Here is a 72,089-nt window from a genome sequence, read left to right on the forward strand (position 1 = left end):
TCAGACAAGTTAGTTTTTATTTTTGATAACATGATTTTTTATCACCATTTATTCAGTTTTTTTCGTTAGACTGAATAGACAAAAATCAGCTATTTTATATTTACAGAGTTCACACTGCAGGATGAATAAAGATATAGTTTTATACCATTTATATGTGTTGATATGGTTACAGCAATATCCAATTTATGTATTTTTATTTTTTTTTAGTGCTGGCTACTTTTCCACAAGAAAATAGCATTTTTATAGGTTTTATTTTTTTCTTTCTACAAAAGCTGTTTGTTTTCTGCTGTTTTTAAGTCAGTACAAATATATCTAGGTAACAATTTCTAAAGGTGCTATTGACATGAGATTCTCACCAGATGTCGGTAACGACCCAACCAATCCACACAGGCAAAGAAATCAAATCATAGATGTCCATAAATTAAGTTAAGTTGTGTGTAAGATTGAGAAGTGACACAGGAAAAAACTATTGAACTTGCTTACTGAAATGTAATTAATAATTTGTACAAAAGCCTTTGTTGGTGATGACCGCTTCAAGATGTCTCCTGCTTGGAGAAACTAGTTGCATGCATTGCTCAAGTGGGATTTTTGCCTATTCTTGCAAACATTCTTCATATTCTGAAGGTTCTGTGGGCTTCTATCACCTCTGAGCTTTTAGTACCTTCCATAAGTTTTCTATTGGATTTAGGTCAGGTGATGGCTGGGCTACTTTATTTTCTTTCTCGGAAATCAATTGAGTTGGGTTCACATTGCGTTCAGTGACTCCGTTAAACGGACTACGTTTCACCGTGGCATAACGCGGTGTAACGTAGTCCGTTAACGCCGCCATTGAAAGCAATGTCGGACGTATCGCTAGCGCACGCCCACAATGGGCGTGCGCTAGGGATGTGCCGTCATTGAGTGACGGACCCTGAGACGCGGGCTGCAGCGTTTCCGGGTCCGTCACTGCTAGCGCAGATAGATCTAGCAGATGCTCTATCTGCGCTAGCGCGCTGCAAACGTCGGCATTTGCGTTACAGCAGCCCGTTAGCGTATGTGCTGAACGGGCTGCTACTAACGCAGTGTGAACCTAGCCTTTCCTTGGCTGTGTGCTCATTGTCTATATCTGATTTCTGTGCCTGCGTGGATTAGATGGATTGTTACCAACATCTGGTGAAAATTTCAAGAAATATATTCACTTACAAAATGGGCAACATATTAAATACTTTTTCACCCTCTGTATATGACATTTTGATCACTTTTTTTATTTTTTGTGTTTGGACAAAAACATTCTGGCATTGTTTTTAGGATCTGTTTACACTATTCACCATGTGATAGAAGTAAAATGTTATATAGTTAACTGGTATTGCCGAATAATGCCCTTATGTGTTGTTTGGGGGGCAGTTTATTTTCTAGATTAAACAATTTTTGGGAAAAGATGGACTTTTTTGAAGAAGTTTGTATTTTTATAAATATTTAAAAACTTTTTTTTTTAACAAGTTATTAGTTCCACAGGGGACTTGAACATGTCATCCTTTGACTGCATAGCTAATATATAAAGCATTTTCTCTGCCTGTTAATTTTACACTCGCATGCAGCTTTTAAGACTTTTCCTCTAGCATGATCTAACAGACTTAGGTATGTGGCAGACTCAGGGGGCCATTGTTAAAATTCCAGTTGCGACTCGATGGTTGAGACAAATGAGTGCCGATTGACTGACAGAGGTAGCGCTTTCACACTATATCAAACTCTTCATATACTGCAATCGCTATTGACTACGGCATTTAAGAAGGTAAACCACTGGCATTTAATCTGACTTCAGTCCCACAAGCTATAGTGAGAGCTTAGCTGTATATAACAGCCAGTTCTCACTGTGGGTGGCAGTGGTACAACTCATGCACCATCCAATGTAGATTACTCACTACAATGCTATCTCAAACCCTGCTATTCTACGAGTTTTGAACCTTGGCATTGTTCCCAACTATGCTACTTTAGTTTGCATGCTGCTACTACCAACCCATGACTATTCTTTGAACCATGAACTGGCTTACTGCAAAAAAAACCCTTTGAAACTGCACATCCCAGTCTAGCAAGTGCCAAACAAATTAGCCAATCTACATTTCCAGTCCATGAGAATAACAGTCTATAGTCCACTATATGAACTTAAAGTTTTAATGGTACTCCTATGGAATGTCTATGATTTCTGTGATGTGTACATTTTAAAGTGAGAAATAAATTACTACTTCTATACATATGCCCCTACATGAAAAAAATCATGTGTGAGGCTTCTCCTATAATGGCCACAATAGAAATTTAATAACTGGTGAAAATTGCTGTGAAATTCTTGATAAAGATCAATTAGGTGAACACTTCCTACTGCACAACTTAAAATTTCGATTATATTCAGGCAATGAATGTAAAATTAATAAAAAACTCTAATGTCACAGAGTAATTGACAATCTATGGTAAAGGATTTTTCGCTGAACAGAACCTTCAATTTTTTCTTTAACAGATCTTTTATCTGTTGTCACATTAATAATTTAATTATGAAAACGGAAAAAGATGTAATGATCATCTGTTTCAGCACCATGGAGAGAACAGTACAATGCGCTCACTACAGTACATTGGAAGGAGCTTTTAACCATTTACAGGTACCAACTAATTCCCAATAACTAGCTACTTCTTAAACCGTCCAGTTAAGCATCCTGTTAGATCCCATTGAGATAACTCATGGGGTACCTTGACAGGGCAATTAACTATAAAATGTATGCATTTTGTTATAGAACGTTACAGAAATTACCCCCCCAATATAACAGCTTATATCCAATGAGCTTAAAGGGAATCTGTCACCATTTTTTGGGCTTACCAGGTAAAAATATTCAATTTAGTGTCTCTTATGCATTACACAAGTACTTTTGATACCCCTTGACTCCCCACATATGATCCGTAAAAGGTTTTTAAAATATATAATTTTGAATCACCTTTTTTTCCCCAGATTTAAAAAAAATAAATAGAAGGAAACGCCTGTGTCCTCAGAAATGTGTGATCAATCAGCACTGAAAATTGATCGAGTTGATCAGTAAATGCTGTAATGAGAAAAAAATCAAAACCGCAGGTAGGCTTTTTATGGTTAAGGCCAAAAAAAACAAAAACGATCAAAACAAAGTTAATACCCCTAAATTGTATAAAAAACACCAACTCATCACACAAAACAAGTGCCAACCCAAAACACTGCCAAATTGATAATAGAAATGAGTCATGTGTCTCGAAAAATGACATTTTTTGTATACTGCACGTAAAACAAAAACCCCCAAAACAGTGGTGGAATTGAAGTTTGGTTGCTCTAAATTGCAACCAGTCTTGCAAATCACAAGCCCTTATGTCTGTCTGTACAAAAATAAAGGCTATGACTAATTGAAAAAGAAAAATTTAAAATCACAAAAATAAAAATTGGAAGTAGATTAAAAAAAATAAAAATAAATTATGCAGTGTTCAAAAGGGACACCAGGCTTAATGATAGAGCCATGCAGTTGACTTTACAGCATTTTCAGACAGCATTAGGCTGCCGTCACACTAGCAGTATTTGGTCAGTATTTTACATCAGTATTTGTAAGCAAAAAACCAGGAGTGAGTGATAAATGCAGAAGTGGTGCATATGTTTCTATTATACTTTTCCTCTATTTGTTCCACTCCTGGTTTTGGCTTACACATACTGATGGAAAATCCTGACCAAATACTGCTAGTGTGACGGCAGCCTTACAATGAAAGGTGATCTCCATATATACAGCTGATAACATAGGATCCACTTTTCACAAGAGTGACAGATCACCCGATTCCCAATGACCTTTGACATGATCTTCTATCTCCTTGATGTTCTAATACCTGGCTTGCAGTCCTGAATCAGAACATCAAAGAGGAAGGAGCAAAAAAAAAAAACCCAACAAAAAACGACACCACACAACTTTTAAGCAGCACCCACATCAGATTTGTAAGTTTATTTGTTCAATGTGCGACAGTTACATAATGAATCACATTCATATTCCATCACTGAGGAAAACTGCTAGAAATGGTCCATGTGCTGAAGAAATTTAAAAAAAATAAAATAAATAATATGGGGAAAATTATGTTTGAACTAAAACACGGAGTGTTTAAAAACAAAACAAAAAAGGTAAAAATGACAATTCACTGATCAGACCTTAAATAATTCACTGCATTACGATGACAAAGAAGCACAAACAAAGGCTTATTCAAAAACAGTAATATTCCTACACATTAATAATTAGAATTTCACCATGACTAACACCAGACATTGAGGTTAGGCTAAAACTGGTGTTTATGATCCCTCCCACACCCCAACCATCCAATTTTTATATATTTTTTTCTTTTTTCCTTTTTTATTATTTTTTTTTAAGTTTTTCTTTTAAGATCAAAATTATATATTTGCATGTCACAATAGCAACATCCATTACATATCAATATTTATTACAGCTCTGTAAACCATTGTCTACCCTTTAAACCCTCACTTTCCAATGGAGAACATAGTTTTTTGCTTCTTGAAAATAAAGGCAATAAAATTGAAGACGAGTTGGCTTGCCATAGGAATACATAACATCTACTGTATAATTTCATTTCAAGCTACGTTATAGAAATACAACACTAGCATGCACAATATTGTATTGAGATTAATGCAGCGGTAGTAATTTCATTGGAGAAACTCTTATATAGGCAAGTGCAATTAAAAAAAAAAAAAGTAAAAAAAAAAAAAATGCTGCTTCGAACCTGTTCATCAGTCTTAGCTTCGGAGCCCTCTTAGGATCTTCAAGGTTTTATAGCAGCCAATAAATTAAAACTAAAATAGTTCATGTAATTCCAGTAAATTACTTCAATGCTGGACACAAATTTAATACTGGACAGTTGTAGGGGGGGGTTTGGGAAGAAAAAAAAATGTTCCACTTGCTGTCTTAAGAATATAGAATTCTTCTACCAATTTGCCACCAATTCAGGCTATGAACATACCAATTTAGCATCGCTATAGTAAGCAAGAAACATTCTACAATGACGACAGCTTTGTAATTACCTATGGCTTCTAGAAATTTAATGGAATCTTAAAAGAAATCTTTCTATACTGTTCCATTTATATACTTCCAAACTAGAACGTTTAGAACTTTGGTTGCACTTATCGAACCAGTCAGGAGATTAGGAATTCTCTATTGAAACATATGCCAACAGACATTTGCATGATAAAATGCACCACTTCATAGCAAGTGAAGTCACAATTTTTTTTAAATTAATTTTACTATTTATGTTTTATCTTATTCCAAATTCAAATTTGAATATTGGGCATTGACAGCGATCTTAAAAACATAATAGTATTTTATATGAATTTTCACCATTTCTTTAACTTCAGTTTACTAGCTAAACTTACACATGGTATTTGACAACATTTGTATTCCACCAATCAAAGGTTATTCCAAGTGAGAAAGAAATGAAATTGCTCAAGAGAAAACATGATTACATTTGAAGGGAAGTTGTTCAAAACACTTCATCTGTGGCAGTTCTAGAGCAATAGAATTTTACGAGGCAAAAATCCCAAATTATACTAAACTCCATTGCATCTCATGAAAGGTTTTCCTTATTTTATGCAATAGCATGATTTCATATGTTAGAATAGGGAATTTATAGACTTACAAATAAGACAAACAAAATGCTAAAGTACCGGCAAGTTTTCCTGTTAAACCGTGAAATACATTAGCATGAATACTGGCAGGCAGTGACTAAAGTATTAGGTGTATATCATGTTGTAAGTACGTGCAGTGCACGAAGAACACAACACATTAAATAAATATGCATACACTGCAGCATGAATGGCAAAACGTGCTTACAGCTAAGAATATAAATATAAAATAACTTACTGGAACCACAAAACTATTTAAAAAGGCATTCCATTCAAGTTATTCCTATTCTTAAATCTTTCTAAATAGGTCTAGCAATAACTTAAAATTAAAAACAGCTCCACTTTTATTAACTACAGAACAGTCCATGTGCCAGTGTTTGGCTGCCATTCCATACTAGCACAGCCAGTCTAACTTTCCACTCTTGGTGTTTTGGCAAAATGTCGAAGAGGCAATCAAAGACAGGTGGTAGGGTCTTTCCCTGGGGAGGTTGTCCCTTCCTTAACCCTCCCCCACCCTCAACCCCCCACTTGTGGGAAAAAAAAATAAAGACTGCGGTAGTAGCATCAGCGTGCGGCTGCCAGTCCAAAAGGTCTTAATTGTTGCCTTCTCCTCCATCGTCATCTTGCTGGTCACTTGTCCAGAGTGTTAGGTTGTCACGTAGGAGTTGCATGATAAGTGTAGAGTCCTTGTAGGAGTCCTCATTCAGGGTATCCAGCTCTGCAATGGCATCATCAAATGCTGTTTTGGCGAGATGGCAAGCCTGTTCTGGTGCATTTTGTATCTCATAGTAGAACACGGAGTAGTTAAGAGCCAAGCCAAGCCTAATGGGATGAGTGGGCTGCATGTGTTCCTTGCTTATCTCATGGGCTTCACTGTATGCTTTCTCTGAAGATTCAACAACTGCTGCTCTCTTTTCTCCAGTGGCTACCTCTGCTAGGTATCGATAATAATCACCCTTCATTTTCAGGTAAAACACTTTGCTTTCATACTGTGTTTCACTGCAATTTTTAATAAGGAAATTATCCAAAAGGCTTAGTACATCTTGGCATACCGCTTCCAATTCCTTTTCAATTTTTTCACGATAGGCACGCACCATTTCAATTTTTTTCTCATTGCCATCAGCAGAGGTTTTCTGCTCTATACTACTTATTACCCTCCAGGACGATCTACGTGCTCCAACAACATTCTTGTATGCAACAGACAACAAGTTTCTTTCTTCATTTGAGAGGGGTTCATTTAATTCCGTTACCTGGTAAAGGAAGAAAATAGATCTTTTAGAATATAAACTGAAACTGTACTAACTGATTTGCTTGTAACTCTTCCCTATAAATTTAGACATTTTCAACAATTACAACAGTCTGAGAAGAAAAAAAAACTGTATAAATGTTCGAGCACACCAGCAACCCAAGAAACAATGTTTGCATTTAACCCCTTAAGCCCCGAGGGTGGTTTGCACGTTAATGACCGGGCCAATTTTTACAATTCTGACCACTGTCCCTTTATGAGGTTATAACTCTGGAACGCTTTAACGGATCTTGGCGATTCTGACATTGTTTTCTCGTGAGAAATTGTACTTCATGTTAGTGGTAAAATTTATTCTATATAACTTGCGTTTATTTGTGAAAAAAAGGGAAATTTGGCGAAAATTTTGAAAATTTCGCAATTTTCCAACTTTGAATTTTTATGCCCTTAAATCACAGAGATATGTCACCCAAAATACTTAATAAGTAACATTTCCCACATGACTACTTTACATCAGCACTATTTTGGAACCAAAATTTTTTTTTGTTAGGGAGTTAAGGGTTAAAAGTTGACCAGAAATTTCTCATTTTTACAACACCATTTTTTTTTTTAGGGACCACATCTCATTTGAAGTAATTTTGAGGGGTCTATATGATGGGTATTTTCTAAGTGTGACACCATTCTAAAAACTGCACTCCAAGGTGCTCAAAACCACATTCAAGAAGTTTATTAACCCTTCAGGTGTTTCACAGGAATTTTTGGAATGTTTAAATAAAAATGAACATTTAACTTTTTTTCACACAAAATTTATTTCAGCTCCAATTTGTTTTATTTTACCAAGGGTAACAGGAGAAAATGGACCCCAAAAGTTGTTGTACAATTTGTCCTGAGTACGCTGATACCCCACATGTTGGGGTAAACCACTGTTTGGGCGCATGGCAGAGCTCGGAAGGAAAGGAGCGCCATTTGACTTTTCAATGCAAAATTGACTGGAATTAAGATGGGACGCCATGTTGCGATTGGAGAGCCCCTGATGTGCCTAAACATTGAAACCCCCCAAAAGTGACACCATTTTGGAAAGTATACCCCCTAAGGAACTTATCTAGATGTGTGGTGAGCACGTTGACCCACCAAGTGCTTCACAGAAGTTTGTAATGCAGAGCCGTAAAAATAAAAAATCATATTTTTTCACAAAAATGATCTTTTCGCCCCCAATTTTTTATTTTTCCAAGGTTAAGAGAAGAAATTAGACCTCAAAAATTGATGTGCAATTTGTCCTGAGTACGCCGATACCCCATATATGGGTGTAAACCATTGTTTGGGCATATGGCAGAGCTCGGAAGGGAAGGAGCGCCATTTTACTTTTCAAAATTGACTGCAACATTTGGGGTCCAATTTATCATGTTACCCTTGTGAAAATACAAAACTGGGGGCTAAAAAAAAAAATTTTGTGAAAAAAAAAAAAAATTTATTTTCACAGCTCTGCGTTATAAATTGTAGTGAAACACTTGGAGAGGTTCAAAGCTCTCAAAACACATCTAGATAAGTTCCTTAGGGGGTCTACTTTCCAAAATGGTGTCACTTGTGGGGGTTTTTAATGTTTAGGCACATCAGGGGCTCTCCAAACGCAACGCAGAATTTCTGCAACGTGGGCACATAGCCTCAAAGTGACTACAAATGTGGTGTGGTCCCCCCCCAAAAAAAAAGTGTTGCAAAAATGAGAAATTGCCGATCAACTTTTAACCCTTATAACTCCCTAACAAGAAAATGTTTGTTCCAAAATTGTGCTGATGTAAAGTAGACATGTGGGAAATGTTACTTAAAGGGAATCTGTCACCCCCAAAATCGTACATGAGCTGCGGCAACCGGCATCAGGGGGTTATCTACAGCCTGATGGAAAGGTCAGAGAGGCCCAGTGCCTGCGCACTGCAGTACTTTGCTCTGCCCTCAACAGGGCAGACAAAATACGCCTGCGCCGGAGCAAGAAGACAAGAGGACGTCATCTAATGAAGATAGGAGGACCCGGATCGTGACGCCCATCGGACCGGACCACAGCGGGACCGCCCCTGGGTGAGTATAATATAACATTTATTTCTCATATTTCAAGATACATCGGGGGCTTATCTACAGCATTCCGGAATGCTGTAGATAAGCCGCCGATGACCGCAGCTCATACGACTTTGGGGGTGACAGACTCCCTTTAAGTATTTTTTGCAACATCTCTCTGATTTGAGGGCATGAAAATTCAAAGTTGGAAAAATGCGACATTTTCAAATTTTTCACCAAATTTCCATTTTTTTTTCCACAAGTAAACGCAAGTAATGTTAAGGAAATGTTACCACCATCATGAAGTACAATAAGTCACGAGAAAACAATGACAGAATCACCGGGATCCCTTGACACGTTCCAGAGTTATAACCTCAAAGTGACAGTGGTCAGAATTATAAAAATTGGCCGGGTCATTAATATGCAAATCACCCTTGGGGGTAAAATGTATTTTGTGAAAACATCGTGGATGTGTGGTTTGTTTGGCTATTTTCTTGCTGAAGGGGGCAAGTTTACCTTTCAGATGGTGTATCATTTGTGTGTGTGGGTGCAGTATGAACGGAGATACAAAGTAATCACCGAAAAAGTGTTTTGAAATAATATAGAAGGAATTGAGGATGGGGCATAAGTGACGCCTGTTTTGTGCACACACAAGGTTTTGATTGCTTACGGTACTACCGTGTTTCCCCGATAGTAAGACAGCGTCTTACTTTCTTTTACCACTCAAAAGTCCCACTATGTCTTACTTTCGGGGGGGGTGTCTTACATTGGGAAAAAAACCTGTGTGGTCGCTGGAGAGCTGTCACACAGACAGCTCTCCAGCGACCACTATGCGAAGTCCCCTGGTAACCAGGGTAAACATCGGGTTACTAAGCGCAGGGCCGCGCTTAGTAACCCGATGTTTACCCTGGTTACCAGTGTAAATGTAAAAAAAAAAAAAGAAAAAAAAGTGAGGTGTCATATCTTGTTTTTTCCAGAGGTGATTTTGGAGTTTTTGGGCTGTCGGGACAGAATACAGTGGCTCTTCCTTTGCGTTTGTGTTTTTAATCCTTCCATCTCCAAGTTCTAATGGATCCTTCCATCTCCAAGTTCTAATGGTCGCTTCGCCGGAGGGCGCCCCAGTGCAGGCTGCAGTAGGCCGGCTCTGGCGGCGGGTCCATGCCGGGTGGAGTAGATGAAGCTGGCCGCTGCTTGCTGCTCCGGAGCGCAGTCCGTGCGGGGGATGGTGCACCGGGCCGGGGGAGGACAGGACGTGCAGGTATCCGCCGCCTCCTGCGCCAACCACAGCGCCACCCCCGGCCACGAACCCCCCGGAGAAGCTGGAGCATTTGTCGGGGAGCAGCAGCTGGTCGTGCCCGAGGTGGCTTCCCTTTCTCATGGTACGGAGCCGCCGCCTTCTCCGCTCTCCTCCTTGTGAGGCGGATTGTACGGCTGTGTGTGCTCGGGCCCCAGCTCCGACCTTCGCGCGTAAACCGCATCCCTTCATTCATTGTCAGCTGACCTGGAGCCATTTTTCAGCCGCGGCGGTAGCAGGGAGGTCGGAGCTGGGGCCCGAGCACACACAGCCGTACAATCCGCCTCCATCTGCCTCCCCCGGTGCTCGATAGCCCTCCGACGAGCTCACCTCAGCACCTGCTCTAACTGCAGCCCCGGCTATTTGTAGGGTGCAGGCCGGGCAGTGCGGATTACTGGGGTCACAAGGAGGAGAGCGGAGAAGGCGGCGGCTCCGTACCATGAGAAAGGGAAGCCACCTCGGGCACGACCAGCTGCTGCTCCCCGACAAATGCTCCAGCTTCTCCGGGGGGTTCGTGGCCGGGGGCGGCGCTGTGGTTGGCGCAGGAGGCGGCGGATACCTGCACGTCCTGTCCTCCCCCGGTGCACCATCCCCTGCACGGACTGTGCGCTCCGGAGCAGCAAGCAGCGGCCAGCTTCATCTACTCCACCCGGCATGGACTCGCCGCTAGAGCCGGCCTACTGCAGCCTGCACTGGGGCGCCCTCCGGCGAAGCGACCATTAGAACTTGGAGATGGAAGGATTAAAAACACCAAAAGGCAAAGGAAGAGCCACTGTATTCTGTCCCGACAGCCCAAAAACTCAAAAATCACCTCTGGAAAAAACAAGATATGACACCTCACTTTTTTTTTTTTTTTTACATTTACACTGGTAACCAGGGTAAACATCGGGTTACTAAGCGCGGCCCTGCGCTTAGTAACCCGATGTTTACCCTGGTTACCAGTGGCTGAATCGCCCGCATCCCGCAGTTAATGCAGCAAAAGGTACCGGTACGGCTTATATTTTTACAACGTACAGTACTATGTCTTACTTTCGGGGGTGCGTCTTACATTAGCCGACCCCGCTAAAACCCCCACTACGTCTTACTATCGGGGGTGTCTTACTATCGGGGAAACACGGTACTATTTTTTTTTTTTTAAGGGTATGTGCACACGTTCAGGAATTTTCGCGTTTATTGCGAGTTTTTTGGCGATAAAAACGCATACATATGCATCCTATCATTTAGAATGCATTCCGCATTTTTTGTGCACGTTTCTTTTTTTTCTGCAAAAAAAACGCATCGCTGGAAAACAAAGGATCATGTTCATTAATTTTGCGGATTTCCCATTATATTATGGCATTTGGAGTGTCCAGAAAAAAAACTTTAAAAATCTGTTTAAAATCCGCAATAAAAACGCGTAAAAAACGCATGCAGAATTCCTGCGGAAAAGCTCAGGTTTATCTCAGGAAAATTCTGCATGAATTCCGGACGTGTGCACATACCCACGGAGGGGAGGTTTCCAAAAAAAATTCAATCCTAGCTTTTCAAATTTTCTTTCCATCTTTCTCTTAGGGTATGTGCACACGTTGCAGATTTTGCTGCGGATTCGCAGCAGTTTTCCATGAGTTTACAGTACCATGTAAACCAAAATCCGCAGTGCACATGCTGCGGAAAAAAAAAGCACGGAAACACAGCGTTGTTTATTCTGCAGCATGTTAATTCTTTGTGCGGATTCCGCAGCGGTTTACACGTGCTCCATAATAGGAATCTGCAGGTGTAAAACCGTAGGTAGAATCCGCAGGAAATCCGCAGTGCTGCTTACCTGAGGATTTACCAAAATCAGTCCGGGAAAATCTGCAGAGTAATCCGCAGCGTGTGCACATACCCTTAGTGTTTACGGACTTGTTGATTCAATTTTGTAGTAGATTGGACTTTTATGAATGTAGTGAAACAAAATTGTTTTTTCCCCCTTTTATTTTCAACAGTGGAGGTAGGGGGGTGGAGGGGGGAGAGGTGATTTGAATATATAATATAGTCATGGGCAAAAGTGTTCGTGCCCTTGAAATTGTTTCAGAAAATTATTGCAATTACACATGTTCTTTTATACACGTTTGTTTAGTTTCTGTGTACTGTAACACCACAACAAAAAACAAATAAACAAAAAACACAAAAGGCAAAGGCTACTTTCACACTAGCGTTGGCCCGTCGCAGTGCATCGGGCCGACGCATACTGTGAAATAGAAGCACAACAGGGGCAGCGGATGCAGTTTTTCAACGCATCCGCTGCCCCATTGTGATGTCCGGGGAGGAGGGGGCGGAGCTACACAAGATGAGCTTCACAAGAGGGCCAAGATGAATGATGGGGGGGGTTTCAGCAGACCCACAACTGTCATAGCAAACTAATGCGATTTGTCATGAAGCCGACAATGTTCAATTTAAATGCCACTGTCAAGTTTGGCAGCGGCATTTATATGGCTAAAAGTTGTGGCAGGAATTCTTCTAGTTAAGAGACAGATGCCTGCTATAATATCATATAGCTGATTATATGCCACATGTTTAAAGAGCTCAGATTCTTAGCCCCTCCCACACCTGCAGACCACAGCTCAAGATGTGACAACATCCTTTTGTGGAAATTGTTATTGGGTTGTCCACTACTAGGAAGGCAAGCTCTTTGACAACAGCATGTGGTTGGGAACAATGCAGGTAGGAAAGTGAGGCAAATAAAGTTTCAGAGTCTATAGAATAGTGATAGGTACTGCCCTCATAGTAGATGGCAAGTTACAAAGCATAAGAATCAAGACAGCTCATGGGCATATTTGATATGAGCACAAAAGTTACTTAAAACTGGGGACAGAAAAATGATACTTTTACTTTACTTTTGCGTGAAATGGCCATTATGCTTAGAACAAGAACTGCATAATACACTAAAAATCTGAAGTATTGAAGCCTAGGTTATGAACTGCAAGTTTAACACTTTTCTGCAATAGGATATAAAATTAGCATCCAGTAGAGGGGGCTCAGGAGGCAAGCTCTACATGTGTTCTGTGACGGCTATACAACACAGCTGTCAATCTGTCTTTAATATCGGAACTCTGGTTTCAGCTGTTATCCACTTAGTTTAAATACAGCTGTTGCTGGGGCTTGCATGCAGGAGTTGCATAACAGCCAGTGGGCTGCTGAAGACCATGGTTTTTCCTATATGCTGCAATACTATAGTATTGCATTATATAGGACAGGCAGTCGTCAAGTTCCTTAAAGGGCCACTGTCACCCCCTCCAGCCGTTATAAACTAAAAAATCCATTCTAACAAGGTGGCTCTTTTAGTTTTTGGTTCAAGTATTCCCAAAATAATGTATTCAGCTGATCGTGCCTCCTCCTCATACAGTATACAGTACAGTATACAGCTGTAAGGCGGGGGACCTGGGTGACAGGCTGACACACGCAGTACGCATGCCCAGGAATCCTAGCCCCGCACTGTGCATAATGCATAACACACTGCGGGGCTGGGATTCCCAAGGTGGGTGGCCGCAATGCCCGCACAGGCGCAGTCTGCAAGCCTGGCTGGGACGTCAGACGGCCAGAGCTTAAACACAGCGCAGGTGCCGGTTTTGAAGCGAAAAGAGCGGAGGGGGCGGCGCCAAAAGCCCCTGAAGATTTGAGTGACGGCAGAGTAGCGGTTCAAGCTGGGGAGTGAGGACCCGCCTCCCTGGCTAAAGACAGGTATTTTGCATAAGTTTCAAAACGCTTTATTTTGGGAATACTTGAACCAAAAACTAAAAGAGCCACCTTGTTAGAATGCAGCATTACTGCTGCACAAGGTGGCTCTTTTAGTTTATAACGGCTGGAGGGGGTGACAGTGGTCCTTTAAGGCAGAGGTCCCCAACTCCAGTCCTCAAGGCCCACCAACAGATCATGTTTTCAGGATTTCCTTTGTGTTGCACAGGTGTTGCAATTACCACCTGGGCAGGACTAAGGAAATCCTGAAAACATGACCTGTTGGTGGGCCTTGAGGACTGGAGTTGGGGACCTCTGCTTTAAGGGACTAAGAATAAAAATTCAGATCTCCACTTTCTTCATAATTGAAAATGAAGGTAAAAAAAAAATAAAAATAAAAATTTGGTTTTGTTTTGTTTCAGCACTGGAGTGGTTCTACTTAACCCCTTCATGACCCAGCCTATTTTGGCCTTAATGACCTTGCCGTTGTTTTTTTGTGACATATTGGGCTTCATGGTAGTGGTAAATTTAGGTCGATAATTTCTCAGTTTATTTGTGAAAAAAACGGAAATTTGGCGAAAATTTTGAAAATTTCGCAATATTCACATTTTGAATTTTTATTCTGTTAAACCAGAGAGTTATGTGACACAAAATAGTTAATAAACAACATTTCCCACATGTCTACTTTACATCAGCACAATTTTGGAAACAAATTTTTTTTTTGCTAGGAAGTTATAAGGGTTAAAATTTGACCAGTGATTTCTCATTTTTACAACAAAATTTACAAAACCATTTTTTTTAGGGACCACCTCACATTTGAAGTCAGTTTGAGGGTTCTATATGGCTGAAAATACCCAAAAGTGACACCATTCTAAAAACTGCACCCCTCAAGGTGCTCAAAACCACATTCAAGAAGTTTATTAACCCTTCAGGTGTTTCACAGCAGCAGAAGCAACATGGAAGTAAAAAATGAACATTTACGGTAACTTTTTAGTCACAAAAATGATCTTTTAGCAACAATTTTTTTATTTTCCCAAGGGTAAAAGGAGAAACTGGACCATGGACGTTGTTGTCCAATTTGTCCTGAGTACGCTGATACCTCATATGTGGGGGTAAACCACTGTTTGGGGGAACGGCAGGGCTCGGAAGGGAAGGAGCACCATTTGTCTTTTTGAATGAAAAATTGGCTCCAATCTTTAGCGGACACCATGTCGCGTTTGGAGAGCCCCCGTGTGCCTAAACATTGGAGCTCCCCCACAAGTGACCCCATTTTGGAAACTAGACCCCCCAAGGAACTTATCTAGAAGCATAGTGAGCACTTTAAACCCCCAGGTGCTTCACAAATTGTTCCGTAAAAATGAAAAAGTACTTTTTTTTCACAAAAAAATTATTTTAGCCTCAATTTTTTCATTTTCACATGGGCAACAGGATAAAATGGATCCTAAAATTTGTTGGACAATTTCTCCTGAGTACACCAATACCTCACATGTGGGGGTAAACCACTGTTTGGGCACATGGTAAGGCTCTGAAGGGAAGGAGCGCCATTTGACTTTTTGAATGAAAAATTATCTCCATCGTTAGCAGACACCATGTCGCGTTTGGAAAGCCCCCGTGTGCCTAAACATTGGAGCTCCTCCACAAGTGACCCCATTTTGGAAACTAGACCCCCCAAGGAACTTACCTAGAGGCATAGTGAGCACTTTAAACCCCCAGGTACTTCACAAATTGATCCGCAAAAATGAAAAAGTACTTTTTTTTCACACAAAATTTCTTTTAGCCTCAATTCTTTCATTTTCACATGGGCAACAGGATAAAATGGATCCTAAAATTTGTTGGGCAATTTCTCCTGAGTACGCCAATACCTCATATGTGGGGGTAAACCACTGTTTGGGTGCACGGCAAGGCTCGGAAGGGGAGGCGTGCCATTTGACTTTTTGAATGGAAAATTAGCTCCAATCGTTAGCGGACACCATGTCGCGTTTGGAGAGCCCCTGTGTGCCTAAACATTGGAGCTCCCGCACAAGTGACCCCATTTTGGAAACTAGACCTCCCAAGGAACTAATCTAGATGTGTGGTGAGCACTTTGAACCCCCAAGTGCTTCACAGAAGTTTATAACGCAGAGCCATGAAAATAAAAAATAATTTTTCTTTTCTCAAAAATGATTTTTTAGCCCACAATTTTTTATTTTCCCAAGGGTAACAGGAGAAATTGGACCCCAAAAGTTGTTGTCCAGTTTCTCCTGAGTATGCTGATACCCCATATGTGGGGGTAAACCACTGTTTGGGCATATGCCGGGGCTCGGAAGGGAAGTAGTGGCATTTGAAATGCAGACTGATGGAATGGTCTGCGGGCGTCACATTGCATTTGCAGAGCCCCTGATGTGCCTAAACAGTAGAAACACCCCACAAGTGACCCCATTTTGGAAACTAGACCCCCCAAGGAACTTATCTAGATGTGTGGTGAGCACTTTCAACCCCCAAGTGCTTCACAGAAGTTTATAACGCAGAGCCGTGAAAATAAAAAATAATTGTTCTTTCCTCAAAAATTATGTTTTAGCAAGTAATTTTTTATTTTTGCAAGGGTAACAGGAGAAATTGGACCCCAACAGTTGTTGCCCAGTTTGTCCTGAGTACGCTGGTACCCCAAATGTGGGGGTAAACCACTGTTTGGGCGCACGTTGGGGCTTGGAAGGGAGGGAGCACCATTTGACTTTTTGAACGCAAGATTGGCTGGAATCAATGGTGGCGCCATGTTGCGTTTGGAGACCCCTGATGTGCCTAAACAGTGGAAACCCCTCAATTCTAACTTCAACACTAGCCCCAACACACCCCTAATCCTAATCCCAACTGTAGCCATAACCCTAATCACAACCCTAACCCCAACACACCCCTAACCACAACTCTAACCGCAACACACCCGTAACCCTAATTCCAACCCTAACCCCAACTGTAACCCCAACACACCCCTAACCCTATCCGTATCCCTAACCACAAGCCTAATCTTAACCCTATTTCCAACCCTAGCCCTATTTCCAACCCTAACTCTAATTCCAACCCTAACCCTAAGGCTATGTGCCCACGTTGCGGATTCATGTGAGATTTTTCCGCACGATTTTTGAAAAATCTGCAGGTAAAAGGCACTGCGTTTTACCTGCAGATTTACAGCAGATTTCCAGTGTTTTTTTGTGCGGATTTCACCTGCGGATTCCTATTGAGGAACAGGTGTAAAACGCTGCGGAATCCGCACAAAGAATTGACATGCTGCGGAAAATACAACGCAGCGTTTCTGCACGGAATTTTCCGCACCATGGGCACAGTGGATTTGGTTTTCCATAGGTGTACATGGTACTGTAAACCTGATGGAAAACTGCTACGAATTCGCAGCGGCCAATCCGCTGCGGATCCGCGGCCAATCCGCTGCGGATCCGCGGCCAATCCGCTGCGGATCCGCGGCCAAATCCGCACTGTGTGCACATGCCATAACCCTAACCCTACCCCTAACCCTACCCGTAACCCTAACCCTACCCCTAGTTCTAACCCTAACCCTAGTGGAAAACAAAAAAAAAAAAAAATAAAAAAATATTTTCTTTATTTTATTATTGTCCCTACCTATGGGGGTGATAAAGGGGGGGGGTTTATTTATTATTTTTTTTATTTTGATCGCTGTGATAGAACCTACCACAGCGATCAAAATGTACTTGTAAGGAATCTGCCGGCTGGCAGATTCGGCGGGCGCACTGAGCATGCGCCCGCCATTTTGGAAGATGGCGGCGCCCAGCGAGGAGACGTACGGACACCGGGAGGATCGGTAAGTATGAAGGGGGGGGTGGATCGGAGCACAGGGGGGGGGGGGTAATCGGACCACAGGGGGGGTGAATCCAAACAAGGAGGGAGCGGACAGGAGGACGGGGGAGCCGGCAGGCGGACGGAGGGGACCGGACCCCACAACGGAGGACTGGGGGGGGCGATCGGTGGGTGTGGGGGGGTCACTTCAGTATTTCCAGCCATGGCCGATGATATTGCAGCATCGGCCATGGCTGGATTGTAATATTTCACCAGTTTTTTAGGTGAAATATTACAAATCGCTCTGATTGGCTGTTGAAAGTGAAACTGCCAATCAGAGCGATCGTAGCCACGGGGGGGTGAAGCCACCCCCCCTGGGCTGAAGCACCACTCCCCCTGTCTCTGCAGATCGGGTGAGATTGGAGTTAACCCTTTCACCCGATCTGCAGGGACGCGATCATTCCATGACGCATACGCTGCGTCATAGGTCGGATTGGCACAGACTTTCATGATGCAGCGTATGCGTCAAAGGTCGGGAAGGGGTTAATCTAAGTTGCCTGAGCCTAGTCTACTTACCAGCCACCATCTTCAGCTTTTCCTGGTGCGGCGCTGGTCCCACGCCACCATCTTGCGACCACACGTTGAGTGATCAGAAATAACGGACACAAGCGCTCAATGCAAGTCTGAGAGCCTCATTTTGGCTCTCATACTTCCATTGAGTTGTGACTTCCGGATTGCTCCAGCAGGTCACAAACTGCAGAAGGACTGAAGCGTCAGCAACTAAGTATACGACTAGGGGCAGGGAGCTTAGATTATTAACACCACTCCAGTACTGAAATAAAAATAAACATGCTGAAGTGGTGCTTTAAAAACAATCTACTATATAATTGTCTAAGGGTCACTTCCGTCTGTCTCTGTCACAGATATTCATTGGTCGCAGCCTCTGTCTGTCATGGAAATCCAAGTAGCTGATTGGTCGTGGCAAAACGCCCACGACCATTGCCACGAGGAATCAGCGACGGGCACAGTCCGGCGGCAAAATGGCCGCTCTTTCCTCCCCTCCAGTCAGCGCTCACACAGGGTTAATGCCAGCGTTACTGGAGCACGGTGTAACGCACTCCGGTTACGCAGCTATTAACCCTGTGTGACCAACTTTTTACCATTGATGCTGCGTACGTAGCATCAATAGTAAAAAGATCTAATGTTACAAGAATAAAAAAAAAAAAAATAATTAAAAAAAAAAGTTATTCTCACCATCCGACGTCTTGCGCTGTCCTCGGCAGTGCAAGCGGCATGTTACGGTGCCAAGGATGCTATGCGAGAAGGGCCTGCCATGACGTCACGGTCATGTGACCATGACGTCATCACAGGTCCTGCGCTCATACCAACCCTGGGACCGGAAGCTGCCGCGTGCACCGCACACAGGTGCCAGGACATCAAGGGGCCTTCGGAAGGTGAGCATATGTTTATTTTTTATTTTAAGTCTTTTTTAACCACGCATATAGTGCCCACATTGCTATATACTACGCGGGCTGTGTTACATACTGCGTGGGCTCTGTTATATACTACATCTCTGTGCTATATACTATGTAGCTGGGCAATATACAACGTGACTGTCCAATATACTACGTGGCTGGGCAATATACTATGTGCTCTGTGTTAAATACTACGTAGCTGTGCAATATACTATGTGGCTGTGTCGGTTCTGTTATATACTACGTCGACTGCAATATACTACGTGGCTCTGTTATATACTACGTGGCTGTGCAATATACTAAATGCCTCTACAATATACTACGTGGCTTTGTTATACACTACGTGGCTGTGCAATATACTACGTAGCTATGCAATATTCTACGTTCCTTTACAATATACTACGTGGCTATGTTATATACTACATGGCTCTGCTATATACTACGTCGCTGACCAATATACTGCATAGCTGTGCAATACACTACGTAGCTGTGCAATACACTACTTGACTGTTATATACTACGTGACTGTGCAATATACTACGTGACTGTTATATACTACGCGGCTCTGCTATATACTACGTGCCTGTGCAATACACTACGTGGCTATGTTATATACTACGTCACTGTGCAATATAGTACGTAGCCTGTGCTATATACTACCTACATATTCTAGAATACCCGATACGTTAGAATCGGGCCCCCATCTAGTCAAATTATAAAACCCAAAATGGTGAACTGTAAAGCGAGAGAAATTTTGAACGCCAGACTTGTTCTGTTTGTCACTATACCTCCCAAAAAAAAAAAGACTAAAAGGGTATAGATAATAATATTATTATTATTATTTATTTTACTGTATATAGCACCATTGATTCCATGGTGCTGTACATGAGAAGGGGTTACATACAAATTACAGATATCACTTACAGTAAACAAACTAACAATGACAGACTGATACAGAGGGGCGAGGACCCTGCCCTTGCGGGCTTACATTCTACAGGATGGTGGGTAAGGAGACAATAGGTTGAGGGTTGCAGGAGCTCTGGTGTTGGTGAGGCAGTATCTCCGGTAGTGATGAGGAGGCAGTGGGGTCAGTGCAGGCTGTAGACTTTCCTGAAGAGGTGGGTTTTCAGGTTCCGGCTGAAGGATCTGAATGTGGTTGATAGTCGGACGTGTTGGGGCAAAGAATTCCAGAGGATGGGGGACATTTGGGAGAAATCTTGGAGGCGGTTGGGTGAGGAGCGAATAAGTGAGGAGGAGGTCTTGGGAGGACCAGAGATTATGTGAGGGAAGATTTTAGGAGATTAGTTCAGAGATATATGGAGGAGACAGGTCATGGATGGCTTTGTAGGTTAGTATTAGTAATTTGAACTGTATACGCTGAGGGAATGGGAGCCAGTGAAGATATTTGCAGAGGGGGGAATTGGTGGAGTAGAAAGGAGAGAGATGAATTAGTCGGGCAGCAGAGTTAAGGATGGACTGGAGAGGTGCAAGGGTGTTCGCAGGGAGGCCACAGAAAAGGATGCTGCAGTAGTCAAGGCGGGAGATGATGAGGGCACGCACAAGCATATTAACAAATTCACATTAAAATTAAACAGTATTACTGCTATTGCAGGAAAACACAGGGAATCAAAGAAAAAAAATACCACAAGAGCACACTAATGAATAAAGTGTAATTATATGAAAAGCACTATTTGAGCTAATGAACGCTGCACTGCACAAGAGCGGTTCAAACCACTATTCTGTATTCGGTTTTACCTACTATAAGGAAATTAGTTTCTAGTGAAAGAATAGAGGACGGGATACTAAGGTGCAGATGTCTAGTGCTACATAAAGTGAGTATAGTGCATAAGTAAACCAATAAGGTGCTATGTTGAGTAACTACATTTTTAATACAGTAACAAGATCCCCTGGCCTGTCGCCCCTACGCGCGTTATGCCACAGCTTCGTCAGTAAAGGAAGAATGTACCAACCATGTACAGGTCCTTCTCAAAAAATTAGCATATAGTGTTAAATTTCATTATTTACCATAATGTAATGATTACAATTAAACTTTCATATATTATAGATTCATTATCCACCAACTGAAATTTGTCAGGTCTTTTATTGTTTTAAATACTGATGATTTTGGCATACAACTCCTGATAACCCAAAAAACCTGTCTCAATAAATTAGCATATCAAGAAAAGGTTCTCTAAATGACCTATTACCCTAATCTTCTGAATCAACTAATTAACTCTAAACACATGCAAAAGATACCTGAGGCTTTTAAAAACTCCCTGCCTGGTTCATTACTCAAAACCCCCATCATGGGTAAGACTAGCGACCTGACAGATGTCAAGAAGGCCATCATTGACACCCTCAAGCAAGAGGGTAAGACCCAGAAAGAAATTTCTCAACAAATAGGCTGTTCCCAGAGTGCTGTATCAAGGCACCTCAATGGTAAGTCTGTTGGAAGGAAACAATGTGGCAGAAAACGCTGTACAACGAGAAGAGGTGACCGGACCCTGAGGAAGATTGTGGAGAAGGACCGATTCCAGACCTTGGGGAACCTGAGGAAGCAGTGGACTGAGTCTGGTGTGGAAACATCCAGAGTCACCGTGCACAGGCGTGTGCAGGAAATGGGCTACAGGTGCCGCATTCCCCAGGTAAAGCCACTTTTGAACCATAAACAGCGGCAGAAGCGCCTGACCTGGGCTACAGAGAAGCAGCACTGGACTGTTGCTAAGTGGTCCCAAGTACTTTTTTCTGATGAAAGCAAATTTTGCATGTCATTCGGAAATCAAGGTGCCAGAGTCTGGAGGAAGACTGGGGAGAAGGAAATGCCAAAATGCCTGAAGTCCAGTGTCAAGTACCCACAGTCAGTGATGGTGTGGGGTGCCATGTCAGCTCCTGGTGTTGGTCCACTGTGTTTCATCAAGGGCAGGGTCAATGCAGCTGCCGAGGACAGCGCAAGATGTCGGATGGTGAGAATAACCTTTTTTTTTTTTTTTTTTTTTATTCTTATTTGTAACATTAGATCTTTTTACTATTGATGCTGCGTACGCAGCATCAATGGTAAATAGTTGGTCACACAGGGTTAATAGCTGCGTAACCGGAGTGCGTTACACCGCGCTCCGGTAACGCTGGCATTAACCCTGTGTGAGCGCTGACTGGAGGGGAGTATGGAGCGGGCACTGACTGCGGGGAGGAAAGAGCGGCCATTTTGCAGCCGGACTGTGCCCGTCGCTGATTCGTCGTGGCAATGGTCATGGGCGTTTTGCCACGACCAATCAGCGACTTCGATTTCCATGACAGACAGAGGCCGCGACCAATGAATATCCGTGACAGAGACAGACGGAAGTGACCCTTAGACAATTATATAGTAGATTGTTTTACAAGCACCACTTCAGCATGTTTATTTTTTTTTCAGTACTGGAGTGGTGTTAATAATCTAAGCTCCCTGCCTAACCTTTTTTTATTATTATTTGCAACATTAGATCTTTTTACTATTGATGCTGCATACGCAGCATCAATAGTAAAAAGTTGGGGACACACAGGGTTAATAGCAGAGTTAACAGAGTGCGTTACCCGCAGCATAACGCGGTCTGTTACCGCTGGCATTAACCCTGTGTGAGCGGTGACTGGAGGGGAGTATGCGGGCGCCGGGCACTGACTGCAGGGGAGTAGGGAGGGACTAATCGGACTGTGCCCGTCGCTTATTGGTCGAGGCAGCCATGACAGGCAGCTGGCGAGACCAATCAGCGACACGGGATTTCCGTAACGGAAGTACCCCTTAGGCAACGCTTCAACGGATCCTAGTTATTCGTGACATTGTACTTCATGATAGTGGTAAAATTTCTTCCACATGACTTAGAGTTTATTTGTGAAATAAAATGGAAATTTGGCGAAAAATTTCGCAATCTTCAAATTTTAAATTTTCATGCCCTTAAATCACAGATATATTAAAATCTACTATATAATTGTCTAAGGGTCACTTCCGTCTTTCTGTCTGTCTGTCCTGTCTGTCACGAATATTCATTGGTCGCAGCCTGTCTGTCATGGAATTCAAGTCGCTGATTGGTCTCCCCAGCTGCCTGTCATGGCTGCCGTGACCAATCAGCGATGGCCACAGTCCGATTAGTCCCTCCCTACTCCCCTGCAGTCAGTGCCCGGCGCCCGCTCCATACTCCCCGCAGTCACCGCTCACAGGGTTAATGCCAGCGGTATCGGACCGCGTTATGCCGCAAGTAACTCACTCAGTTACCGCCGCTATTAACCCTGTGTGACCAAGTTTCTACTATTGATGCTGCCTATGCAGCGTCAATAGTAAAAAGATCTAATGTTAAAAATAATAAAAAAAAATAAAAATCATTATATACTCACCTTACGCCGCCTTTCCCGCTCCTCGCCATGCTCCGGTGACCGCTCCATGCAAGTGGCAGGTTCCGGTGCTAACGATGGTATGCGACAAGGACCTGCCGTGACATCACGGTCATGTGACCGCGACGTCATCACATGTCCTACACGCCTGCGTGAGAAGGACCTGCCATGACGTCACGGTCATTTGACTGCGACGTCATCAAACCCTGGGACCAGAAGCTGCCGCGTGCACCACGCACAGGAGACAGAACTACAAGGGGCCCTCGGATCGGAAGGTGAGTATGTTTATTTTTTAACCTGTGACATACGTGGCTGGGCAATATACTACGTGGACATGCATATTCTAGAATACCCGATGCGTTAGAATCGGGCAACCATCTAGTAGTTAATAAATAGCATTTCCCACTTGTGTACATCAGCACAATTTTGTAACCATTTTTATTTTTTTTGTCAGTAAGTTATAGGGGGGTTAAAAGTTGACCAACAATCATTCATTTTTCCAACAAAATTAATTTTTTTTTTTTTTTAGGGACATCACATCACATTTGAAGTCACAGGGGTCTATATGACAGAAAATGCCCAAAAGTGACATCATTCTAAAAACTGCACCCAAGGTGCTCAAAAACACATTCAAGAAAGTTTATTAACCCTTCAGGTGCTTCATAGCAATTTAGGGAATGTGTGAAAAAATGAATATTTAACTTTCACAAAAAATGTACTTCAGATCCATTTATTTTTAGGTTTACCAGGGAAACAGGAAAAAATAAACCTCAAAATTTGTTGCGTAATTTCTTCTGAGGATGCCAATACCCCAAATGAGGGAGAAAACCACTGTAGAGCTCAGAAAGGAAGGAGCGCCATTTGACTTATTGAATGCAAAGTTTGCTGGAACAGATGGATATCCTGTTGCGTTTGGAGAGCCCTTGATGTGTCTAAACAGTGGAACCCCCCCACGAGTGACCCCATTTTGGAAACTATACCCCTCAATAAATGTATTTAAATGTGCGGTGAGCACCTTGAACCCCCAGGTGCTTAACAGAAGTTTATAACGTTGAGCCGTGAAAAGAGTCAGATTTTTCCCACAAAAATGTTATTTTGGCCCCAAATTTTGCATTTTCATGAGGGTAACCGGAGAAATTGCACCATACAATTTGTTGTGCAATTTCTCCTCAGTACGCCAACACCCTATATGTGGGGTAATACTACTTTTTAGGCACAGTGCAAAGGTCAGAAGGGAAGAGGCGACTTACTGGAGTTCAGATTTAGCTGGAAATAGTTTGAGGGTGTCATGTCACATTGGCAGAGCCCCTGAGGTGCCAGAGCAACAGAAACCCCCTATATGTGAACTCATTTTACAAACTACACTCCCCAATGAATTCATCTAGGGGTGCAGTGATGATATACATGTGCTTCACAGAATTTTATACCATTGAGCAGTGAAGAAAGAATTAATTACATGTTTACCACTAAAATGTTGCTTTAGCCCAAAGTTTTTTGTTTTTTTTTAAGGGCCAACAGGAATTTATTTATTTTGTTTACAACAAACTGAGGTCCATTTTTTCTTGAGTGCGTCTAAACACTACCTGTAATTGGGAAATATTTTTTAGGCTCAGTGCAAAGTTCAGAAGGCAAGGAACGCCAGAGTTTACTGTTATGGTTTGCAGGTGCCATGACCCGCTAGGAGAGCTCATGAGGTGCCAGAACAGCAGAACCCCCCGCCCCCCCATAACTGACCCCATTTTACAAACTACACCTCAAATTCATCTAGCGATGCAATGATCGTATTGACACCACAGGTGGGTCACAGAATGTTATACCATTGGGCAGTGGAAAAATAAACAAAACACTACATTTTAAACAATTTTTTTTCAGCCCCAGATTTTGCTTTTTCAAATAATAATTTGTCCCACAGTTTCCATTGAATGTGGCAATACCCCATATGTGCCTGTACAGTACTGTCAACACCTGCTCCTGACGAAGCCACTTTGTGGTGATACGCGTTGGGCTTCCAGTGCCCCCGAACCTCTGGCTCGCACCTTTACTGGTCATGCTATTTGGGTATTTATTCCCCACCTTTGGGGTTAGGCTCTTTCTTAGCCCTATCTAAGGCCTTTAGGAATCCTTATGGCTTTAATCCCCAAGCTCTGATCCTTTTGTGCCACTCACAGACATGTTAACAGGTTGTTTAACACCTGCCTTTACTCTATATACTGCACCTGGCATTCTATCCTAATGTATTTGAATATCTTCTAAATCATTTATAGGTAAAATTGTGTCTCCCCCTGACACTATGCCAGAGTCTGAACAACTATATGGATACTTTTTGTAGCCGATTATTCAAACATAGCGCTTAATCCTTAATGAGCGATCCGATAGATGCTACTGCGCAAGCACCGTCTTGATGGAGAAAAAAAAAAAGTTACTCACCGATAACGGTGTTTCTCTGAGCCCATGACTGCACCACGGAGGGGATCCGCCCACCAAGGACAGGAAACCTACAGATAAAAAGGCGGTACCTCTCTCCCGCATCAGTTGTTTACAGAGCATGAAGGGAATATCAGGTTAATAATTACAATGTTTCAACATTACTAAACCTTTAATAAAGATACCGCGTGCTTATTGCTTATATACATAACTAAACATTATAAAAGTGTGCACACCCACGTGTGAGGGAGGGAATGTACGGGTGCCGTCATGGGCTCAGAGAAACACCGTTATCGGTGAGTAACTACTATTTTCTCTGTCCCCCATGACGGCACCACGGAGAGAATTGCAGAGACTGTACATTAGGGAGGGACTACCGCTTCCAGAACCCTTCTACCAAAGGTAAGGTCTGAAGAAGAAGTTAAGTCCAACCGATAGTGCTTAAAGAAGGTTGAGGGTGAAGACCAAGTAGCCGCTCTACATATCTGGTCTATTGAAGCGCCGGCTCTCTCTGCCCAGGAAGTCACCATCGCTCTAGTTGAATGAGCTTTAACTTCCCCTGGAACTGGCATCCCGCTTGATGTATACGCGAGGTTGATGGCATCTCTGATCCATCTTGCCAATGTACCCTTGGAGGCCTTTTTGCCTTTCCGAGGGCCCTGAAAACACAAAAAGAGATCTATCCTCCCTACACTCCCTAGTATCTTCCAGGTAATGGATGAGACACCTTCTAACATCCAATGTGTGTAATGATTTTTCCCCCTCGTTTTTAGGGTTTGGACAGAAGGAGGGAAGGGAGATCTCTTGGGATCTATGGAATCGAGAAGCCACTTTTGGTAAATATGCCGGATCTGTTTTTAATACCACCCTGTCATCTAATATTTGCGTGAAGGGTGGTCCGGCTGACAAGGCTTGTATGTCACTAATTCTTCGGGCTGAAGTAAGGGCTACCAAAAGGGAGGTTTTGAAGGATAGAATCTTTAAGGGAAGCTCTTCTAAGGGCTCGAAGGGGGTTCTGGTTAGGGCTGTGAGGACCAGATTTAAGTCCCACTGTGGGGCCCTACGTAAGGGTAGAGGTCTAGATCTTTCTGCCGCCTTAACGAATCTGGAAACCCAATGATTCCTTGCTAGATTGTAGTTAAACAGTGGCCCTAGTGCGGCAATATGAACCTTCAGTGTACTTGTGGCTAGGCCTTTTTCCAGCCCATTCTGTAAAAATTCTAATACAGCTTTAAGCGGGATTCCCTCAGAGACTGTAGCGCCTGAGGAAGAGAGGAATTTCTTCCAAATTTTACCATATTGTTTGGTGGTTGTTAATTTTCTACTTTTCAGGAGGGTTGATACTAAACCTTGAGAAAAGCCTTTCTCTATTAGTAACCCCCTTTCAAATTCCAAGCCGTCATGTGTAAACTCACTACCTGCGGGTGTGATACTGGTCCCTGGAATAGGAGATTGGGCAGATCTGGGAGTATCCAAGGATCTGTTATAGACATTTTTCTGACCCAGGAAAACCAAATTCTTTTCGGCCAGAAGGGGGCAATTAATATTACCCGGGCACTGTCCTCCCTTATCTTCCTCAGAACCGCTGGTATCAATGAGATAGGGGGAAACGCATAAGCCAGTTTGCGCTTCCAAGGGATTAGGAAGGCGTCCAACGCCACCGGGTTCCCTGCTGGATTTATGGAACAGAAGGTGGTCACCTTCCGATTTAGATTGTTTGCGAAGAGATCTATTACAGGAGTTCCCCACATCTCCCTGATCTGATTGAATATGGACTGGTTCAACTCCCATTCCCCTTGTTTTAGGCAGAACCGGCTTAGGTAGTCTGCTTTGAAATTGTCCACCCCTTTTATGTGAAGGGCCGTCAAGGATGCTAAATTGTTCTCGGCCATCTGTAAGATTGAATGTGTCACTTCCATCAGTGATTGAGAGTGGGTGCCTCCCTGATGGTTTATGTAGGCCACTACCACCCTGTTGTCCGAAAATAATCTTACATGATGAGAGCGAAGGGGGGGTTAGGAATTCTGTAAGTGCGAATTTCACTGCTAGTAGTTCCTTCATATTTGAGGATACTGTTTTCAAGTTGTCTGACTATGATCCCTGAGCCACTAGATCGTGTAGGTGAGCCCCCCCAACCCGTGGGACTTGCGTCTGTGGTTATCACTTTTGACACTGGGATTACCCATGGAACACCTCGGCCCAGATTGCTTTCCCTTGTCCACCAAACTAGTGAGAGGATTGTGTTTGACGAGAAGGTGAACTGACTTTCTAAATTTCCTTTCAGAGAAATTTCCTCTGCTAATATCTGCCACTGGAGTTCCCTCGTGTGTGACTGGGCCTATTGGACCGCGGAAATGCAGGCTGTCATAGACCCCAGAAGAGACATTGCTTCTCGAAGCGATATAGAGGGGAGTTCCCTTGCCCGGGACACTAATCCCACCATCTTTTGTATTTTCTCTTGGGGTAGGAATCTAGCGTGATGCCCAGATATTCCTGAATCTGACTCGGTATTAACCTGGACTTCTCTAGATTTAGGAGCCAACCTAAGTTTTTTAAAGAGTCCATTACCATCTCCAGTTGGTTTTTTGCAATGCTGGGGAGAGTTGCCTATCACCAGGAGATCGTCTAGGTATGGGACGATTAGGGTGTTTTGTTTTCTCAGTTCTTCCATGACTTCCGCTATCAATTTGGTGAATACCCGTGGAGCTATCGCGAGACCGAAAGGGAGAGCTGCAAACTGAAAATGCTTTACAATCCCTTCTATTTCGATCGCCACCCTGAGGAATTTTTGGAAGTCTCTGTGAATGGGGACGTGGTAGTATGCATCCTTTAGATCGAGTACTACCATGAAACAACCCGGAAACAACATTTTGACTGCTGTTTTTATTGTTTCCATTTTGAAAGGTTCCACAATCAGGTGCTTGTTTAAGTTTTTTAAATTGATAATTGTCCTGAAGGACCCGTCTGGCTTCTTCCTGAGAAACACCGGAGAGTAGAACCCTCTCCCTCTTTCTCGGAGAGGGACCTCCAAAAGAACCCCTTTGTTTAGCAATGTTTTGACCTCCTGTTCCAGAGCTATTCGCTCCTGCAGAGAAACTCAGATGTTACCAGGAAGGACGGCTGAGGAAAAGTGAGGAATTTGAACTTTAGACCCGATCTTATCAAGTCTAGAATCCAGGTGCTGCTGGTTATCTTTTCCCAGGCTGAGAAAAAGAGGGACAATCTTCCTCCCACCTGGGGCGAAAGTTCATTGTGAGGGTTTTTTTGGTATCGGTGGGGCTCTTGTTGAATATAAACCCCTTATTTTTGTTCTTTTTATCTTCCCACCTATCCTGAGTTCTAGGAGGTTTTCTACGGTTGAATCTCTTGCTCCGAAAGGGGCGTTTGTAAGATGGATATGCCAGGATGGGGAAGGACTTCTTTTTGTCCCCTGCCTTTTCCAGAATATCATCCAGAGTGGTGCCAAATAGAAATTCTCCTTCACAGGGGATATTACAAAGTTTAGACTTTGTTTGGAGGTCTCCAGGCCAACATTTGAGCCAGAGGGCTCGTCTAGCTGCATTGGAGAAAACAGCTGATCTGGCAGTCAGCCTGATAGAATCTGCCGACGCATCGGCCAGAAAGGCGGCAGCCTCTTTCATTACTGGCAAGGTACTTAAAATGCTGTCTCTGGATGATTTTGCTTTGAGTTGAGATTCCAGCTGATCTAACCACACCATTAGTGAGCGGGAAGTACAAGCTGCGGCCACTGCTGGTTTTAGGCCCCCTCCTGCTGCTTCCCAGGAACTTTTCAGAAAAGCATCCGCTTTCTTGTCCATGGGGTCCTTTAGGACTCCCATATCCTCAAAGGGTAGGGCAAACTTTTTTGACGCCTTAGCAATGGCTACGTCTAATTTGGGAGCTTTTTCCCAGAAGGAGCATGTTGGGTCCTCAAAAGTATATTTCCTCTTGGGAGTAAGCAAGGCCTTTCGTACGGGTTTTTTCCACTCTTTATTAATTAGAGCCTGTATTTTATCATTGAGTGGAAATACTCTTTTTCTGCTCCAGTCCCCCAAACATAATGTCTTGGACTGTTTTTTTAGGGTGAGAATCAGTTAGTCCCATGGTGCTTCTTGTTCCAATATTTTTATTAGGGTTTTAACAGTTTTTTTAACTGGGTAGGGTAAACCAGGAGGGGGAGGGAGGGAGGGAGGGAGGGGATATGAATTTAGGAAAGGAAATCCCTATGAAAATAGGGGGAAAATGGCAGGTTTACAAATGTATAGAAGTCATATTTTTACGATACATCCTGAAACAGAGTTCCTATGCGTACGTTAGCTTATGATATAGATTAAAGTATTATTGAAAAAGCTTAAACAGTGTAACTGAGATATAAGATTGTGTTGTAGCTTCATAAAACCTGAAACAAGAGTTCCTACATGCGTACATTAGCTTATGATGTAGCATAAAGTATTATTGAAAAAGCTTAGACTGTGTAACTTAAATGTAAGATTATGTGTTATAGCTTCGTAGAACCTGAAAACTAGCATAAAATAGATTTCTTATATGAGAACATGAGCTCGTGTTTGTGAAGTTATTATGTTCAACAACGCTTCTCTCGTGAAAATAATTATTCAAACTGAAGTATAAAACTAAAATCTGTACCACTCAGTAATACGTGAAAACCTGCCCGGCCCAGAGTCACCTGAAGTGACCCGGAAACCTTTTGGAGGGCAATGTCCGGTTCAATATCAGTAAGACATTCAAGTGGAAAGGACACTTTTTCAAGTAGGGTATGCTTCTGGTGTGACCAGAGGGACGGCATCAGGTGAAATTGAAGAAAACGATAGCCCCGCTCTTTTAAGGAGAGTCATTCCCTCCTCCGGGCTTGAGAGGGTGAACGCCTTTGAAGCAATTTTGACATGTAAGTTGGAAGACTTTGTCCACAGGTAGCGGATTCCAGCTTGCGTGAGACTCCGGGTGGTTTGGAGAAAAGATTTACGTCTTTGTAACGTTATTTTTTACAGGTCCTTAAAAAAGGATAAGTTGCTGTATGGGGCTGGGAGAGCTTTTGAGTTTCTTGTCAACCCCAGGTCATTTTTAACCCCTGTGGGGAAGAAGGACACAATGACGTCACAGGCAAGATGCGGAGGAAGAAATGGAGGCCTTTGGATGTCCCATGGTGCTTCTGACAGCTTTAACCAGGGAGTCCATTTCTTCTAATGGGAAGCAACTACGGCCTCCTCGAGAAGAGGACGATGATGAAGAATTTGATGAACTTGAACTAATCTCCCCGCTATCTGTGTCACTGGAGTCAGATATAGGGGATTTGTGCCTGATCTTTTTACGTTTTTTACCCTCTTGGAGAGATTTAAAGGTATCTTCCACCTGAGTTTTAATTAGAGATTTGAGCTCTGTGGCAAACCCTGGAAGCCCCTCGCAGGGTGTTTCCTCTATACAGGATTTACACAATCTCTTTTCCCACGTGGCAGGTAAATCTTCTTTACAAAGTGCGCAGATTCTGTGTTTGGACTTCCCTGAACTCTTCCTTCCCTAAAACAAGCAAGAGAAAAGGGTAGGCTCTATTAGCCGGAGCTTTCACGGAAATCACTCACCACCTGGTGTACCCTCAGTACCGGCTGTGGATGGTCCATATCGACTATGGGATGCTCCTTTGATCCGGATGCAGCACTAGAATTCTTGCTGTGCTGGGATCCTGACCGTGCTCCAGCTCCACGCCGCTGGTCATGAGGGGCTCCTTTCCCCTGCTGTCGGCGTTTCTGCTGCTGCTGCGATGGCTGCGGTAGCTGTGCTGGTGATCCCTGCAATTCCGGGTCACTCATGGCTGCTGGGGAGTGCTGACCGGACTCCATTAGAGCACCGGACAGTGAGGCGTCCTTCCTCTAAGTGCTCCAGTGAAGCACGCTGCGCGCTACGGCCCCGCCCCCGTCGGGACCATCATGCCTCGCGCACCTACGCTGTGCGCACGCGCACTACCCAGCATGCAACGCCGCCCCAGCAGGCCCTGCGCTGCCCAGCATGCATTGCGCTATTACAGCATGCAGTGCAGCACCCGTGCGTTACCTGTCAGGAAGCCCGGCCGCTTCCTGATGCCGCTGTTAAGGCGCGTATTATCGCGCCGCTTCCCACCCCTGGAGGGACCCCTCACGGTGGTTTTTGCGGGTTTATGCCGAATCTGGCCCACGTGCAGTGGCCTCCTAGGAGCAACAACGCTGCTGCTCCCCGCACACCCTAGAGACCTACTGATCCCAGCGGTGGCGCTTCGGGTGGCCCAGCCTAGCCGAGGCAGGGAACCCCCGCTGCCTGAACCGGTCTGACTGGCCCCGGAATCCAACGACGATCAGGTAAGATCTGCTGCAGGTTCCCCATCAAGGACAGGAAACCAAACTGATGCGGGAGAGAGGTACTGCCTTTTTATCTGTAGGTTTCCTGTCCTTGGTGGGCGGATCCCCTCTCTCCGTGGTGCCGTCATGGGGGACAGAGAAAAATTGTCTCCAAGATGGCGCCGGTGGCACCTACGCAGTAGCATCTATCGAATCGCCGATACATGCTACCACGCAGGCGCCGCTGGCATCATTAGAGAGAATTTTTTTTCCCTGAATAAATTTATATCAGCAAGTAAAATTAAATGCAATTACCGTATATACTCGAGAATAAGCCGACCCGAGTATAAGCCGACCCCCCTAATTTTGCCATTAAAAAAACTGGGAGAGCTTAATGACTCGATCATAAGACTAGGGTGGAAAATGCAGCATCTACCGGTAAATGTCAAAAATAAAAATAGATACCAATAAAAATAAAATTAATTGAGACATCAGTAGGTTAAGTGTTTTTGAATATCCATATTGAATCAGGAGCCCCATATAATGCTCCATACAGTTTATGATGGGCCCCATAAGATGCTCCATATTAAAATATGCCCCATATAATGCTGTACAAATGTTGATGGGCCCCATAAGATGCTCCATACAGACATTTGTCCATATAATGCTCCAAAAATGCTGATTATGGCCCCATAAGATGCGCCATAGAGATATTTGCCCCATATAATGCTGCACATGGCCCCATAAGATGCTCCATAGAGATATTTGCCCCGTATAATGCTGCACGAATGCCGATTATGGCCCCATAAGATGCTCCATAGACTATTATGCCCCACATGCTGTTGCTGCTCAATGCTGGAAGAAGCCGTCAGCGCCCGGAGAACCAGGGACTTGCAGGGACTGCGTCAGGAGCAGGCGAGTATGATTAGACAGCTGCCGCTCCCCCTCCCCTGCCGACCCCTGGGACTGACTCGAGTATAAGCCGAGGGGGGCAATTTCAGCCAAAAAAAATGGGCTGAAATTCTCGGCTTATACGGTAGCCTATTTCATACTACATAGTATATGGATAAAATATTCACTACTTTGTAAAACTTATATCCTGGCGAATGAGAACTTTTCTTTTAAATTGTATTAGAATGATTGATTATCCAGACCTAGCTCCAGTTGCTGCCATTTAAACCCTTAAATGCCATCATTGATTGACAGCAGCAGTTAAGTCACACCATCTCGGTGGCATGTCCATTCAGGCACCCATTGCATTGTGTTCAGAGTGACTATCCCAGCGAGGCTCCTGATGCTGCCAACTTGCAACTCTCAGGGTATGTTCCTATGGTCAGTAAACGCTGCGGGTTGGATGCTGCATACATCTGCAGCGTCCAACCCGCAGCAGCCAGATGTTACAGCATAGTGGATGGTATTTCACGAATTCCCATGCCCACTATGCGTGCACAGGCACTTGCGGAGATGGACATGCACCATATCTTTCCAGACCACAGCATGTCTATTTATCTTGCAGAGACGCGAGTCTCCGCAAGATAAATATCACCCGTACAATCAGCGTCGGACTGGAGTAGCTTGGGCCCACCAGAGAAAATCATTCTAAGGGCCCACCATGCTTAAGGGGTACTAGCTGCAGAGTCTTCCCTTAGCTTCCATCTGGTCAAGCACGCTAGGCACAGGATACATACACGTGACACACACCAGTCACACGCTAGACACAGGATACATACACGTGACACACACCAGTCACACGCTAGACACAGGATACATACACGTGACACACACCAGTCACACACAAGACACAGGATACATACACGTGACACACACACCAGTCACACGCTAGACACAGGATACATACACGTGACATACACCAGTCACACGCTAGACACAGGATACATACACGTGACACACACTCACCAGTCACACGCTAGACACAGGATACATACACGTGACACACACACCAGTCACACGCTAGACACAGGATACATACACGTGACACACACCAGTCACACGCTAGACACACGATACATACACGTGACACACACCAGTCACACGCTAGACACAGGATACATACACGTGACACACACCAGTCACACGCTAGACACACGATACATAAACGTGACACACAGCCTCATCATCCCTCCTTCGCCACACAGCCTCATCATCCCTCCTTCTCCACGCAGCCTCATCATCCCTCCTTCGCCACGCAGCCTCATCATCCCTCCTTCGCCACGCAGCCTCATCATCCCTCCTTCGCCACGCAGCCTCATCATCCCTCCTTCGCCACGCAGCCTCATCATCCCTCCTTCGCCACGCAGCCTCATCATCCCTCCTTCGCCACGCAGCCTCATCATCCCTCCTTCGCCACGCAGCCTCATCATCCCTCCTTCGCCACGCAGCCTCATCATCCCTCCTTCGCCACGCAGCCTCATCATCCCTCCTTCGCCACGCAGCCTCATCATCCCTCCTTCGCCACGCAGCCTCATCATCCCTCCTTCGCCACGCAGCCTCATCATCCCTCCTTCGCCACGCAGCCTCATCATCCCTCCTTCGCCACGCAGCCTCATCATCCCTCCTTCGCCACGCAGCCTCATCATCCCTCCTTCGCCACGCAGCCTCATCATCCCTCCTTCGCCACGCAGCCTCATCATCCCTCCTTCGCCACGCAGCCTCATCATCCCTCCTTCGCCACGCAGCCTCATCATCCCTCCTTCGCCACGCAGCCTCATCATCCCTCCTTCGCCACGCAGCCTCATCATCCCTCCTTCGCCACGCAGCCTCATCATCCCTCCTTCTCCATACAGCCATCTCATCATCCCTCCTTCGCCACGCAGCCTCATCATCCCTCCTTCTCCATACAGCCTCATCATCCCTCCTTCTCCACACAGCCTCATCATCCCTCCTTCGCCACGCAGCCTCATCATCCCTCCTTTGCCACGAAGCCTCATCATCCCTCCTTCGCCACACAGCCTCATCATCCCTCCTTCGCCACACAGCCTCATCATCCCTCCTTCGCCACACAGCCTCATCATCCCTCCTTCGCCACACAGCCTCATCATCCCTCCTTCGCCACACAGCCTCATCATCCCTCCTTCGCCATACAGCCCCCTCATCATCCCGCTTTTCACACAGCCCCTCATCATAACCCTTTTTCCATACAGCCCATCATTATCATCTCCCCTTCTCCACACAGCCCCTCATCATCTTCCCTTTACAAGCCCCACTCAAGTTACATCAACCCTTTCCAAAATACATCCTCTCACCACTCCCACTGAATCCTGGGTCTTCATTCCTATTGGTGCAAGGGTCCATTGTGCAGCTTCTCGGTCCTCTCCTCAGGGGGCTCCATGGTGCAGCCTCTCATTTCATTCCTCTCCAAGTAGCAGCCTCAGAACAACGCTGCTTCCTGCTTTCAGATCACTGGTCTGATGGAGGCCCCGCCCCTTCCGGTGACATAATGCCATGGCCCTCAAAAAATCAACTCCGCTCTAGAGGCTGTGTGCAGTGCGTGGTGTGTTATTCCACACCCGGTGCCGGCCGTCTGCACTGCTCAGCAAGGAGTGATGTGAGGTGAGCGCTTTCTCATCACCTGCTGCTGCTGGGGATTCGTTCTATTGATCTCATCCAGCACGCCACAGCTGATAGAGCGGTGAGTGCCACAAGATCAGTAAAAGCCGCAGCAGGTGATGAGAAAGCGCTCACCTCACATCACTTGTTACTGAGCAGTGCAGACGGCCGGCACCGGGTGTGGAATAACGAACTCACCGCTGGGTGCAGGCGCCGAAATCCTAATACAGGGCAGAGCAGGCGCTAATGAGTGAGGCAGGAGTCTGTTGCTGGTGAGGGGGAGGGCCCACTGGGAGGCGGGCCCACCGGAGGATTCTCCGATCTCCCGGTGGGCCAGTCCGACGCTGCGTACAATGTATTGGGCGCAGTGATTCTGCACGGTTCAATGGACACATGTGGATTCACCTGCCTTCAAAAGCCAGGAGCACTTTGGACGCGGCAGACATGTGCTGCATCCAAAGAGCTGCCTAATACTGAACGGGTGGTCATACCCTTAAGCAATGTACATACCCTTAAGCAATGTACAGGATTTAAGTTTTTTTAGGGTATGACCACCCGTTCAGTATTAGGCCGGTTTCACATGTCAGTGGCTCCGGTACGAGTAGTGACAGTTTTCTCACGTATCGGAGACACTGACACACGTAGACCCATTCAAATTAATGGGTCTATGCACATGCCTGTGTGTTTTCACGGACCGTGTGCAAAACACGGAGACATGTCAGCTTTTCTCCGGCAGCACGGTCCGCAAAGCATCCCGCACATGTGCACACGGAGAACAGCGTGCACTCTCCTCCGTGTGCACATACCGCCGCAGGAGAAACAGCGCTACAGTTAAGCGCTGTCCCCCGCGTGTGGTGCTGAAGCCGGCATTCATCCCTTCTGTCCTGCTCGGCTGAAAGATCAAGTTTTATTTTGTTAAAAATAAAGTTTGGGGTCACCTCCTGCGTCCCACCCCTCCCCGCCCGCTTGCATTGAAATACTCACCCAGCTCCCAAGATGCTTCCTCTCAGCGCTGCAGCTTGTCCTGTGTGAGCTGTCACGTGTTACCGCTCATTACAGTAATGAATATGCAGCTCCACCTCCCATAGGGTTGGAGCCGCATATTCATCACTGTAATGAGCGGTACCAAGTGACCGCTCACACAGGACAAGCTGCGGCGCTGAAGCGAAGCATCGCGGGAGGATGGTGAGTATTTCAATGCAAGCGGGCGGAAGGTGACCCCGAACTTTATTTTAAACAAAAAAAAAACAAAAACACAAAATCCTTGATTTTTCATTCCTTCTCTCTAGCGAACGCTGCTGGGGAGAAGGAATGAATGCCGGCTTCAGCACCAAAAGCAGGGGACAGCGCTTAACTGTAGCGCTGTCTCCTGCACGGTCTGTGTGGTCCTCAGTCGGCACACAGCTGCCGCACATGTGCCACACTGATGTGCCACGTGAGCACACAGACACGGATAACTCCGGTACCGGAATTATCTGGACGTGAGACTGGCCTTAGACAGTGTTTTGGATGCAGCACATGTCCGCTGCATCCAATGCGCTGCTGGCTTTTGAACGCAGGTGATTCCTCATGTGTTCATTGAACCGTGCGGAATCACTGCGCCCAATACATTGTATGGGTGATATTTATCTTGCGGATACTCGCGTCTCTGCAAGATAAATAGACATGCTGTGGTCTGGAAAGACATGCTGCATGTTCATCTCCTCAAGTGCCGGTGCACGCATAGTGGGCATGGGAATTCTTGAAATACCATCCACTATGCTGTAAGGTCTGGCTGCTGCTGCGGGTTGGATGCTGCAGATGTATGCAGCATCCAACCCGCAGCGTTTACTGACCATAGGAACATACCCCGAGAGTTGCAAGATGGCAGCATCAGGAGCCTCGCTGGGATAGTCACTCTGAACACAATGCATGGGTGCCTGAATGGACATGCCACCGAGATGGTGTGACTGCTGCCGTCAATCAATGATGATGGCATTTAAGGGGTTAAACGGCAGCAATTGGAGCTAGGTCTGAATAATCAATCATCCTAATACAATTTAAAAGAAAAGTTCTCATTCGCCAGGATATAAGTTACAAAGTAGTGAATATTTTGTCCATATACTATGTAGTACGAAATAGGCTACCGTATATACTCGAGTATAAGCCGAAAATTTCAGCCCATTTTTTTTGGCTGAAATTGCCCCTCTCGGCTTATACTCGAGTCATTCCCAGGGGTCTGCAGGGGAGGGGGAGCGGCAGCTGTCTAATCATACTCACCTGCTCCTGACAGTCCCTGCAAGTCCCTGGTTCTCCGGGCGCTAACAGCTTCTTCCAGCGTCGAGCGGTCACATGGTACTGTTCATTACAGTATTGAATATGGACCCGTCTCCACTCCCATAGGGGTGGAGCCGCATATTCATTACTGTAATGAGCGGTACCATGTGACTGCTCAACACCGGAAGAAGCTGCCAGCGCCCGGAGAACCAGGGTCCGCGCCAGGAGCAGGTGAGTATAATGGGGGCATTGCGCGATATTCACCTGTCCGCGTTCCACGGATGGGCGCCGCTCCGTCTTCCTCTGCAGTGACCCTCAGGTCAGAGGACGCGATTAGTGTGCGCGCTGCCCTCTGCCTGAACGTCAGTGCAGAGGAAGACGGAGCGGCGCCCAGCGGTGGACTATCGCAAGTGCCGGGGCCTGAGCGACGAGAGGCGAGTATGTGATTTTTTTTTTTTTTTTTTTTTTAATCGCAGCAATAGCATATGGGGCAAATGTGTCTATGGAGCATCTTATTGGGCCATAATCATCATTTGTGCAGCATTATATGGGACAAATATCTGTATGGAGCATCTTATGGGGGTCATAATCAGCATTTGTGCAGCATTGTATGGGGCAAATGTCTGTATGGAGCATCGTATGGGGCCATAATCAGCATTTGTGCAGCATTATATGGGGCATATTTTAATATGGAGCATCTTATGGGGCCCATCATGAACTGTATGGAGCATTATATGGGGCTCCTGATTCAATATGGGTATTCAAAAACACTTAACCTACTGATGTCTCAATTAATTTTACTTTTATTGGTATCTTTTTATTTTTGACATTTACCGGTAGCTGCTGAATTTTCCACCCTAGGCTTATACTCGAGTCATTAAGTTTTCAAAGTTTTTGGGGGCAAAATTAGGGGTCTCGGCTTATACTCAGGTCAGCTTATACTTGAGTATATACGGTACTTTGATCACAAAAAGAAAGATTGCAGTGGCTATAGAAATAATTTTGCAGCTATTCACTTGTGAGAACTGTCTGCCCATCCTTTACCTCAACCATAAAGTTTAAGAAGCACTACTAATTTGCGTTAAACTTGCTCATGTCAAACATACATTTGCTACTTTTTCCTCACTTTCTATTGTATTCACTTTGTAACAGTATCTTACAAAAAGCACATCAAAAGCAGACGACTTTCATTTCACTGTGTTACAAAGGTTTTGTCCCTTGAACAATTTTCAGTGTTCCCGATAGATTTTTTTCATGCTGATTTCAGAAAGGACTTCATATTTTACCCATCACGTAAGGTTTTTGAGAAATGATACGGAACATAATATTCTCTTAATTCTAAAAACTCGGATTATAAACGAAAGTCGTCTGCCAAACACTTTTGAACAATTGCTTTTGCTACTGACATCGATGCACATGTATGTAGTGTCTCGGACATCATAATGTAGACTATAAACTGTTGTTTCTTAACCCCTTATTGCCAGCTGACGGAATAGTACGTCAGTTGGCAGTATCCCCCCCGCTTTGAGGTGGGCACTGGCGGTGAGCCCACCTCAAAGCCGCGACATGTCAGCTGTTTTAACAGCTGACATGTACCCGCAATAGGCACAAGCAGAATCGCGATCCGCCCACAACTATTAAGTAGTTAAATGCCGCTGTCAAACCGACAGCGGACATTTAAATGCACTTTCGGACGCCGGTCCAGAAGTACGCGCAGCGACGAACCCCGTCACATGATTGGGGGGTCATCGGTGCATTGCCATCACAACCAGAGGTCTCCTCGAGACCTCTATGGTTGTTGATGGCAGATTGCTATGAGCGCCACCCTGTGGTCGGCGCTCATAGCAAGCCTGTAATTCTGCTGCATAGAGGAGATATGAGCATCACCTCTATGTAGCAGAGGCGATCGCGCTATTGCAGCTTCTAGCCTCCTATTGAGGATATTGAAGCATTCAGGAAAAAAAAAAAAATTTTTGAAAATAAAAAAAAAATAAAATATATAAAATGTTCAAATCACCCCCTTTTGCCCCCAATCAAAATAAAACAAAAAAAAACCTGAAACCTACACATATTTGGCATTGCCGCGTTCAGAATCGCCTGATTAGTAAAAAAAAAAAAAAAAAAATTACATGATCGCTAAACAGCGTAGCGATAAAAAAAAAAAAAATCAAAACACCAGAATTATGTTTTTTTGGTCGCCGCGACATTGCATTAAAATGCAATCACGGGCAATCAAAAGAACGTATCTGCACAAAAATGGTATCATTAAAAACGTCAGCTCGTCCCACAGAAATTAAGCCCTCACACGGTGATATTGACGGAAAAATAAAAAAGTTATGGCTCTGGAAAGAAGGGGAGCAAAAAACTTCAACAAGCTCCGCTCATGAAGGGGTTAAAAACCTTACTGATACAGACTTTTGGAGCACATATTGGTGTTCAGCATATCAAAATCTATAAGATAAAATAAAAATTCTCTCAGGGAACAAGAACTTCCCTGAAATTTGTTGTGCAGTGTAATTATCTGCAATTACGCCAGATTTCTGGTGCAAAAACAATAGTAAAGATGGGTTATTTTCAGATGAAAAGTGTTATCTTGTCCTTGTAAGTAGGAGTTATGTCTCCAAGATTAGTCTGGAAGTAGGAAAACGCTGCCCAAGCACTGGTAGAAGTAGGCGAGTCATGCAAGTCACAAAAACATGGATACTGCACGTGTCACCTATACGCTAGGCTGTACAAGTATGCAACCCATAGGCCTCAATTTTATATTTTTATTTTTCAATTTGCAGGATTATTTTACAGCCAACAGCAGAAAAAGCCACTCAGGATTATGTAGGAAGCTTTAGATTTTTCTAATCAATTGGCTTCCAAAAGAGCACTACTAATAAATTACATTATCGTTAACCCTAATGTACCTCCTAAGAACTTGAAATGTAATTTCAAGATAAAATTGGAAAACATTAACTGCCAGTCAATAGCTGGTTATATGCAGCTTTATAGATCTATAATGAATCTGATTACTGCAATATCCACATGGTAGCTAGCATGTCTCTCACTTCCAAAAGGGCTTCCTCCAAAAAAATTACAACATAAAAATATATAATATATTGTATATTCATTGTTAATCCATATCCTATAAAACTAGATGTAGATTACAAGCTCCACTTGACAGGGGGCACGGGAGAACAGGAAGCGTACATCACTCTGGAAGATGTCTACCTTATCTGTCAAAGAAGCAGATAATCATTTAAGATCATGTTCCTGTTGGCAGCTGACATGGATTTCATCATTGCAATGCCTTGGATAGCGGCCATACATGCTGTCTGGTACCAACCACCTGGGTGCAATGCAGATTTAGTCTCCAAATGACGTCACTGGTTGCTATGGAGATAAGTGAGGTAACAAATGTCACTGCGCGAGGGCAGAGAAGGACATACTTCTGCATGCATGCATGCCATCCACATACAGCACGGTACAGAGGTGCACGGGTGACAGCTGCTGACTTACATGGCATCTGATCTGGAAGGAGAATGTATCAAGTGAATGAAGTCTACAGCTTAAGTGGAAAATACAGAACCTATCCATCAGGATGTACAGGATGGTGCCATGTGTGAGGGCAGCAACACTGAATGGTCTATAGAGAAAATAAGTGCTCCCCTACTAAGACTATTGCACCCACAAACCAGAGCAGGTCCATGAAATCCATTTAAACAATTGCTTGTTCCCGATTCCCCTCCCTCCTCCAGACAGTCCAGCCTCTCCTCTGCAATATGACAAATGCAGAATCTTCTGGAAAGGCTGGCACTGCCTCCCACCACTGCTTTGTGTCTCCCCACTGCTCAGAAAGGAAGCAAATGGCACCAGAGAGCCAGTGGCTGTGATGGGCGAGGACTGGCAGTGCCAGGTACTGAGGCGTCTATGGCAGCTCCTGTCCCTGGCCCCCCGGTCTCGCCTCACAGCTGCCCACATGCAGGTCTGCTGCAGCCAGCGGCGATGCTGACGTAACCCGCCGCCCGGTGTCAGCTGCTGCCGGCGATGCCGCAGTGTGGCGGGAGGCAGGAGCACGTGTGCGGCCATTCATACAGCACTCCCTCACTTACCGCTTTCATGGCAGCCGCCATATCGTCATATCTCTCGGCTTGTTCGGCCAGTCGGGCTTTCTGCACCAGCTGCTCGCGGTCCACCATCTTGTATGGAGCGGTTCGGTGCGGCGTGAAGGGCTCGGTTGCTGCTTAGCGGTGTATGTGGGTATGCGGCGCCGGGAGCTACGCCCTTCCTTGTGCTGGCTAGATATTCTACTAGCACGCTCTGCTGCTCGTCGTGTCCTCTGCTACTGCTGAATAACGGTCTCTCCACTAGCCGGTTACTCCCCGCTGACAGTGCGTGCTCCGGGACCGCCCCCTCCTATCGTGTGTGGAGCCGCCCGGTGGCGTCAGGTCCCTCTCTCCCGCCCTCTCTAGCCCACAGCTGATGTCAGCTGCTGAAAAAGGACAGCCGCCGGCTCCGCCGCTTCTGAGAGGAGCTTGTAGGCTTCTGGGCGGCGGCTGAGGAGACGGTAGACGGGCAGGTAACGCCGCAATGCGTCCTGGAACATGTAGTTTCTGTAGACTTGCGGTACAGGCGTCTGCAGAGGGAAACGCCTTTGTGGAAAAACTACAACTCCCGGCGAACGCAGCAATAGTCTGTCTTTATGTCAGCCCTAACTTTATATCCCCATGTTACCTCAGACATTGGAGTTCTGCATAATATGAGGTCAGTCCTGCAAAAGGCCTTAACTGAGGTATGCTGACGTAATCCACAATTTGTGGGATATAAATGAGTTATCTACTTTTTTATGACCTGCCCCGTTTGTCCTGGAACTGCAACTCGAAGGCTACTTTCACACATCCGTCGGTACGGGGCCGTCGCCATGTGACGTACCGACGGACGTTGTGAAATAAATGCACAACGGGGGCAGCGTTTTTCAACGCATCCGCTGCCCCATTGTAATGTCCGGGAAGGAGGGGGCAGAGTTTCGGTCGCGCATGCGCGGTCGAAAATGGCGGACGCGGCGCACAAAAAAATGTTAGGCTACTTTCACACTAGCATGTAGGATAGCTGCGGAGACACCATCACGTGTTTCTCAACGCAAGCAGTGAATAGCCAGGCCTTTCCCCGGGAAGGAACAACCACGGGAAGGGCAGCATCCAATAAAGGAAAACATCCAATACAGGAAAACCACCTATGCCAAGCATGGTATCCATCCACAGACAGCTGTTTCGGGGTGTTTGCCCCTCATCAGTGTGGAGTAGGAATCTGGCTATTAGGAGCAGTGCCTAGTAAAAGGCTGTAAAGGCACAGATGATTGGCCTCGGGGAGACCAAAACATCCAACACCGCGGAGACACCATCACGTGTTTCTCAACGCAGTGATCCAGAACACTGCCCCCATCCCTTATGGGAAATATGCAAATGCATGTGGGATAGCTGCGGAGACACCATCACGTGTTTCTCAACGCAAGCAGTGAATAGCCAGACCTTTCCCCGGGAGGGAACAACCACGGGAAGGGCAGCATCCAATAAAGGAAACTGTTGTGAACTCTGTTTTTGGGCTCCCTCTTGTGGTCACAAGTGGTACTGTGTGAGTGCTGTCTTTGGGCTCCCTCTGGTGGCTCTTTGTGTCATTCTGCAGGTCTGAGGCTGGATCAGCTGTCTCGTTATGTTAGCTGGTTTTCTATTTAGCTCACCTGGACTATCAGTTGTTGCCTGCTGTCAATGTATTCAGTGCTATTTTGATCTCTCCTGCCTACCTTTGTTACCAGTCTCTCCAAGAGAAGCTAAGTTTTCTGTTTGTTCATTTTTTGATCATCAGTGTTCAATATGTTCCTTGGTTATTTATTTGTCCTTGTCCAGCTTGCTAATATGTGATTTCCTTGCTTGCTGGAAGCTCTAGGGTGCTGAGTTTCTCCCCTCACACCGTTAGTTGGTGTGGGGGTTCTTGAATTCTCAGCGTGGATATTTTGTATAGGGTTTTTTACTGACCGCACAGTTCCCTGCCTGTCTTCTGCTATCTAGTATTAGTGGGCCTCATTTGCTGAATCTGTTTTCATTTCTACGTTTTGTATTTTCCCCTTACCTCACCGTTATTATTTGTTGGGGGCTTCCTATATCTTTGGGGTCATTTCTCTGAGGCAAGTGAGGTCTTACTTTCTCTATAGGGGTAGCAAGTTTCTCAGGCTGCGTCGAGACGTCCAGGAATTTAGGCACGTTCACCGGCTACCTTCAGTGTGTTTGGTTAGGATCAGATTTGCGGTCAGTCCAGTTACCACCTCCCTAGAGCTCGTTCTATGTTCAGTAACTTAGCTAGTTCATTCTGTGATCCTCAGCCACTAAGGATCATAACAGTACAGCAGGCCAAAAAGTGTTTAATGCATCGCAGAAGTGGGATAAGAGAAGTCCTGAGTACAATTTTTTTTTTTTTCCTCTCCCTTTGCTGCAGTCTGTCCAGCTTCTCTCATCCCCTTAATCTCTGGGTGGCTTTGAGTTCAGCTGCAGACATGGATATTCAGAGTCTGACTTCTAGTGTGGATCATCTTGCTGCAAGGGTGCAAAGCATTCAGGATTTTGTTGTTCACAGTCCTATGTCTGAGCCAAAAGTACCTATTCCTGAGTTGTTTTCTGGAGATAGATCAAGGTTTCTGAATTTTAAGAATAATTGTAAATTATTTCTTTCTTTGAGACCTCGTTCCTCTGGTGATTCCGCTCAGCAAGTTAGAATTGTTATCTCCCTGTTAAGTGGCGACCCTCACGATTGGGCTTTCTCCCTGGCGCCAGGAGATCCTGCATTGCTGAATGTGGATGCGTTTTTTCTGGCGCTTGGATTGCTTTATGAGGAATCTAATCTTGAGAACCAGGCAGAAAAGGCCTTGCTGGCTCTCTCTCAGGGCCAGGATGAAGCCGAGGTGTATTGTCAAAAATTTCGGAAATGGTCGGTGCTTACTCAATGGAATGAGTGTGCCCTGGCTGCAAATTTCAGAGAAGGTCTTTCTGAAGCCATTAAAAATGTTATGGTGGGGTTCCCCACGCCTGCAAGTCTGAATGACTCAATGGCTTTGGCCATTCAGATTGATCGGCGTTTGCGGGAGCGCAAATCTGCGCACCATCTGGCGGTGTTTTCTGAACAGAGACCTGAGTCTATGCAATGTGACCGAATTCTGACCAGAGTTGAGCGGCAAAATCATAGACGTCAAAATGGGTTGTGCTTTTACTGTGGTGATTCAACTCATGTTATCTCAGCATGCTCTAAGCGCTTAAAAAAAATCGCTAAAACTGTCACCGTTGGTACTATACAGCCTAAATTCATTTTGTCTGTTACTTTAATTTGTTCTCTGTCATCTTACTCGGTTATGGCTTTTGTGGATTCAGGTGCTGCCCTGAACCTGATGGATTTGTTGTTTGCCAGGCGCTGTGGTTTTGTCCTGGATAGTGTTGAGCATTCCGATACCGCAAGTATCGGGTATCGGCCAATACTTGCGGGTATCAGAATTCCGATACCGAGATCCGATACTTTTGTGGTATCGGGTATCGGTATCGAAACAACATTAATGTGTAAAAGAAAGAATTAAAATAAAAAATATTGCTATACTCACCTCTCCGACGCAGCCTGGACCTCACCGAGGGAACCGGCAGCGTTCTTTGCTTAAAATGCGCACGTTTACTTCCTTCCGTGACGTCACGGCTTGTGATTGGTCGCGTGCCGCCCATGTGGCCGCGACGCGTCCAATCACAGCAAGCCGTGACGTAATTTTCAGGTCCTCAATGCCTAATTCTAGGCATTCAGGATTTTAAAATTACGTTCCGGCTTGTGATTGGTCGCGTCGCGGTCACATGGGCGACGCGACCAATCACAAGCCGTGACGTCACGGGAGGCAGGAGACGCACGCATTTTAAAATTACGTCACGGCTTGTGATTGGTTGCGTGTTGCCCATGTGACCGCGACGCGACCAATCACAGCAAGCTGTGACGTAATTTCAGGTCCTGAATGCCTAATTCTGCATTCAGGACCTGAAAATTACGTCACGGCTTGCTGTGATTGGTCGCGTCGCGGTCACATGGGCAGCACGCAACCAATCACAAGCCGTGACGTAATTTTAAAATGCGCGCGTCTCCTGCCTCCCGTGACGTCACGGCTTGTGATTGGTCGCGTCGCCCATGTGACCGCGACGCGACCAATCACAAGCCGGAACGTAATTTTAAAATCCTGAATGCCTAGAATTAGGCATTGAGGACCTGAAAATTACGTCACGGCTTGCTGTGATTGGTCGCGTCGCGGCCACATGGGCGGCACGCGACCAATCACAAGCCGTGACGTCACGGAAGGAAGAAAACGCGCGCATTTTAAGCAAAGAACGCTGCCGGTTCCCTCGGTGAGGTCCAGGCTGCGTCGGAGAGGTGAGTATAGCAATATTTTTTATTTTAATTCTTTCTTTTACACATTAATATGGATCCCAGGGCCTGAAGGAGAGTTTCCTCTCCTTCAGACCCTGGGAACCATCAGGGATACCGTCCGATACTTGAGTCCCATTGACTTGTATTGGTATCGGGTATCGGATTAGATCCGATACTTTGCCGGTATCGGCCGATACTTTCCGATACCGATACTTTCAAGTATCGGACGGTATCGCTCAACACTAGTCCTGGATCCTTTAGAATTCCCTATTCCACTGAGGTGAATTGATGCTACACCATTGGCTGAGAATAAGCCTCAGTATTGGACTCAAGTGACCATGTGCATGACTCCTGTACATCAGGAGGTGATTCGCTTTCTTGTGCTGCATAATTTGCATGATGTTGTCGTTTTGGGTCTGCCATGGCTGCAGGCTCATAATCCAGTGCTGGATTGGAAAGCTATGTCTGTTTCAAGTTGGGGTTGCCAGGGGATTCATGGCGATGCTCCTTTGGTGTCAATTGCTTCTTCCACTCCTTCTGAGGTCCCTGAGTTTTTGTCGGACTACCAGGATGTATTTGATGAGCCCCGATCCGGTGCCCTACCTCCTCATAGGGATTGTGATTGTGCTATAAATTTGATTCCTGGTAGTAAGTTCCCTAAGGGACGACTTTTTAATTTGTCTGTACCAGAACATGCCGCGATGCGGAGCTATATAAAGGAGTCTTTAGAGAAGGGACATATTCGCCCGTCCTCCTCCCCTCTTGGTGCAGGATTCTTTTTTGTGGCCAAGAAGGATGGTTCTCTGAGACCTTGTATTGATTATCGTCTTCTAAATAAAATCACGGTGAAATTTCAGTATACTTTGCCATTATTATCTGATCTGTTTGCTCGGATTAAGGGGTCCAGTTGGTTCACCAAGATATATCTTCGTGGTGCGTATAACCTTGTGCGTATTAAGCAGGGGGATGAATGGAAAACAGCATTTAATACGCCCGAAGGCCATTTTGAGGACTTGGTGATGCCTTTTGGACTCTCTAATGCTCCTTCTGTGTTCCAGTCCTTCATGCATGACATCTTCCGAGAATATCTGGATAAATTTATGATTGTGTATCTGGATGACATTTTGGTCTTTTCTGAGGACTGGGAGTCCCATGTGAAGCAGGTCAGGATGGTATTTCAGGTCCTACGTGCTAATGCCTTATTTGTGAAGGGCTCAAAATGTCTCTTCGGAGTACAGAAGGTTTCCTTTTTGGGTTTTATTTTTTCTCCTTCTACTATTGAGATGGACCTAGTCAAGGTTCAGGCTATTCATGACTGGACTCAGCCTACATCTGTTAAGAGTCTTCAGAAGTTCTTGGGTTTTGCAAATTTTTACCGTCGCTTCATTGCTAATTTTTCTGGCGTGGTTAAACCCTTGACGGATTTGACCAAGAAGGGTTCTGATGTGACTAATTGGTCTCCTGTGGCCGTGGAGGCCTTTCGGGAGCTGAAGCGCCGGTTTTCTTCGGCTCCAGTTTTGTGTCAGCCTGATGTCTCTCTTCCTTTTCAGGTCTAGGTTGATGCTTCTGAGATTGGAGCAGGGGCTGTTTTGTCGCAGAGAAGCTCTGATTGCTCTGTGATGAAGCCTTGTGCTTTCCTTTCGAGAAACTTTTCGCCTGCCGAGCGGAATTATGATGTTGGTAATCGGGAGTTGTTGGCTATGAAGTGGGCATTTGAGGAGTGGCGACATTGGCTCGAGGGAGCTAAGCATCGTGTGGTGGTCTTGACTGATCACAAAAATCTGATTTATCTCGAGTCTGCCAAGCGGCTGAATCCTAGACAGGCTCGTTGGTCGTTGTTTTTCTCCCGTTTCGATTTCGTGGTCTCGTACCTGCCTGGTTCGAAGAACGTGAAGGCTGATGCGCTTTCTAGGAGTTTTGTGCCTGACTCTCCGGGAGTTTCAGAGCCGGCTGGTATCCTCAGAGAGGGAGTGATTTTGTCTGCCATTTCCCCAGATTTGCGACGAGTGCTGCAGAAATTTCAGGTGGATAGACCTGACTGTTGCCCACCAGAGAGACTGTTTGTCCCAGATAGATGGACCAGCAGAGTTATTTCCGAGGTTCATTCTTCGGTGTTGGCAGGCCATCCTGGGATTTTTGGTACCAGAGCTTTGGTGGCTAGGTCCTTCTGGTGGCCTTCCTTGTCGCGGGATGTGCGTTCCTTTGTGCAGTCCTGTGGGATTTGTGCTCGGGCTAAGCCTTGCTGTTCTCGTGCCAGCGGTTTGCTTTTGCCTTTGCCTGTCCCGAAGAGGCCTTGGACGCACATTTCCATGGATTTTATTTCGGATCTTCCAGTCTCTCAGAGAATGTCATCTGGGTGGTGTGTGATCGTTTTTCCAAAATGGTCCATTTGGTGCCCTTGCCTAAGTTGCCTTCCTCCTCCGATTTGGTTCCTCTATTTTTTCAGAATGTGGTCCGCTTGCACGGCATCCCTGAAAATATTGTGTCTGACAGAGGATCCCAGTTCGTGTCCAGATTTTGGCGGATCTTTTGTGCTAAGATGGGCATTGATTTGTCTTTTTCGTCGGCCTTCCATCCTCAGACGAATGGCCAAACCGAGCGAACTAATCAGACCTTGGAAACTTATTTAAGATGTTTTGTTTCTGCTGATCAGGATGATTGGGTGACTTTTTTGCCATTAGCCGAGTTTGCCCTTAATAATTGGTCTAGTTCTGCTACTTTGGTTTCGCCTTTTTTCTGCAATTCTGGTTTTCATCGTTTTTCCTCGGGTCAGGTTGAGCCTTCTGACTGTCCTGGGGTGGATTCTGTGGTGGATAGGTTGCAGCAGATTTGGAACCATGTGGTGGACAATTTGAAGTTGTCACAGGAGAAGGCTCAGCGCTTTGCCAACCGCCGTCGTGGTGTGGGTCCCCGACTTCATGTTGGGGATTTGGTATAGCTGTCTTCTCGGTATGTTCCTATGAAGGTCTCCTCTCCTAAATTCAAGCCTCGCTTCATCGGTCCTTATAAGATTTTGGAAATCCTTAACCCGGTGTCATTTCGTCTGGACCTCCCAGCGTCGTTTGCCATTCATAACGTGTTCCATAGGTCTTTGTTGCGGAGGTATGTGGTGCCTGTGGTTCCTTCTGTTGAGCCCTCTGCCCCGGTGCTGGTTGAGGGCGAATTGGAGTACGTGGTGGAGAAGATCTTGGATTCTCGTATTTCTAGACGGAGGCTTCAGTATTTGGTTAAGTGGAAGGGCTATGGTCAGGAGGATAATTCCTGGGTTGTCGCCTCTGATGTTCATGCGGCCGATTTGGTTCATGCCTTCCATGTTGCTCATCCTGATCGCCCTGGGGGTTTTGAAGAGGGTTCGGTGACCCCTCCACAAGAGGGGGGTACTGTTGTGAACTCTGTTTTTGGGCTCCCTCTTGTGGTCACAAGTGGTACTGTGTGAGTGCTGTCTTTGGGCTCCCTCTGGTGGCTCTTTGTGTCATTCTGCAGGTCTGAGGCTGGATCAGCTGTCTCGTTATGTTAGCTGGTTTTCTATTTAGCTCACCTGGACTATCAGTTGTTGCCTGCTGTCAATGTATTCAGTGCTATTTTGATCTCTCCTGCCTACCTTTGTTACCAGTCTCTCCAAGAGAAGCTAAGTTTTCTGTTTGTTCATTTTTTGATCATCAGTGTTCAATATGTTCCTTGGTTATTTATTTGTCCTTGTCCAGCTTGCTAATATGTGATTTCCTTGCTTGCTGGAAGCTCTAGGGTGCTGAGTTTCTCCCCTCACACCGTTAGTTGGTGTGGGGGTTCTTGAATTCTCAGCGTGGATATTTTGTATAGGGTTTTTTACTGACCGCACAGTTCCCTGCCTGTCTTCTGCTATCTAGTATTAGTGGGCCTCATTTGCTGAATCTGTTTTCATTTCTACGTTTTGTATTTTCCCCTTACCTCACCGTTATTATTTGTTGGGGGCTTCCTATATCTTTGGGGTCATTTCTCTGAGGCAAGTGAGGTCTTACTTTCTCTATAGGGGTAGCAAGTTTCTCAGGCTGCGTCGAGACGTCCAGGAATTTAGGCACGTTCACCGGCTACCTTCAGTGTGTTTGGTTAGGATCAGATTTGCGGTCAGTCCAGTTACCACCTCCCTAGAGCTCGTTCTATGTTCAGTAACTTAGCTAGTTCATTCTGTGATCCTTAGCCACTAAGGATCATAACAGGAAACATCCAATACAGGAAAACCACCTATGCCAAGCATGGTATCCATCCACAGACAGCTGTTTCGGGGTGTTTGCCCCTCATCAGTGTGGAGTAGGAATCTGGCTATTAGGAGCAGTGCCTAGTAAAAGGCTGTAAAGGCACAGATGATTGGCCTCGGGGAGACCAAAACATCCAACACCGCGGAGACACCATCACGTGTTTCTCAATGCAGTGATCCAGAACACTGCCCCCATCCCTTATGGGAAATATGCAAACGCATGTAGGATAGCTGCGGAGACACCATCAAGTGTTTCTCAACGCAAGCAGTGAATAGCCAGACCTTTCCCCGGGAAGGAACAACCACGGGAAGGGCAGCATCCAATAAAGGAAACATCCAATACAGGAAAACCACCTATGCCAAGCATGGTATCCATCCACAGACAGCTGTTTCGGGGTGTTTGCCCCTCATCAGTGTGGAGTAGGAATCTGGCTACATGCGTTTGCATATTTCCCATAAGGGATGGGGGCAGTGTTCTGGATCACTGCGTTGAGAAACACGTGATGGTGTCTCCGCGGTGTTGGATGTTTTGGTCTCCCCGAGGCCAATCATCTGTGCCTTTACAGCCTTTTACTAGGCAATGCTCCTAATAGCCAGATTCCTACTCCACACTGATGAGGGGCAAACACCCCGAAACAGCTGTCTGTGGATGGATACCATGCTTGGCATAGGTGGTTTTCCTGTATTGGATGTTTCCTTTATTGGATGCTGCCCTTCCCGTGGTTGTTCCTTCCCGGGGAAAGGTCTGGCTATTCACTGCTTGCGTTGAGAAACACGTGATGGTGTCTCCGCAGCTATCCTACATGCGTTTGCATATTTCCCATAAGGGATGGGGGCAGTGTTCTGGATCACTGCGTTGAGAAACACGTGATGGTGTCTCTGCGGTGTTGGATGTTTTGGTCTCCCCGAGGCCAATCATCTGTGCCTTTACTTTCACACTAGCGTCGTGTGACGGACGTCGCAATGTGTCGTTTTGGAGAAAAAACGCATCCTGCAAAGTTGCCCGCAGGATGCATTTTTTCTCCATAGACTTGCATTAGCGACACATTGCGATGGATGCGTCGTGTTTTGGCGGACCGTCGGCACAAAAAAAGTTACATGTAACTTTTTTTGTGCGTCGTGTCCGCCATCTCCGCCCCCTACTCCATGGACATTACAATGTGCATTTATTTCACAACGTGCGTCGGGCCGGCGCATAGCGACGGCCCCGTACCGACGTTAGTGTGAAAGTAGCCTTACATGAAACTTTTTTTGTGCCGACGGTCCGCCAAAACGCGACGCATCCGTCGCACGACGGATGCGACGTGTGGCCATAGTCGCAATGCGTCGCTAATGCAAGTCTATGGAGAAAAAACGCATCCTGCGGGCAACTTTGCAGGATGCGTTTTTTCTCCAAAACGACGCTTTGTTACGTACGTCACACGACGCAAGTGTGAAAGTAGCCTTAAGCTATGTGCACACGCTGCGGAATGGTGTGCGGATTTTCCGCACTGATTTTGATAAATCCTAAGGGCAAAAACACTGCGTTTTTCCTGCGGATTTACCACGGTTTTTGTGCGGATTCTACTGCGGTTTTACACCTGCGGTTTTCTATTATGGAGCAGGTGTAAAACCGCTGCGGAATCCACACAAAGAATTGATATGCTGCGGAAAATAAACCGCTGCGTTTCCGCGCGTTTTTTTTTTGCAGCATGTGCACAGCGGTTTTTATTTTCCATAGGTTTACATGGTACTGTACACCGCATGGAAAACTGCTGCGGATCTGCAGCGTCAAAAACGCTGCGGATCCGCAGTAAAAACCGCAACGTGTGAACATGGCCTTAAAAAGAGCCGGCACCAAGGGGAAATGCAGTTCTATGTATGTATGAGTTGTTTGCCAAGCAATAGGAATTGTGTGCTCACTCAAGATAAGTCCATAAATTGTAGAAAAAATAATAAAAGGTGACATTCCCTGATCCTGTTAAAAGTTCAAAGTTTTATTCAAACATCAAGTTAAAAACTAGTGGCAAGGGAGAGAGTAGCACGTGTGAGGGACGTTTCGCGCCTTTCTGCTCTTCAACAGGTCCTGGATTGATATGGTATGAGAATACAATTGCAACATGCAACAAGTGCACCTGATCGGATCACGCGTACCCATTCAAGTCTATGGGTGGGTGTGAAACATCGCACTGCACTCTGATATTATACCAGTGCAGTTGGACATCTGCAGACACAGATAAGTTTTCCATCTTCTCACCTGTGCTGCGATTCTCACATGCAAGAGAATCAGTTCACACTAAGGTGACCCGCTCAGAATGATGTCATAATCGACCCGATTCTCTCACATGAGATAATTGGTGGCCGTGTGATCCTAGCCTAAGCTGGTATCTCGCTGCCGATGTTTCTTCATGGTTTTCTACCAGTGCCTGTGCTTCTACAGCTGGGATGACACGGCCATTGTTATTTGGATCAAACTCTGGGCTTTGCATCCCTCAGATTATTAAAAAATTATTCTCAAGTTGTTGCCCTGCAGAAGGTCCTAACTTGCAAAGGCTCTAATTCCTGGAACTGTTCAGAATCATCCTTTTAAGAACTCAAGTGTTTTTTTTTTTACTGCACCAGTCCTGCACCATCCTTATGTGAACACTTTCTTGAAGGTGATGCCTCTGCTAATGATGTAAGAACAGTTCTCTCGCAAAATTCTTGTAGAATAAGAAATCATCTCTGTGGATTGTTCTCCAGGAAATTTTCTCCAGCAGAGCAGAATTATTCCATTTGTGACCATAAACTTTTAGGCATTGACTCTTGGGCCTTGAGTAATGGCGGCATCTTCTTGATGGAGCGAAGTTCCCAGTGACTCTACTGACCACAAAAACCTGGAGTATCTTCAGTCTGCTCATAGGCTGAATCCGCATCAAGCTTGATGGTTGCTCTTTTTCTCATGATTTGATTTCATCCTCACCTATCTCCCAGCTGAGGGAAAAAAAGCAGAACTGACGCTGTATCCAGATCATCTGCTCCATCTAATGTTGCTGATGATCTGCCTCCACATATAATTCAACATGAAAGTATTGCTGTTCTTCCTCCTGTTAACCACCTATGAGATTTTCCTTGGTTTCAAAGGCACTTCGCTGGAATGTCTTATGGGCTCCTTCATCCCTTTGGTCAACCGGTAGCTGAAGGTACTGCTGAACTTCTCTCTCACTTTTATTGGTGGCCCAAATTGAGACAAGACATCAATGAGTTCGTAGCATCCTGCCCTCAGTTTGGTCAGATCAAACCCTTTCATCAAGCACTACTCGGTCGAAATTTTTTTCTAATTCCACAAAAACCTTGGGCTGAGATCTCTCTGGACTGTGTTACTGATCTTCATGAGGCGCAGGTGTTCACCACTATAAAGGATGAAGTGGACCAATTCTCCAAAATGCCTCATTTTGTGTCTGTTCCACAGTTGTGTGCGAAGTTTTTAAAGCGATTTTCTGGTTCCATGGTTTTCCAGCTTGTATCATCTCTAACTTTGGTGTGCAATTTGTTTCCAGGATCTGGAGGGTGCTCTGCAAGAGCTTAAACATTTCCCTGGATTTCTGCTCAGTCTATCTTCCTCAAAGTAATGGACTTAATGAAAAAATTATGCAGTCCATGGAACAGAATTTACAAATATTCTCCGACTTCCACCAAGATAACTGGCCAGACCTGCTTCCTTGGGCTAAATTTCGCCCAGAACAATTCTGTTTCAGAGTCTTTTGAGAAACTTCCATTTGTTACAGTGTTCTGCTGAGAGCCTCATCTCCCTCTTCCAATTCTAACGAAAAGCCTACTTCATTCTGTGAACAGCGTCTATCAGGACATCCATAACATCTGGACTGAGGTGGAAGCTAATTTATCTGCAGCTGTAGCAAGAGCTAAGAAGAGTGCTGACAGACATCGCCAACTGGTTCCATTGATCGCTCCTGGAGATAAGGTATGTATTTCTACAAAAAACATCCGCGAGTGTCATGCGAGTACAAAGCGATTTTTCTCACATAGCATCCATATGACATGCGTATGCAATGCGTTTTTTTTCTCTGCTACTATTTTTCTACAGTCATTTACAGGGCCATTTACAGTGTTCTATGCCACAGAATGGTAAGGTATCTGTAAAAAAACGGATGGTCTGGATGTCGTGCAATTTTTTTCTCGCACCCATTGACTTGCATTGGCGAGTCTCATCCGAGATACGCAGCAAATCACAGCATGCTGCAATTTTTTTCTCAGTCCGATTTCAGCTGAGAAACAAAATCGCAGATGAGATGTAACCCATTGAATAACATTAGTCAGAGTGCAATCCGATTTTTTTTTTTATCGGATTGCACTCGTCCGTTTTTCTCGCAAATGAGTACGAGTCCTGAGACGAAGTATAGGATCTATCAATTTCTGGACTGTAAGAAGGTTCGCAGTAATCTCCTCTAGTTGATTGACTGGAAGTCATACAGTCCTGAGGAGAAATGTTGGGTACAAAAGAAGGACCTAAGTGCTCCAATGTTGCTCAGAAAATTTTATGTTAAGCATCCGTTTTCTTCCATTATGGACTCATCTGGGAGGGGTCCTAAGAGGGGCAGTAGTGCAGCAGACCTGTCCTGAATCCGTGCTTTGCTTCCCTCAACTCATTTTCGAAAAACCCTTTTGTGCTCCCTGTCGGGGTTTATACGTGAACCCATGTGATCATCTATCTGCCTGCGCCTATATACACTGCTGTGCAAAAGGGTAACAATGTTTTAAAGTTTTAACTTTCAGGCTCCATATCTCACTATTCATTACTGCTTCGATCGTGAGACTACCATCATTTTATAGACAATCATATTGACTATCTCATACATAAATTTGACATACAACTATTTTGCACATGATTAGTTATGCAGATTCTTGTCATGTCACTACATTGCTACTCTTTTGCTCCTAAAAATCTAAATTTACATTTTTATTATTTTGTAAATCTTCCTTTTGGCTTTTAACACTACTTCATCCTTCTGGGCATGCTCTCGATCATATTCAATCATGTCTTGACCGAAATCTGTTCCCAATCTCTTCTATATGTTTCCAAAGTTAGTGCATATTGATCGACTCACTTGGGTATGTATGCAGTTTTTTCTTCAACTCTAACCACAAGTGTTCGATTGGGTTGAGGATGGGGGACTGTGGGGGCCAGTATAACATTTCTACCTCATTGTCATTGAACCATTTCTTTGCCAATCTTGACATATGCTTTGAGTCGTCATGCTGGAACATTATATTGTCCTTTTTGTACCCATAGTACTCAAGTGTACGAAGTAGCTCCATCTTGTAGGATATTCAAATATAGCTCAAAAATTAAAACACCATCGATCCTGGTCAAATATCCACGCCTTTTAGCTGTAAAGCAACCCCATATCATCAGGCTTCCGCCACCGAACTTGACAGTTCTTTCAACTTTTAGATCCATTAGCCCCTTTTCCCTTTTTTCTTCCAGACCCATTTGCACCATCAGAGCCTAGTCTATTGACTTTAATCTCATCGCTCCAAATCACCTGTTTCCAATCTTCAACTGTCCACTTTTTGTACTTTTCTGCATTCTCGAGCCAACGCTTTTTATGACAATATTGAAGTTGAGGCTTCTTAGCATTTTTTCAGGCTGCCATTCCAAACTTGTGTAATGTTTGTTGCACGGTGCTTGCATTGACGCATGTAATATCACTATTATGAAGCATACACGCCACCTCCACGTCCGTATTTGTCATGATAAAATTGACAAACCTTGTGATGAGCCAACTTGTTAACTCCAATATTTTTGCCAGGACGTCCACCTCTTGGCATTTGAATGGATGGGTAGACATCATTTTGTATTCTTCCAACTGTCATTGCACGCACTTGGCGCAGTTTGGCAATTTTCTTGACCTAGTGTTAGGGATAGGGAAGGAGACCCTGGTTCTGGAACACCCAACAAAAGAGTCGTGACACATATAATGTGGTATATCTTCTGAAAAAAATAAATCATGTGAAACAGTTTTTTTGTATGGAGCACACGTGTTACATACAAAAGAGCAAATGATAAATTAAAATTTAAAACCAAAAACAATGAGAGGGAAAAGTAGAAAAACCTAAAGCTTGCTATGACACTGGTATTGGCACCCTTTACATTAAATTAGTGTGGAAACACATTTTGACTCGCCTGTGGTAAATCACAAATGAGGATCACCTGTGATTAGTTGTCGTTGCCCATGTGACATGAAGAAGCCGATGAATGATGACTTCAATGTTTTGAAAAGCCACATGGTAGTCCCTGTTCCTTTGTCACAATTGTGACGACAATGGAGCTGTCTGAGGACATCTGAACTGCCATTATTAGCAAACACATGACTTCCAAAGGGTATAAGGCCATCTCCAAAGATCTTGGTATCCCAGTTTCAACAGTGCACAATGTTAGTAAGAAATTTGCCAAGCATGGAACCATCAAGAACCTCCCTGGACGTGGGGGAAAGAGGAAAACTGACAAGACATGTCTTCGAAGGTTGGTGCGAATGGTGGAAAAAACACCACTTCAAACATCCAAAGACCTGTAGGCCAACCTGGAACAGTCTGGGGTCATGGTTTCAACAAGTATCATATGCCGCACACTAAACCAAGCAGAGCTTTATGGGCAAAGTCCAAGGAAGAAACCATTGCTGAAGAAAATACATGAAACGGAATGACTGATCTTTGAAAAAGAGTACCTTGACAAGCCATAATCCTTCTGGGAAAATATTCTTTGGACAGATGAAACAAAAATAGAGCTCTTTGGAGATGAAAACAACAGTTTGTTTACAGACAGCAATTAATCATATAAGGAAAAGAACACCCTACCAACAGTTAAGCATGGTGGATGATCCATAATGCTGTGGGGTTGCTTTGCTGCGTCTGGTACTGGAGACCTTGACTGTATCACAGAAATCAAGAAATCAGATAATTATCAAGAGATTTTAGAGCAAAAATTCCTACCTAGTGTAAGAAAACTTGGTTTGAATCGAAGATCATGGGTGCTCCAGCAAGACAATGACTAAAAGCACACATCCAAGAGTACACAGGAATGGTTGAAAAATAAAAATATGACTGTTTTAAAATGGCCTGTAATGAGTCCTCACCGCAATCCCATTGAAAATCATTGGGATGAGCTGAAATCTGCCATTGGGAAAAAGAACAAACTGCAAAGGAAGAGTAGGAGAAAACAGCAGATGAGAAGTGCAAGAAGCTTATAGATAGCTGCAAGAAACATTTGAAGGGTGTGCAACAAAGTATTAATTAGGGGTGTCTTTATTGCTGCACATTCTTTTTCTGTTTCATCTTTGAAATTGCAGCATGTAAGTTGAAAAACAATGTTGTATTGCTGTATTACTTTGGACCACTAATTAAAAAATCGTGAGGATATAACTTTGATATATTAATTAATATATTAATTTGATATATAATTAATTTATTTCTGAAGATATTGTACAGTCTATGAAAAAAATGAAGGGGTGCCAATAATGGTGAACAGCACTGTATACAGGAAGAAAAATATTTTTCCAACACCAGGAGCAAAACAGTAACAATGCAGTGACATGACAAGAATCTGCATAGCTAATCATATGCTAAATAGTTGAAGTCAAATTTATATATGAGATAGCCAAGATGATTGATTATAAAATGTATATAATATTAATAGCCTAGGAAGGTGCCATGGATATTGGCTCCCCTTCCAGACTAAGAACATCAGCCCTCAGCTGTCCTAGAAATGGTGCATCCATTAGATATGCCAATTCTGACTCTTAGCCTTAGCTCTTCTCACTCAATGTGGTGTGCTGGCAAGTGAGGTAATAGTATTGGAGTTAATGTCAACTCTTTTATGGCCACTGACATCTAACGAATGTGTTATTTCTGTGGCAGATGAGGGGTGCATTTCTTAGTCCAGGAGGGGGCCAATATCCATGCCCCCTTCTTGCTATACTTTGTTGGTTATTAAAAATAGGAGGAGGAGGGGCTGCATCATTTTGGGGGGTTCACCCCTTCTAAATAATCAGTAAAGGCTAAGTAGACAGCTGTGAACTGATATTAATAGCCTGGGAAACTCCATGTTTATTACCCCCTTTCCAGACTATAAACATCAGCCCTCAGCTGGCAGCTTTCCTCAATTAAGAACAATATGGAGCATCCCACACCCTTTTTTTTTCTTTTATTCTATCTATATATCTATTCTATTCTGACGGTTCACGCTCTGAATTTACTGTACTCGGCTGTTAAAATGTCGGGTTTCCTATGAGATGGTCCGTGTGCCGTGTAATTTTTTTCTTGCTCCAATTGACTTTCATTCCTGAGTCTAGGCCGTTTTACTCTGCCATATGCACCATGTTGCAATTTTTCTTCACCCCAATTCCAGGGTGAGGAAAAACTCACACTTCAGTACTGCCTAATTGACTAGCATTGTAGCGAGTGCAATGCGAGGTTTTCTCACATTGCACTCACCAAGTTTAAATGCTGATGTGAGTGAACCCTATAGCACTCCTACCACTCCGAACAGCATAAAAAAATAAATCAATGACAGCAATTCTTGAACTGCTGTTATTGTTCATTCTGCCTCCCATAATCTCAGTATACAATTTGATTCACAGTTATCTTTTTTCTTTCTAAATTGTCCCCAAAAAATGTGATTCTGACCAAAACCCTGAACCCAACAGAACCATTTAGTACGGTGTGATAGCTGAAAACACTTTGGACTTTGTCTAGCCTCTATTATGGCGGTGCCTGTCTATTTAGCTCACAAAAGTGTGGTTGACCATAGTGAACCTGTTACTCAATCGTCCTCATTTTAGTAAATGGTTCTGTCGTTTCCATCAGGAAATCTAATTTTTGGAGGACGACGGGTACACTGAGGTAAGTGCTCACTGAAGAGCACAGAATAAATGTGAACCAATCCTAAAAAAATATCACAAATTTTTCATCAGCCCCAAAATAGTATCAGGTGGAGATGTCGTTTGTATCTTGGGCCTGTGGCTGGTGGCATACTTAATCACGGTTAGGGCAGAGACAGACTGCCGCATTTCTCGTATCGAACTGCACGGACTGACTTGGCACCTCTCCTGACCTGAGCAAGACAGAGCGATGGATTACTATGCAGCTGTCAAGTTCGGGTCAGGAGAACTGACAGCCTGTACGAGGTTTACAGGTTTACAAAGCGATTTTCGCATGAGAAATACAGCAGTCTGTCTGTGCCCTTAGTCGCAGTAACAGAAGAAAAGTCGGCACCGCTGTAACACCTGTGGCTAGCTGGTTTAGCTGACATTGATTTACACCATGCCCCTGGATGACTGGGTGCAGACCATGAGAAGCTATGCAGATGGACCAGTTGAAGTGCAGGAGGCGCAAAACGGCCATCGTCCAGAGTTTTTCTCTTGAGTACCTTCCTGCGGGCATGTTTTAACTAAGTGTACCAATAAAGGAAGTTTTTTACTTAGTACCGGTGAGTGTAACCAATTATCTTTTTGGGACATTAATCATGGTTTAGCCAAATGTTCTGGGATTGAAGAGCTGTTAATCTCCTTCCCCTATTGGCCATGATGGATCTTTGCAGGTCAGATGCATCCTGGCCATGCTTATGGACTGCGCTCCTGTGGGACTATGTTTGCCAACGAGGAGATTTTAGCACCAGTCCCACTCTGATCCCCATTAAGTGGTATTTTTCAGCACTTGGACTCTACCCAGAAGTTGTTTGGAGGCGTTACGTAGTGCTTTGGGAGATCAGGTGTTTTGCAGTAGTAATATAATCACCAAAAAAACTGAATCAACATACCTGATAGTCTAAGTGCCTTGGTTAGGTGCACATCCACACTGCATCCATTAACAGACACAACCTATAATTAAAACAATAGCTGCCCTGCAATAAATAAATAATAGTAATACATGTAAAAATATACGGTATTTAGTTGACACTATTTTGAACAAAAGAGTGTAAAAGTCATCACACTGTGTAACGAATGGAAGCAAAGGCACAGATGGTGAAGTTCACATTCGTTTTTATTTTAATATAACGTGGAACCTCAGGACCACAGTCCGGGGGCTCCGAAAGGGGCGTGACTACGTGAGCCCCTGACATCCGTGGTAAGACCCCTCGAACAGGGTCAGAATGGGATGCCTGGGAGACACGGGTGCTACCTTCAGATAGACCATGGACTCGTGGTAGCTGACCCAGCGGGACAGATGGACTAGCAGGGTTAGCGGGTGAAGTAGAGCAACTGGTGGGTACCGGGGTACAGGTAGAAGCTGGTTCCAGCGGTACTGACGTTGTCCAGAGGTTCAGGTAAATGAATGGCGGGATGAGACGGAACTGGAGTAGGCAGATTGGAGATCGTCCAGGAAAGCCAGGTAATGGGTAGCAGATAGTCTGTGGAGACAAACAGTGTAAGTGGAGAACTTCAGAAACAGAAGCACATGCTAGCAGGAACCAGAAGATAGCAACTGAGGATACTTGTTGCTCCGGCACCCTCCCTATGGTGGAGGGGCTAGAAATAATGATCATTTACACGCCATTGGTCAGAAGCACTTTTTGGAAAATGCGCGCTGTCTCTTTGAGAGACCGGGAGCGAGCGCTCGCGTGCGACCTAAGCACACAGCCTGAGGACCTGCTGGCTGCACGCCAGGAGGCAGGGGAGGAAGGGGAAGCAGAGGGCCTGCCAGGACAGCACAGAGCCGGCACAGAGCTGGAGTCCCGACGGGGACCCCACAAAGGTACAGGGACCGGACCGGGTGTAACACACTGCGACAAGGCATACACAATCAAGATAGTCCCTAACTCTAGTAACTCACCTTACTATGTGTCAGTAAGCCTCAAATTGATGAAGAGCAGAGCCAAACCTGGACCTGACTGTTTTTCACCTGCCCATGGAAAGTTAAATAGACAACAACCCAAAGGAACGTGGACCCTCCTCTAAATGTGCCCTGTACAATAAGCTATGGCAAGATTGAAAAGACTAAGCCAGCATAGCTGTTAGAATAAGTGCAATGTGTAGGTGCACATTCACACTGAAACCATTAAAGGGAACCTGTCACCACCAAAATCGAAGGTGAGCTAAGCCCACCATCATCAGGGGCTTATCTACAGCATTCTGGAATACTGTAGATAAGCCCCCGATGTATCCTAAAAGATGAGAAAAAGAGGTTAGATTATACGCACCCAGGGGCGGTCCCAGTACGATGGGTGTCGCAGTCCGGTCCGGGGCCTCCCATCTTCTTACGATTACGTCCTCTTCTTGTCTTCACGCTGCGGCTCCGGCGCAGGCGTACTTTGTTCGCCCTGTTGAGGGCAGAGGGCAAAGTGCGCAGGCGCCGGGAAAGGTCAGAGAGGCCCGGCATCTGCGCACTGCAGTACTTTGCTCTGCCCTCAACAGGGCAGACAAAGTACGCCTGCGCCGGAGCCGCAGCGTGAATACAAGAATAGGACATCATCTGATGAAGATTGGAGGCGCCGGACCGGACCGCGACACCCATCGGACTGGACCGCCCCTGGGTGAGTATAATCTAACCTCTTTTTTTCATCTTTTAGGATACATCGCGGGCTTATCTGTACAGCATTCAAAATGCTGTAGATAAGCCCCTGATGCTGGTGGGCTTAGCTCACCTTCGATTTTGGGGGTGACAGGTTCCCCCTAAGTGTATGTGCATAGTTTTCCATGCGTTTACAGTACCATGTAAACCTATGGAAAACAAAATCCGCAGTGCACATGCTGCGGAAAAAGACGTTCCGAAACGCATTGTTTATTCCGCAGCATGTCAATTCTTTGTGTGGATTCCGCAGCGGTTTACACCTGCTCCATAATAGGAATCCGCAGGTGTAAAACCGCAGGTGAAATCCGCACAAAAACCGCAAAAAAACCTCGGTAAATCCGCGGTAATAGTACGGATTTCCTGTGGTTTTACCAAAATCAGTCCGGAAAAATCCGCAAGACTTTCCGCAACGTGTGCACGTAGCCTAACAGACATCATCACCACCTTAGGTGTCACGGGGATACCGCAGCAGAAAGGAGCCAGATGATTGCGGCATTTGGTTTCACTAACTCATGCATTGGTTAGAAGTACTTCACCATCTTATTAAACAGTGCAGATTTTTTCCTTGCTGGCACTACATGGTTTAATCTGTTCAGTTGAAGCCCCTAGAGCTTTTCTACCTGGATTGTCTCAGCTAGTCATTGTTTGCCTCCACTCCTGTCTGCTATATATGCTCATCTCTGGCACTTAGTAAGTGCCAGTGTTAGTTCTTTCTGCCTGATTTAGAGTTGGAGGTGTAGTTCATGGTTTAAGTTGGCGTTTGGAGTTTTGTTCAGGAGATTGTTGTTTGGAGTTTTCTTTGTGTGTCCATCCTCATCCTCTCCTACTTGGTTTCTCCTTCCTTTCCTTTTGCTCCCTGTTTTCCACGCTGTTGTTTGATAAGTGTATTTTGTATGATTGTTATTTTCTTTTATTCCTGTCCATCTTCCCTTATTTGTCTGGTTAGTGTTATCCCATAGCCTTCAGCTTCCCACCTCCCTAGGTGGGTGAAGGTAACAGATAAGGGTTGATATAGAAGCATAGCAAGGCATGTAAATCCGCCATCTCCACCTTCAGGAGTAATCCAGGGGACAGGGATAGAGCACCGATAGTTGTAGGGACCTGGCTGGTGCCCACATGTTATGATCTGGTGACCTTGGAGCCGCATGAAACTTTCTCTGGAGTCGGTGGAACCTGTACTGACTGCAAATCCTGAACTAACACCGCAACTAGAAGTAGCCGTGGGGTGTGCCTAACGGACCCTAGACAGCTCGACACAGCCGGAGGACTAAATACCCCTATAGATGGAAATAGGAATGCTACCTTGCCTCAGAGCAGACCCCCAAAGGATAGGCAGCCCCCCACGAATAATGACTGTGAGTAGGAGAAGAATAGACACACACAGGTAGAAAACAGGATTTGGCAAAAGAGGCCACTCTAGCTAAATAGGAAAGGATAGGACAGATTACTAGGTGGTCAGTATTAAAACCCTTCCAAAAATATCCACAGCAGATAATACAAAAAGTTCCACAATCTAACTAAAGACATGGAATGTATATCTGCCACTCCAGAGAATCCAACAAGACTGAGAAAATACTGACACAATCTAAGCTGGAAAAGAAAACACAAAGAATAGCACTGAATTATGAAGCACATAGCATGTGTGCCACAGGAAAAAAAAACAGACACTTATCTTTGCTGATTTGGCAGAAAGGCAGGAGGAACCAAGCAGAGGTCCAACACCTCCCAACAACAATTGACAACTGACAAGGACTAATGAATCCTGCACGCCTAAATACCCCAGTCAGAACTGCAATCAGCAGATACACCTGACCAGGACTGCAACTCAGGGGCAACTGCATTACCACCTACAACCACCGGAGGGAGCCCAAAAGCAGAATTCACAACAGTACCCCCCCTTGAGGAGGGGTCACCGAACCCTCACCAGAGCCCCCAGGCCGGTCAGGACGAGCCAGATGAAAAGCATGAAACAAATCAGCAGCATGGACATCAGAAGCAAAAACCCAAGAATTATCCTCCTGACCATAACCCTTCCATTTGACAAGGTACTGAAGCCTCCACCTCGAAAAACGAGAATCCAAAATCTTCTCAACCACATACTCCAACTCCCCATCAACCAAAACAGGGGCCGGAGGATCAACAGAGGGAACGGGCACCACATATTTCCGCAATAAAGATCTATGGAAGACATTATGGATAGCAAAAGAGGCCGGAAGCGCCAATCGAAAAGACACCGGATTAATAATCTCAGAAATCCTATAAGGACCAATAAACCGAGGCTTAAACTTAGGGGAAGAGACCTTCATAGGAACATGACGGGAAGACAACCAAACCAAATCCCCAACCCGAAGCCGGGAACCAACACACCGACGACGGTTAGCAAAACGTTGAGCCTCCTCCTGAGACAACACCAAATTGTCCACCACATGAGCCCAAATCTGCTGCAACCTGTCAACCACAGAATCCACACCAGGACAGTCAGAAGGCTCAACCTGCCCAGAAGAAAAACGAGGATGAAAACCAAAATTAAAAAAAAAAGGCGAAACCAAAGTAGCCGAACTAGCCCGATTATTAAGGGCAAACTCGGCCAATGGCAAAAAGGCCACCCAATCATCCTGATCGGCAGACACAAAGCATCTCAAATAAGTCTCCAAAGTCTGATTAGTTCGCTCGGTCTGGCCATTTGTCTGAGGATGAAATGCAGAAAAAAAAGACAAATCAATGCCCAGCCTAGCACAAAAGGCCCGCCAAAACCTAGAAACAAACTGGGAACCTCTGTCGGACACAATATTCTCCGGAATACCATGCAAACGAACCACATGCTGAAAAAACAACGGAACCAACTCTGAAGAGGAAGGCAATTTAGGCAAAGGCACCAAATGAACCATCTTAGAAAACCGGACACAAACAACCCAGATAACCGACATCCTCTGGGAAACCGGAAGATCAGAAATAAAATCCATAGAAATATGCGTCCAGGGCCTCTCAGGGACCGGCAATGGCAAACGTAACCCTCTAGCACGGGAACAGCAAGGCTTGGCCCGCGCACAAGTCCCACAGGACTGCACAAAAGTACGCACATCACGTGACAACGAAGTCCACCAAAAGGACCTACCAACCAAATATCTGGTACCAAAAATACCAGGATGATCAGCCAACACAGAACAGTGAACCTCAGAAATCACTCTACTAGTCCATCTGTCAGGAACAAACAATTTCCCCACAGGACAGCGGTCAGGTCTATCAGCCTGAAATTCCTGAAGAACCCGCCGTAAATCACGGGAAATGGCAGAAAGGACCACCCCTGTTGTGAATTCCGCTCTTGGGCTCCCTCCGGTGGTTGTGAGTAGCACTTTTGTGAGTTCTGCTCTTGGGCTCCCTCCTGTGGTTTTGAGTGGTATAGCTGCTTCTTGGATTTAGCATTAGCAGCTACTTCCACTGATCGTCTTTCTGGCTCGGCTATTTTAGTCTGGCCTTAGCCCTCAATCAATGCCAGTTGTCAATTGTTCCTGCTTGGAGCCACTGCTCTTTTGGATTTCCCTGACACTCTGTCCAGTTCAGCAAAGATAAGTCCTTGCTTGTCCTTTTGCAGTCCATTTGTTGTGGACTTTATTGTTCAGCACATTCTATGTTTTGCTCATTTGTCCAGCTTATCAGTATGGATCTATTTAGCTAAGCTGGAAGCTCTGGGCTGCAGATTTTGCCCTCCACACGTTTAGTCAGGTGTGGAGATTTTTGCATATCTCTGCGGTGGACTTTTTCTAGTTTTTATTACTGACCGCACAGTGTTCTTTCCTTACTATGTATATAGCTAGAAGTGGCCTCCTTTGCTAAATCTTGTTTCATACTTCGTATGTCATTTCCTTCTCCTCTCACAGTCAATATTTGTGGGGGGCTATCCTATCCTTTGGGGATTTTCTCTGAGGCAAGATAGCTTTCCTGTTTCTACCTTTAGGGGTAGCTAGTTCTCCGGCTGTGACGAGGTGTCCAGGGAGTGACAGGAACATCCCACGGCTACTTCTAGTGTTGTGTTAAGATCAGGAACTGCGGTCTGTATAGTTACCACCTGCTCAGAGCTAGTCGCATGTCGCTCCTAAATTACCAGTCCATAACACACCCCTTCTTTCAAAATGCCGACCGGTTCAAGGACCTCAGGAGAATCAGGCAAAAAACTCCTAGAAAGGGCATCAGCCTTAATATTCTTAGAACCCGGAAGATACAAAACCACAAAATCAAAACGGGAAAAAAACAAGGACCATCGAGCCTGTCTAGGACTCAGCCGTTTGGCAGACTCGAGGTAAATCAAATTCTTATGATCGGTCAGGACCACAATACGGTGCTTAGCTCCCTCAAGCCAATGTCGCCACTCCTCAAACGCCCACTTCATAGCCAACAACTCCCGATTGCCGACATCATAATTGCGTTCAGCAGGTGAAAACTTGCGGGAGAAGAAGGCACACTGTTTCATCAAAGAACCAACAGAATCTCTCTGAGACAAAACGGCCCCTGCCCCAATCTCAGAAGCATCAATCTCAACCTGAAACGGAAGAGAAACATCTGGTTGGCGCAACACCGGAGCAGAAGTAAATCGGCGTTTAAGCTCCTGAAAGGCAGAGACAGCCGCAGAGGACCAATTCGCCACATCAGCGCCTTTTTTCGTCAAATCAGTCAAGGGTTTAATCACGCTGGAGAAGTTAGCAATGAAACGGCGATAAAAATTTGCAAAACCCAAAAATTTCTGAAGGCTCTTAAGGGATGTGGGTTGAATCCAATCATGAATGGCCTGAACCTTAACCGGATCCATCTCCATAGATGAGGGAGAAAAAATAAAGCCCAAAAAAGAAACCTTCTGCACCCCAAAGAGACACTTAGACCCCTTCACAAACAAAGCATTGTCACGAAGGATCTGAAATACCATCCTGACCTGTTCCACATGAGACTTCCAATCATCGGAAAAAATCAAAATATCGTCCAAATATACAATCAAGAATTTATCAATATAAGTCCGGAAGATATCATGCATGAAGCATTGAAAAACAGATGGAGCGTTAGTGAGCCGGAATGGCATCACAAGATATTCAAAATGGCCTTCGGGCGTATTAAACGCAGTTTTCCATTCATCACCCTGCTTAATACGAACAAGATTGTATGCCCCCCGAAGGTCAATCTTCGTAAACCAACTAGCCCCCTTAATCCTAGCAAACAAATCGGGAAGCAAAGGTAAAGGGTATTGAAACTTGACCGTGATCTTATTCAAGAGGCGATAATCAATACAAGGTCTCAAGGAGCCATCCTTCTTAGTAACAAAAAAAAAACCTGCTCCCAACGGTGAAGAAGATGGCCGAATATGCCCTTTCTCCAAAGACTCCTTAACATAACTCCGCATGGCGGTATGTTCAGGCACAGACAGGTTGAAAAGTCGGCCCTTAGGAAACTTACTGCCTGGAATCAAGTCAATCGCACAATCACAGTCCCTGTGCGGTGGAAGGGAACTGGACTTGGGCTCATCGAATACATCCTGAAAATCAGACAAAAACTCTGGAATTTCAGAAGAGGAAGAAGAGGAGATTGACATCAAAGGAACATCATTATGAACCCCCTGACAACCCCAAATAGTCACAGACATAGATTTCCAATCCAACACAGGATTATGTACCTGCAACCACGGGAAACCCAGCACGATAACATCATGCAAATTATGCAACACCAGAAATCGACAATCTTCCTGATGGGCTGGCGCCATGTGCATGGTCACCTGTGTCCAAAACTGGGGCTTATTTTTAGCCAAAGGTGTAGCATCAATCTCCCTTAAAGGAATAGGGTTCTGCAAAGGCTGCAAGGGAAAACCACAACGCCTGGCAAACTCAAAATCCATTAAGTTCAAGGCGGCGCCTGAATCCACAAACGCCATGACAGAAAATGATGACAATGAGCAGATCAAGGACACCGATAACAGAAATTTAGGTTGTACAGTACTGATAGTAAATGAACTAGCGATCCTTTTTGTCCGCTTAGGGCAGACTGAAATGACATGAGAAGCGTCGCCACAATAATACCACAACCTATTCTGACGTCTGAATCCTTGTCGTTCCGTTCTAGACAAAATCCTATCACACTGCATTGGCTCAGGACTTTGCTCTAAGGACGACGCCACAGCGCGCACAGTTTGACGCTCCCGCAAGCGCCGATCAATCTGAATGGCCAGAGACATAGAATCACTCAGCCTGGAAGGCGTGGGAAACCCCACCATAACATCTTTAACGGATTCAGAAAGACCCTTTCTGAAAATTGCCGCCAAAGCATCATTATTCCATTTAGTCAACACAGACCATTTTCTAAATTTCTGACAATACAATTCTGCCGCCTCTTGACCCTGAGACAGGGCCAACAAGGTTTTCTCCGCTTGATCCACAGAATTCGGTTCATCATATAATAATCCTAAAGCCTGAAATAAGGAATCTACATTAAGCAAGGCCGGATTCCCAGATTCCAGGGAAAATGCCCAATCCTGTGGAACGCCACGCAGCAGGGAGATGACAATTTGAACCTGCTGAATGGAATCACCAGAGGATCGCGGTCTCAGAGCAAAAAACAGTTTACAATTGTTTTTAAAACCCCAAAATTTGGACCTATCACCAAAAAACAAATCAGGAGTAGGAATCTTCGGCTCTAAAGCAGGAGTCTGAACAATATAATCAGAAATACCCTGTACCCTAGCAGCAAGCTGGTCTACACGAGAAGCTAATTCCTGAACATCCATGCTGGCACAAGACTCCTCAGCCACCCATAAATAAAGAGGGAAGAAAAGACAGAACAGACTGCAGAAAAAAAAATGGCTCAACACCTTTCTTCCCTTCTTCTGAGATGCATTTAACTCATTAATGGCCAGTTGTACTGTTATGATCTGGTGACCTTGGAGCCGCATGAAACTTTCTCTGGAGTCGGTGGAACCTGTACTGACCGCAAATCCTGAACTAACACCGCAACTAGAAGTAGCCATGGGGTGTGCCTAACGGACCCTAGACACCTCGACACAGCCGGAGGACTAAATACCCCTATAGATGGAAATAGGAATGCTACCTTGCCTCAGAGCAGACCCCCAAAGGATAGGCAGCCCCCCACGAATAATGACTGTGAGTAGGAGAAGAATAGACACACGCAGGTAGAAAACAGGATTTAGCAAAAGAGGCCACTCTAGCTAAATAGGAAAGGATAGGACAGATTACTAGGCGGTCAGTATTAAAACCCTTCCAAAAATATCCACAGCAGATAATACAAAAAGTTCCACAATCTAACTAAAGACATGGAATGTATATCTGCCACTCCAGAGAATCCAACAAGACTGAGAAAATACTGACACAATCTAAGCTGGACAAGAAAACACAAAGAATAGCACTGAATTGTGAAGCACATAGCATGTGTGCCACAGGAAAAAAAAACCAGACACTTATCTTTGCTGATTTGGCAGAAAGGCAGGAGGAACCAAGCAGAGGTCCAACACCTCCCAACAACAATTGACAACTGGCAAGGACTAATGAATCCTGCACGCCTAAATACCCCAGTCAGAACTGCAATTAGCAGATACACCTGACCAGGACTGCAACTCAGGTGCAACTGCATTACCACCTACAACCACCGGAGGGAGCCCAAAAGCAGAATTCACAACACCCACAATCCTGAAGCATTGTGTGACATTATGCTTACAGGTTCCCGTCAAGTTGCAGTACCGTGTTCAGTGGGTTATACCATTTTCTTTGCTGGGAGGAGCCACGTTCAGGAAGAAGTGCTACCTTTCTGCCTTTTTGGGGGGCCTTATTTTTAAGGTAATGGAAGGAGGCAGTCATGATGCCTTATGTTTGTGGAAGATTTGCATCTATATTATGGAAGGTTCTCCTTATACCATGATTTGAATCTGTGGGGAAGTCCAATAACCCCAGCCCAGTGAATGTCTAGGGAACACTTCTGAGGACCTTGTTGCCCTTTAAAAAAATTATTGATTTATAGCGAGGTTCCATATTGTTGCCTTCTTTTATAGGTGGAAAAATCATCCTCTCAAAAAACTAAGAGGAAACCTTCAAAATATGCCATCTGTTCTAAGAAGCTGGCTGAATCCTATAAAAATCTCTTTTGCAAATTATGCATACCAAAATTGTGAAGGAAATCAATCGTCTGTTTCAGATGAGCTGTGCTCCCTTCTATGGGAAGAAGTCCAGTCTTATATTGCAAAATGAAGATTTATTATGGGGAGGGAGTGAAGGGATGGGTACAGATACAGTATGGGGAGCGAGGGAGGAGGATGGGTGCAGACACAGTATTGGGAGGGAGAGGTGGAATGGGTGCAGACATAATATGGTGAGCGAGGAGGGATAGTGCAGACACCGTATTAGGAGTGAGGGAGGGCAGGAAATGGTGCAGACACAGTATTGGGAATGAGGGGTGTTGCAGACACAGTATGTGGAGTGAGGAGGGGGATGGGTACAAACACTGTATTGGGTGGGTGGGAATGGGTGCAAACACAGCATTGGAAATATGGGGATGGGTGTGGACACAGTATGGAGAGCTAAGAACGATGGGTGCGGACACAATATAAGGAGTGAAGCCAGATGGTTTGCGGACACAGTATGAGGAAAAAATTATTGACTAATGAGCAAAACAGGATGGGTGCAGACACAGTATGAGAAGCGAAGTGGGATGGATGTGGACATAGTATGAGGAGCAAAGTGGGATGGGTGTGGACACAGTATGAAGAGCAATGGGGATAGGCGTGGACACAGTTTGGGGAGCAAGGTGGGATGGTTGCTAACATATTGGGAGTGAGGGGGGAATGGGGCAGACACTGTATTGGGAGTAAGGGGGTGCAGACACAGAATGGGGAGCAAAGGGGGATGAATGTGGACATAGTATGGGGGATGGATGTGGACATAGTATGGGTGGTAGGGGGGATGGGTGTTGACACAGTTATCACAGTTATGGGGAGTGAGGGAAATGGGTGAAGACATAGTATGGAGAGTGGGGGGATGTATGAAGGATGAATATGAGGGGGGTTGGGTGCAGGCACAGTATGCTGAGTGAGGGGTGGAGATAAATTTGTGGACAGTATGAAGAGCGAGGGAGATGGGTGCAAATACATTATGGGGAGCGAGGGTTAGTATGAGGAAACAGTATGAGGAGGTAATGGGTTTGGACACAGTATGAGGAGCGAGGGAGGATGTATGAGGAAACAGTATGGGGAGAGGAAAATTTGTGAGGAGACAATTTAGGAGAATAGTGTGAGGACACAGTGTGGGGGAGAAAAGTGGGAGGGGGCACAGGAATACGAGTCTGGGTAGTGTGGGGGTGCAGTAAAGAGAGGGGGAAGCATGGGGGGACAGCATGCCAAGGAGGCAGAATGTGATGAGGGGACACAGTATAGAGACTGAGCCCTATTAGGGGAACATAGTGTGAGAGAACAGTGTGAAGGTTGGGCCCAGTATGAAAAAGAGAGGGCGGTGTGGGAGGTATGTACCATAAGAGGGATAGGTCGTTAAAGTCATATGTGCAGGAAACACAGTGGGGAGCAGTTATTTATTCAGGTACTGAGCATAGGACAATTTTTTTTTATTCAGGAGCATTATAATCACGATGCTATTTTTAAGGGCATTGTGAGGGAATGTGCTCAGAAGACTGGAGAAGATGGAAGTCTGCAGAGATGAGCTGTGGATGTGAAAAGTCATGGCATCTGGAGAAGATGAAAAGAAAGAGAACAAGTCCAATCAGAGATGACATCATCTA

At 45.0% G+C, this 72,089-nt stretch overlaps 1 protein-coding gene across 1 annotated transcript; it reads right to left on the reverse strand.

Annotated features, from left to right (window-relative positions):
- Window positions 1–3,941: 3,941 nt before the first annotated feature.
- Window positions 3,942–42,678, reverse strand: YWHAG (tyrosine 3-monooxygenase/tryptophan 5-monooxygenase activation protein gamma). Its single transcript, XM_077296286.1, has 2 exons — window positions 42,214–42,678; window positions 3,942–6,903 (listed from the first exon to the last, which is right to left on the reverse strand). The coding sequence occupies exons 1-2, from the start codon at window positions 42,298–42,300 to the stop codon at window positions 6,247–6,249; spliced, it is 744 nt and encodes a 247-aa protein (XP_077152401.1). The 5' UTR covers window positions 42,301–42,678; the 3' UTR covers window positions 3,942–6,246.
- Between the last annotated feature and the right edge of the window lie 29,411 nt (window positions 42,679–72,089).

Source organism: Ranitomeya variabilis, chromosome 3 (assembly GCF_051348905.1).
Source record: "Ranitomeya variabilis isolate aRanVar5 chromosome 3, aRanVar5.hap1, whole genome shotgun sequence".
NCBI lineage: Eukaryota > Metazoa > Chordata > Amphibia > Anura > Dendrobatidae > Ranitomeya > Ranitomeya variabilis.

Coding starts and splice junctions, on each gene's coding strand:
- YWHAG (XM_077296286.1), bottom strand. CDS start 42,300: ATGGTGGACCGCGAGCAGCTGGTGCAGAAAGCCCGACTGGCCGAACAA. Junction 6,904..42,213: donor TGGCGGCTGCCATGAAAGCG/GTAAGTGAGGGA, acceptor TTCCTTTACCAG/GTAACGGAATTAAATGAACC.